The sequence below is a fragment of the Loxodonta africana genome, chromosome 24 (assembly GCF_030014295.1).
Source record: "Loxodonta africana isolate mLoxAfr1 chromosome 24, mLoxAfr1.hap2, whole genome shotgun sequence".
In the NCBI taxonomy this organism is placed as follows: domain Eukaryota; kingdom Metazoa; phylum Chordata; class Mammalia; order Proboscidea; family Elephantidae; genus Loxodonta; species Loxodonta africana.
Genome location: NC_087365.1, coordinates 14,025,817 through 14,097,905, shown reverse-complemented (window position 1 = coordinate 14,097,905; position 72,089 = coordinate 14,025,817).

Below are 72,089 nucleotides of genomic sequence, written 5' to 3'. Positions count from 1 at the left end.
GTTTCTCCTTTTGCCTTTTTTATCTCAATCCCAACTCAACAGATAGATAGGAGTTAACAGCTCTGAATAAATTTATACCCATTTCTAAATGCATCTCTTATGCTTTTTAGTCTTCCGTAATATAACATTGTAGTGCTATTGTAGTAATAAAAAAAATAATAATAATCCAGGAATAAGAAAACTCATTTTACTGCCCCAGACTAATCTTAGTTTCAGAAAACTCCATCCTCATATAGAGGTTACACATGATTACTTACCCACTGTACCTGATCACCAGGATATTACTCCGTAATTAAAAAAAGGGGGGGGGGATTTTCTGAAGGAATGATGTAATCATTACAGCACCAGATTTTAAAAGGCGATTATATGTTTCTATCTCTGTTCATTGGTTCTACATGAGTCATCATCCTTGCAAAAGAAGATGACATTTTTCTCCCCTGGAAATTGATAGAATACACATAGAAAACTTACAAGGCTCTCTGCACTTGAGACTCTTGAGCTGCCATATCCCCCAGAAATCCTGGGCATTTGTAGTTTTGTGATTTATAGTATAAAAAACCCAAACCCATTGCCGCTTAGTTGATTCTGACTCCTAATGACCCTATAGGTCAGAGTAGAACTGCCCCATAGAGTTTCCAAGGAGCGCCTGGTGGATTCAAACTGCTGACCTTTTGGTTAAGCCACTGTAGCACTTAACTGCTATGCAACCAGGGTTTCCAATTTATAGTGTGAACATCTGTAATTTGCTTTGCCAAACTTCCTTCTACGTAGAGTGTGACAACATTCTCTTCTGTGTCCACATAGTACTTTATGATTATTGTACAACACTATTTGCATTTGAATCTGTACTTTACGTTATATCCTCTAAACATGATTGTGCACCTCATTGGAAGAGATGCAAAGAGAGAGATACAGAACAGGCTTTATTAATTGCCTGATTCACAGGGACCTATAAAACATGTTCCTGAGAGCTCTGCTAAGTATAATGGAAATGGCTTTGAAGGCAAACAGATCTGGGGTTCCAATTTTGTCTCTGTGGCATAGCTATGAATTCGGGCGAGTTATCTGGGTCTTCCAGTGATTGTTGAGAAGATGAAATAACGGAAAACACCTGGGACAAGTAAAGCACCTGGGACAAGTAGCCGCTTGGTGGGTGTTTTCTTTTTCTCATTGTCTCCTGTCCCTGTCTTTACTCATCTGCCCGAATGCAGAGTCTTCTATAGATAGTACTGTTGTGCAAATTCAAAAGTGTCCATAGTAGATTATTTTAAAAAGAAGCATTTTGTTGAAGTGTTCGTGCAGCCCCAGAAAATCATATGATGAGGCTTGTGAACCTGTTCTTTGAAATGAGAACTACATTTTTATATTAAATATCAATTTAACTGTAAATGCATAAAACAGATTTTAGTGAACATACCATGAATTCAGATATCTACTTCCATTTCATTAACAAATGACTAAAGGGATATTTCTATTTTATTTTATTCAGGACTAAACCTTACCTAAATTCTGTAAATCTGTTTCTAAATACTGGCAATTTTTACTCCATCTTCACTATGTTGGCAAGTCACTTTCTTTTTCCAGGAGCTCTATTACTATTTGCTCTTTTCTTATGCACTTGATCAAAAGTCTCATTAAAGTATCTCAATTTAATCATGATATGCATTCAATGGAAACCCTGGTGGTGTAGTGGTTCGACGGCACTGGGTACTGGTTTTTATGCATTCAATGCTGCAAAATACTGGTGGCCAACTTGTTAAGCCAGGAATGACTAGACTGTGCTGTGGCTCTCAGACCCTTGTAATCTGAGTCTATTCTTTATGATCATGTGCTGCATTTTCCATGTTTGACACTCAACTGGAATACAAAAGAAAAACTGGATTTCTCAGGTTCAGCAGAAACGTGGACATCATGCTAAATTCTAGGTAGACAAATGCCTTAGTCTGGGGTCTCTAGAGGAGCCAAACCAGTGAAGCGTGTATAGATACATAGAGAGAGAAGTTTACTTCAAGGAAATGGCTCACGCAATTACGGAGAAATGGCTCACGCAATTGTGGGGCCTGGAAAGTCCCAAATCTGTGTGTCAGGCAAAAGGCCGAAGACTTCTGCTGGCTCACGTGGTTGCAGAGGTGGACAAACCCAAAATTTGTATGTCAGGTGGCAGGCTAGAGGCCTTTGCTGGCTCACAGGGCTGTGGGGGTTGGTGAATTCAAAATCTGCAGGTCAGGTGGAAAGACTTCTGCAGGCTTCTAAGAACTGGAGATCAGGTGACGAGAAGAGCACAGGGTTGAGAAAGAGAGTGAACTTTGCCAGAACATCTATTTATATACTGGAAGCAGGCCACACCCCTAAGGACACTCCCTTTTCAACTGTTTGGCTGCTCACATCAGATCCCAAAATGAATGATAATTACAAGTGTCTACCAAACCACTTTTTTTGCCAAACCACTGAGAATCATAGCCTAGACAAACTGACACATAACATTAACTTTTGCAACACATTTGTGCATCTTCTTGCCTAACAGCTTCAGGAACTCAGGGATATTGCTACTTCACCATTTTAAGTTCACTGTCCTGTCAAGTCCAGAGGCAGTTTAGATGCATGACAATGTCATTGGAGAACTACATTCTCTCGTGTTGGACTCACAGCCTTGCAAAGCAATCAAACTCTAAGAAATCACAAACCGTGGTACACCACCTAACTAGATGTCTTCATTCATTGTTAAATGAGCTTGGCAAAGCTTTCTTTTCAAGTTTGTAGAGATGCAGATAGATCATTAACTGGGATTTAGAGTTCACTAAGAATAAAAGCCTTAAGTGGTAGTGTACTGAGACATATTTTTAGTGCTTGAAGGTGTCTAAGGGTCACCTAAGTCCAACTTTGAGTAAACCAAAGCAAGGAGTAGTTAAGTGATTTGTCCAAGACCACATAGCTGTTTAGTAGCAATGATAAGATTAGAACTCAATCTCCCTAACCGTGTGGCTGGGAGTGTTTTGAAGGTTTTAACTCCAAAGTGAAGTCCCTGGGTGGTGCACGTGGCTAATATGCTTGGCTGTTAGCTGGAAGCTTGGAAGTTTGAGCCTAAGCAGAGGCATCTCTGACGAAAGGTCTGGTGATCTACTTCTAAAAATGAGCCATTGAAAACCCTACAGAGCACAGTTCTACTCTGACACACAACACATTGCCATGAGTCAGTGTCGACTCCACAACAAATGGTTTAGTTTAGCTTAACTCCAAAGCATGGCCCCTATGTCCCCTCCATCCTATATGAAGCATGTACATGATGCTACATGCTAGAGGGGCTCCACACTCTGAAGGCTTTCTATATGGAACAACCATGACAAAGTCAATATATACTATAGGCCACATTCCAACCCACCCCTTCTCAAAACTACTGGAGGCTCTCCATTTTGTGACAAAACTAGATTTGAAGTATGTGCAGTAAGTGACACCAGCATTATTTTCACTTCTAAAAATACTTTGAGAGCACTCTTCCAGTTTAAATCACTTTGTTGTTGTTAGGTGCCATTGAGTGGATTCTGACCCATACGACACTGTGTACAACAGAATGAAACACTGCCTGGTCCTGCACCATCCTCACAGTGCTTGCTGTGTTTGAGCCCATTGTTGCAGCCACCATGTCAATCCATCTCATTGACGGTGTTCCTCTTTTTCACTAACTCCTACTTTTCCAAGCATGATGTCTTTCTTCAGGGACTGGTCCCTCCTGATAACATGTTCAAAGTATGTGAGATGAAATCTCACCATCCTTGCTTCTAAGGAGCATTTTAGCTGTATGTCTTCCAGGACAGATTTATTTGTTCTGGCAGTCCATGGTATATTCAATATTCTTCACCAACGCCACAATTCAAAAACATTAATTCTTCTTCTGTCTTTCTTATTCATTTGTCCAGCTTTCCCATGCATATGAGGTGGTTGAAAATATCCTGGCTTGGGTCAGGCGCATCTTAGTCCTCCAAGTAACATCTTTGCTTTTTAACACTTTAAAGAGGTCTTTTACAGCAGATTTTCCCAATACAAGTTGTTGATTTCCTGACCTCTGCTTTCTGTTACCTGTAACCAGCCATGTTAATTGATTACATGTCAAGCATGTTTTTGCTCAATTTACTCTGCCGCCACCCCCATCCTTTTCAGATAAAAGGGAGAGTCAGGAAGGGTTTTAAAATGAGAGAAAATAATTTTTGATTTCGTATATTTATCAGTGTTTTTTTTCCATATAAATCTGTGTAAGTAAAAATAATTGTAGTCATTACATTTTTGGTTTTCATAAACCTTGTTGTCAACATAGAATGATCTTTCATCAGTGTAGAAAAAGCCAGATTATTGTTCTCAAGTGTTTACTTGAGTAAGGAAGAATGGGAAGTAGGAATTAGCAACCTTTATATTAATTGTGGGATTGTAAGCTTGGACTCGAGTTTGAGCATCCAGGTTCAACTCCAGATATTCCATTTATAAGCTCTGAGATCCTAGGCAAGTTTCTTGCCTTCTCTTTACCTCAGCATTTTCATCTGTGAAATGGGGATGCTTATTAGCACCTGTATTTCAACACTGTTGGGAAATTGAGATAATGCATGTCAAATGCTTCTGTGGTGCCTTGATCAGAGCTACCGCTCAATATTATCATTGAACATTTCTAGTTCCAGTTCACATTTTTCCTTCATCCAACATTTTTACTTCATCCTACCAGATCCCAGATACCATTCTAGGCACTGCAGACAGATGAGAGATGAGGTCCTTATTCTTACAGAACTCTGAAAATACCCTAATTCCAAAGAAATTAGGAAATAGCCAGGAAGTGTACACACATGTACACATATACCATGATTTACTCTAGTAAGCTTTGTGAAGTTTTGGGAAATTTTGTTTAAAAAAAAATTACTTAAACAGACTTAAAGTGATTTATAAAAGGGAAACATAAATGAATAAATAAGCGCAACACATTTCACATAGCTTCCAATTATTTCCGATTATTTATTAAATGTCTACTTTAAAAGAGTCAAAGAACTGAAAAAACTGTTAATAATCTAGAGCCTTATGTGGCAGGACATAAGGGAAGCAGAGCCGAAAATTTTCCGGGAATTGGCCTTGCCCCAGTTCTAGAAACTTGAAGACTGGCGTTGGCATAGCCCTTGCTCCAGTCCTTCCAAGACCTTTCTCACTTCTTCAAAGGAAGGGAGTCGGTGCCAGTGGTTCTGCAGATATTGCCCACAGCTGGGAATCTCTAATTTAGACCCATTGTACAGCTAATGGAAATGAGCTGAAGGAATAGCCACAATGCTGATGTTCACCTAAGCAGGAGAAATTCCCTGGACACGCACAGAGTGGAAAACCTAACTGTTAGGGTTGCCTCACTCATTTTACTGTTTCTCTCCATAGCTATATCATCTCCTTCCTCTCTCCTTCTGCATCACATAAAACCTGTTAAAATTTATTCATCTTTCCTCCTTGGACATGGATAGCCTTACAAACACCTCCATTCTCTATGTACTCAAGTTGCAAATGACCCTGAAGGATCATTTAAAGTTGAAAATTAGATAGCAGAGAGAATACTAATGAAAGATGGAAAATGATGTAACTGTAATTGCTGGCTACATCAAAATATGATGCTAGAATTTTTTTCTCTTTCATATGAACAAGCATTATTGTTGAGATTTAAAAATAATGAAATAGAATGATTTTCAGAGACAAATTCTCTTCTAATATAGTAGCCATTTTCTTTTTTTATTTTTTACTTTCATGGGGAATCGTCAGAGTTATCAATATGAATCATGGCTTTTGAAACAAACAGAAAACTTTAGCAGAAGAATTCTTTATACAATCTGGAAATTATTGTGCTTTTTGCATAAGATTGAAGTCTTCTTCAAGACTCACACAATCATATGTGTGGGCAACATACTATTATTACCAGTGGCAATAAGGATAGGGATGGCATGGACAATCACAATGCTAGTATTGGCTGCTCCAAATTGCATTCTATCTTAACACAGAAATGAGGTATAATAATTTTTAACCTCTCTATTTTTAAAGTTTCTTTTGGAGTAAGTGGTTCAGAGTTTTAAAATTTTTATTTTAGGGTCATAAACCATATTTTAATAACTCTTTGTAGATACAACTAATTTCTGCAGAAAATACTTAGCCATTTAAAAATACCTTACTATTTATAGAAAAAAATAACATAAACCACTTGTCATTTATTAAAGATACTGGTTTTCTCTGAAATTTATATAATGGGGATGTAATTTTTATTTTATTTATTTGAAACAGAGTTATACAGTATTTATGTTGTCCCAGAGACGGTTTTAAATCGTTGAGAGGTAGTGACTCATTCAATCCATATCACCTATGAGAACAGTGGTATTATCTTCACTTTACAGTTAAGGCAACAGATAAGAAAACAAGAGAGGTTAAATAACTTGTCTAAGGTCACACAACTGGTCAGTGGTAAAGCCAGAATTCAAATCCAGGCTATTCGTTCCCCAAAGTTCCTGCTTATGACCACCATAATTCTTGTGGCATGTTGAAGAGTCACCAGGATGGATGAACTCAGAATTTTGCCCATCTAACCAGCCATCTGTCTGTCCTTCTGGTCCCTGTCATCTGTCTGTCCTTCTGGTCCCTGTCATCTGTCTGTCCTTCTGGTCCCTGCAGTATTTCAGCATTTTTTATAAAATATACATAAATCCCTCCTCAGACAGGACGTGTACAGAGAACTATGGAACTATCACTCCTACTCTAGACACATATTTTAAAAAGTGGTATCAGAGGCCACATTCTCATTAGTTTCCTTTTTTTTTTTTTTAAGCAGCTACTAAGTCATAAGAAACCCTGGTGGCATAGTGGTTAAGAGATATACCTGCTAACCAAGAGGTTGGCAGTTTGAATTCACCAGGCACTTCTTGGAAACCCTATGGGGCAGTTCTACTTTGTCCTACAGAGTCGCTATGAATTGGAATCAACTCCACGGCAACGGGTTTTTTTTTTTTTTTTTTTCCTAAGTCATAACTCTACCCGAACCTGTTGCCATCAAGTCAATTCCAACTCATAGCGACCCTGTAGGACAGGGTAGAACTGCCCCATAGGGATTCCAAGGAGCACCTGGTGGATTCCAAATGCCGACCTTTTGGTCAGCAGCTTTCTTCCACAAGTATTAATTGTTCCGGGAGCCACACACTGTTCTAGTTCTCAGAAATACCATAGTGAACAAGATAGTTCAGATCTCTGTCCCTTGAACTTACATTCTAGTGGAGGAAACAAATGTTGAATAAGTAAACAAATATATAATTAAAATATTTGGAATAAGGACATGTGCTATGAAGGAAATCAATGGAGAGATGTAATGGGCAGTAAAGGATGGGTAGGGTAGGGGCTATTTCAGAGAAGGTGTCTGGAAGGACAGCATAGGGGTTAAAATCGCAGGTCACAAGAAGCCAGACTTGCATAGGTTTGGGGGGAAGAGCATTGTAGGCAGAGAAAACAGCAAAGTGTAAATGCCCTGAGACATCACTTCAAAAGCCTGTTGAAAATTTTGCTACATCTCTATAAGCTGTTAGTTAGCTCACCTTACTTGTGCCTATAGTAGATCAGAATAAAATAAATATGTAAAAGCTGCTGGTAATTCAATTTTATCAGTAATATTGTCCTTCTCTCCTCCAGAAGTGTTGATCCAGGTTATGTGGGGCCTGAATCTTGTACAGATTCAGGGCCCTCTACAGAAAAAAATAATACAAAATTACAAATAAAACATGGCTTACCTTCCCCCCGCCCCCCGCAGGAGCCCTTGTGGCACAGTGGTTAAGCACTCAGCTGCTAACCAGTTCGAATCCACCAGGTACTCCAAGGGAGAAAGATATGACAATCTACTTATAAAGATTTGCAGCCTTGGAAACTCTATAGGGCAATTCTACTCTGTTCTACAGGGTCCCTATGAGTCAGGATCAACTAGAAATCAACGGGATGGGGATAGCTTAGAGCCCCACCCATGCAAGTGAAGGGCTCGCAAGCTTATATCCGAATTTTACCTCTTAAACTTTCTGTAGTCTAGAGAGTGAAAACAACCAAGAATTAGAACAGAGAGAGCTCTGGGTAGGTGACCCAGCAGGTCACAGAACTGCAAGGGTCCCTCCTGCTCATAAGTGATGAGGAAACCTGTTCTTCCTGTTAATAACAGAAGCCACCTTCTTCTGCATCTCAGCTTGTGAAGAAAGGGAGAGGAAAACTTGTCCAGTTTCAACCATGCCATGATTGTGTATCTCACTAAGTTATGGGCAGAAGGAACTAAACAAAAGAAGAAGATGTAGCCTGACATTTTGTAGTTTATAAGGAAACTACTAAAGGTAGCTTTAGTCAAGTAAGGGACAAGAGAGTGAAAAAATAAATATAAATATAATACAAAGTAGAAATGCTGGAAAACAGGTGAAGGGAGAAGTGGGTGGGTAGGGATTGAGTTGGTGGAGGTGTTGGGGGGAGTATGGCGGTTGTATTGGTGGGCATAGAGGAGGACTGGGACATGGTTGTGGTAGGGTGGGAGTGAGGTAGAGGTATTAGATACAGTAAGGGATGGGATTCAGGTAGTGGATAAAGGTAGTGAAAGAAATGGTAAGGTGTGTGTATGCAAAGAGGAAGGCGGTAGAGGTGGTTGTGATGGGCAGAAGTTGGTTTCATTTGGGCTTCTGAAGATGAATTCTTCCTGCCCTGTATGAAATGCTTTGTTTCAAGGTTAATTCTGACTCTCAGAAATATATTCTTGTGAATAAAGAGGGATCAAACAATCACCTCTGACATTATCAAAACAAACACTTATCTTAATCACAGTCAGAACTTCAGCCCCAACTTTGGCCCAGTTTGAGATAGGGAAACCATTTGGTTGCAGTGGTGTTTTGACATTTGCCTTCTAGGCAATAACAATGAGCTTTTCAATTAGCATCAGCATCCTGATCTTCTGTGGGCATTCTAACAACGTGCTGTTTTCTCTTAGAGGCTGCTGGATGGGAACTTATTACCTATCATTAAATGGTTGATTCAGTTTTGTGCTTTTTGAAAATAGGTTTATCATATGCATTAAATGTCATTAAACGTATTTAATGCAGATGTCAGGTTGTTGAGACTTACATGTAGTTCTGAAACACAGCATGGCTTTCTTCTCTCTTCTTTTTTCAGAAAGGTATTTGGGTGTGCACTGAGGTGCACGATCTAGATGAAACCCACACCAAATGGAGTTTGGGGTCAGGGAGAGAGGGTTTTTTTTTTTGCAAATATTCTTCCTCTTGTGATATGTTGCAAATCAAATGACCGCAGAACCATTGTGTGAGTCAGCACTGGCGACAATTACGTGAATGTTAATGTTGAATGTCACCTGTAATCTGAGTGGGAATCATTCTAAGCCCCTGAATATAATTTCAAGAAAGGCTTATTATAAACTCAGGCATGGTATTTGACTGAATGTTACATTTAGATTTATGCATAGATTTTTAGAAAGAGCAGAAAACTGTTCTGTTTGTTTTTGAATGTTGAAACTTCTGGCCCTGTCTTTCCACAGTGCCTTCTATCCTGACTACTTGAATATGTGAAATAACTTGTGAAGAAGGACAGCCATTTCTTTGTCGTGGTGTGATTCATGTGGAGGTTTTCTAAATGCTAATTAATTCCAACCTCGACTACTTTACCTGCTGCTTCAAAGGCTGGCAGCTTGTATTCATCACCTGAATGACAGCTGTTTCTAACCTCTTTTTCCCTGAAAAGAAATAAAGAAATTAAATAAACCTTTTGCATGCTAATCACTGACATTCTGAAGTGACAGTTGAAAAGTGCTCAAGTGAGTCAAGGCAGGCTTGAATTGAAAGATTTTGTCTACATCAACTGATTGTTAAATTTTGACTAGATATTCATGAAGGGTAGGGAGAAAGAGTGGCAGGCAAACGACGAGACTGTTATCACAAGTGAGGATGTTGATAAAATGAATCATTAAGAGAGACTTTAAATATATTAAATATCTGCATTATGTAAGTAAAGCAATATACATTTTTAAGCAAGTTGGTAGTACACATTGTTTTTTTAATCTGTTGAATTTTTATCCAAGTCATTATGCAGGTAGGAAAAGCAAGTGTTTTATAAGCCACTTTTCCTTAAGGACTTTTTGTCTGTTTAGTTGCATCATAATAATGACTGACACCACATTTTCTGTATGTTGACAAAATGGATTTCTTTTCTACTATAATCCAGGACTTTGAATCAGTTCATCCCAGTTCAAATCTTTGCTGAGAATTTGCATTTCCACCCCAGATATACTGAATCAGAATCTACATTTTAACAAGATCCCCAGGCAATTCTTAATGTAAAATACATTTTGAGAACCACTGCTCTAGTAGTGGTTCTCAGAATTGGTCCCTAACCAGTAGCATTAGAATTGCCTAGGAATTTGTTAGAGATACAAGCTCTGCTATAATCCCAACTTCTACTTCTTACAGTCATGACTAGGGTTTCACAGCATTTGACCAACTCCACCTTTAACAGAGTTAACTTTATATGACGAATGTCTTCTCCAGTAATAAATGTGTCCCCAGTGCAGTTTTGGACAGGTTTATTTAACCTGAATGAAGCACCAACAACTAGATGTTAATAGCAGATTATTATCCTTGATTTATTTAAAGGCATCTACTACTGAATGTTCTTTTCTGCATCTCCTTGACTTTCTATAAGGCCCCAGGTGGTATTGTTTGGTTACAAGTTCTGTACCTCTCGGAATATGTACCCCATTAGTTTAAGTTGCTTTGATGAAGCCAACTTTGGTATAAGAAGGTATATTCTTTTTATTATTTTAATGTTGTTATCATTCAGTAATTTTAATGCTATACAGTAAAATTGACCTTTTTTGGTTTATAGTTCTATGGATTTTAACTCAAACACGTGTATGGATTTGTGTAACTACCACCACTATCAGAATATAGAATAGTTCCATCATCCCAAAAAACTTCCTCATGCTATCCCTTTATAGTCTCCCCTTACCCATCACCCCTGGCAACCACTGAGAAGGTATTTCCTTGATATGAAAATACTTAAGGAGAAAAAAACAAAATTGAAGAAGAAGAGGAGGAGGGGGAGGAAGATAAGGAAGAAGAGGAGGAAAGGAAGGAGAAGAAGAGGAAGAGCAGGAGGAGGAAAAGGGGAGAAGATGGGAGGGGAAAGAGGAGAAATTAGGGATGTAAACCAGTGAAGAGTTAGTTCGTTGAACTCTTACCAGGGATTTTATGTGTTGCCCATGACAGTATCTTCAGTGCATTTGTGTTCTTTTTTTTCATGTAAGGTGATGAAATTGTTAAAAAGAACTCTACGCTGTCATCCTCTAAATCGGAGATTGTCCACTGGTGGCTTGAGGGGTAAATTAGTCCCAGTGACTCCTGCATCACATGTGTTAAGACTTTCTCTTCTCAACTTGGCATCACTCCACCTCCCTGCGCTGCAATGCAGACCTGAGAACCACATGCCTTAGGATCCTCTTTCGCATACGGTTCTGGCTCAAGACTGTCAGTGAGAGGAACTAGCACTGGGAACTGGGAGACACAGAAGAGCAGAGTCCCTGACTCTCATGGGCTGGTTGCGGCCAGATGTGTGGGCAGATGAAGAATTCTTTGTGGCTTCCTGGCAAATGCTTAAGAACCACTTGCTCCACAGCTGCAGACTGTGGGGATCTTTCCAAAGACTCCTGATAATCAGGAAAGCTTTCCCATAAGCCTTTGAGAACCACCACTTTGGTGCTTCGGGTCTGCCCCCTTGTCCTTCTGGATCCTGCGTTCCACAACTTCCACAGTTACTTTCCTGTTCCTTATTCACCCCAGCTCACCCACACTTGTATAAACCCTAATTCCTATATGAAACCCTTTACTCCTGGAATATTTTACAATGACTTTGTTTTCCTGCCCAGATCCACACTGCTTAATGGATTAAAAGAAAGGAATTTTTTGTATTGGTTACCAGTATTTAAAAATTGGCCAATATCTCTTTGATGTCACAATTTCCATTTTTCCTTTGAAAATTCAGATGGTCAGGAGATATTAAACCCTCCTTCTTGCCTGGAGACAGTTGGATGGAGCTGAGGGTTAACTTTCCCCTTTAGAAAGTGTATGATTCTCCACTTCACCACCCAGCTCACCTCATTCGTTAATATCGGCCACCTGAGTTTGCAGCCTTTGCATTTGTGTCCCTCCCTCTCTCCACGGCAGCAGGTTTGGTTTTGGTTTTGGCTCTCTAAATAATCTTATCTTAGTCTGAGAAACTAGGTTTACTTCTATAAATATATATTAAAAGCTTACCAACGGCAAAACTATTTCCTAGGAACTCCTGGGTATATGGAGATGTATAAGGCAGACCCAATGCCTTCAAAGAGCTTGCAGGAATAAAACTGGGGCACAAAAGCAAGCACCTGACTGTCATATTATTTTGTAAAATGAGAAAATGAACTCACCCAAATAATTTTTTCTGGCAGTCTCACTTGTTAGTGATGTTCCAATTATTATTGATGAATTTTATCTGTTTTTGGTTTTACATTTCATAAAAGGTAAACTTACATTTTATATTACATTAATGTGATGTAAATTATTTTTCCCAAGTACAGCAAGTTTTCTGAATATATTTGATTAGATGATTTTTGTTACTCATTTTCTTTTTCATGTATCTATATATGTAAACACCGATATGTGTGTACCTATTTTGATAAAAAGATTTTAGAAAAATTGGAGCTTAGATATTTTCCTACCTATGGTCCAGAAAATCTGTTTATATAAAAACATCATTATCAGGTTAATTTATTGTAGATTAAAATATGCCCATGTTAGAGTTGCTTGAAAGATATGTATGGCTTTTGTTTTTTTCCTTTTTTTTCTGCTTGATATTGCTCTAATAAACTAGCACATAATTTTCAAAGCAGGATTTTTACATTATGTTGAGGTATCTTTTACTTGCTAAAAAATATGGTAATAAGCCATCGATCACTGTAAAATCAACATCTGTTGATTTTTTTTTTCGGATAAAAGAAGACCTCAGTTTAAAAAGGTGGACATGTTCATAGGGGCAGACAATATCACATTCCATACAGAAATTCATAGATACTGCTTTTTAAAGTATTTTTGTTTGTTTATCTTTTTAATTCAATTTACATTCAGTCTAATCTCTTTTTTATGGGAGGGAATAGATATAAATTTATATTTTCCCCTAATTGCTGATAAAACTATAAGCAACATGTACTTGGCATGTTGTCTCTAGTCATAGTCCATTTTAGAACAATTTATCATATATACATATGTATATACAGATACATTATATATCTGCATAGATACGTATGTGTGTGTGTGTGTGTGTGTATATATATATACATATATAGTGACAAAGAAGACATTTACATTTATTTGGGTGACTCAGAAACTGTACGCATTTGATCCTCCTTCCACATGGCCAGATATCTGGCTGCTGGATCCTTGGCTCAACCTATTTCTTTTCTCCTAAAGATCCTTTCCTGCTTCTCTGATAGTATGGCACGTCTTAGAGTTGGTAGGAGTTCCCTTTTACAGCAACTCTCAAATTCACTGGGCAAGCTAGGTAATAGTCTCTGTAATCTTAAACTCATATAATCCAACAAATATTCTCTTGAAAAAATACAGTTTATAATACTGGATCTTGCTTTGTTACAGAGGCAGAGTAAAGGGAATGAGTAGGAACATTGGGAAGGCCAGCATGGATTCAGTTTTTTCTCTGTCACTGACTGGCAGTGCGCCCGTGGGTAAGAGCTGCAAACTCCTCAAGCCTCAGTTTCCCTTTTATTGATGGGGGTGCTAGTAGTGCTAATCACACAAGGCTGTTGTAAGGATTAAGCACAATAATTCTAGCTGAAGGTCTAAACTGTGTTTAATTTATAATCAGAAAATAACAAGTGGTAGCTAATAGTAATAACATGTGTTTGGTGTATAATATATAAGACATTTGTGATAAGGCAATGGTTCTCAAAATTGAGCATACATTAGAATTCTCTGGAGGACTTGTTAAAACACAGATATCTGGGCCGCATCCACAGAGTTCTGATTCACAAAATCTGGGGTGGGGATCCAAAATTGCTTTTTAACAAATTTCTAGGTAGTTCTGATGCTGCTGGCCCTGGGACCACAAACTGAGCTACTTGAAGAGGCCATTCATATTCTAGACTATTCCTTTTGTGTACATGAGGATTACAGTTTGGTCATGGAATACAGTGAGGGATTAAAAGGATTAGATCCTTCAGCCTTGGGTTATGCTTAGAAAGCCATGATCTCCACAGTTCAGTGCTGTCACAGTGTCTATTAAATAGGGTACAACAAAATAGGAATTCCTATATTTATTTCATCAGTTCTTCCATTCACTTTAGCTACTCTATATTCAAGAGCAAGTTTCAGAGTCTCTACTGACATTCATTTTAGTCTTTTCTTTCTTTCCTGTCCTTTTATCATCTTTTCCTTTCTTCAAGTGTGATGTCCTTGATACCACCCCACAACGCATCTGGTTGTCAGTCATTAGTGCTCAATGCATCAGATCTATTCTTGAGATGATCTCCAAATTAAGGTGGGATAGATATACTCAAGGTGGTATTTTGGCTCTTGTGGACACGTTTTAATTTTCTTCAGCTTCAACTTGAACTTGCATATGAGAAACTGATGGTCTTTTCCACATTTGGCCCCTGGCCTTGTTCTCACTAATGATACTGAGCTTTTCCATCATCTTTTTCCACAGATGTAGTTGATTCGATTCCTGTGTTTTCCATCTGATAAGGTCCACATGTATAGTTGCCGTTTATGTTGTTGAAACAAGCTATTTGCAATGAAGAAGTAACTGGTCTTGGAAAATTTTATCATGCGATCTCTGGCAGCATTTCTTTCACCAAGGCCATATTTTCCAACTATAGATCCTTCTTTATTTCTAACTCTGGCATTCTAATCACCAGTAATTATCAATGCATGTTGATTGCATACGTGAACAAAGAACAAAGCATCAAAAGAAGATGGGAGGCATATACAGAGTCATTGCAACATAAAAAATTAGATGTTCAACCATTTAGGAGGTAGCTTGTGATCAAGAACCAATGGTATTGAAGAAAGAAGCCCAAGCTCTACTGAAGGCATTGGCAAAAAACAAAGCTCCAGGAATTGACAGAATATCAAGTGAAATATTTCCACAAACATATACAGCACTGACAGTGCCCCCTAGTCTATGCCAAGAAATTTGGAAGGTAGCCACCTGGGCAATCGACTTTAAGAGATCCATATTTGTGCCCATTCCAAAGAAAGGTGATCTAACAGAATGTGGAAATTATCGAACAATATCATTAATATCACACTCAAGTAAAATTTTGGTGAGGATAATTCAAAAAAGGTTGCAACAATACATCAACTTGGAACTGCCTGAAATTCAAGCCGGATTCAGAAGAGGACACGAAGAAGGGATATTGTTGCTGATGTCAGATGGATCTTGGTTAAAAGCAGAGAATACCAGAAAGATGTTTTTAAAAAACCCAAACCAAACCCATTGCCATCGAGTCGATTCTGACTCATAGCGACCCTATAGGACAAAGTAGAACTGCCCTATACAGTTTCCAAGGAGCACCTGCTAGATTTGAACTGCTGACCTCTTGGTTAGCAGCTGCAGCATTTAACCACTATGACACCAGGGTTTCTGAAAGATGTTTACCTGTGTTTTATTGACCTATGCAAAGGCATTCAACTGTATGGATCATAACAAATTATGGACAACATTACAAACAATGGGAATTCCAGAGCACTTAATTGTGCTCTTGCTGAACGTGTACATAGACTAATTGGCAAGCGTTTGAACAGAGCAAGGGGATACTGCATGGTTTAAAATCAGAGCAGGTGCACGTTAGGCATGTATCCTTTTACCATACTTACTCAATCTGTGTGCTGAGCAAATAACTGAGAAACGAATACATGAAGAAGAATATGGCATCAGGATTGGTGGAAGAATCATTAAAAACCTGCCTTATGCAGATGACACAGCCTTGTTGCTGAAAGCAAAGAGGACTTAAAGCACTTACTAAGATCAAAGACTACTGCCATCGGTATAGATTACCTCATATGCATTCGAAGGCTGGACAATGAATAAAGAAGAATACAATTGTGGTGTTGGCAAATAATATCGAATATACCATGGACTGCCAGAAGAACGAACAAATCTGTCTTGGAGGAAATACAACTAGCAAGCTTTTTGGAATCAAGGATGGAGAGACTTCATCTTACATAATATGGATATGTTATCAGGAGGGACCAGTCACTGGAGAAGGACATCATACTTGGTAAGGTAGAGGGTCAACAAAAAAGAGGAGGACCCTCGATGAGATGGATTGACACTGTGGCTGCAAAAACTGGCTAAAACATAGCAACAATTGTGAGGATGGCACAGGGCTGGGCATTGTTTCATTCTGTTGTGCATAGGGTGGCTGAGAGTTAGAACTGACTTGATGGCACCTAACAACAACAATATATTTAATTATATCTCTCTCAAATAATTAGGGTTTCACATATGTAGCGTACACTATCTCATCAAAATTTTCTATCTTGTTTTACACATCCCGAACTATCAAGGAGCAATTCACTCTCCTACCCACTTCCCCATCACCTTGTATATCAGGACTGTCATCAGGCTGCCTACACTCAACCTTTCTTTGACACAGAGCACATGTCACATCCACTACTGATGCTTGCAGCCCCTGGGAAAGTGTCATTTTATTTCACTCTGGACACTTCTCAGGAGACAATCTTTTTCCTTGGATTTTGTCAGAGGAGACTTTGGAGAAGCTAAGCAGACAATGTGCAAATACTTAAGGTGAATGGGGAATGGCTGTGAATCACATATTTTTATTCTGTTACACTTAATTGGAACTATTGCCTTCACCTTCATAGTACATTATTCAAACCAATTCCTTAACTATCTATGGACCCATACTCAGATACCATTTGCTTGTTGTTGCTTCAAATGTGGCTGTCATCTGTCCGATATTTGTGACAGGCCCTTGCTAAGTGCTTTATAAACAACATTTCTTTTCAGCTTTCCTGTGAACCCATGGCCTGGGAAGTGAGGTGGCAAACGTTCTCATACTATAACAATTATAACTGTTTCCAGGAGCTCTAATAGAAACAAAGACCCATCCTCTGATCACTTGCGGTGTCTGCTATCCATCAAACCTATGTTGTTATGACCCATAAAGTCAGCCTCCCTGGTTACAGAGCATGAATGAATACAAGTGGTAGGCAGTGGACAAAGAACAATCAATGCCTAGGGGAAAATCTAGGAAACTAAAGCTCTGAAATATTAAGTACCTTGCCTGACACAGGACTTTTAGTAAGTGACAGAACTGAAATTTGAACCCAGGACCATCTGATTTTCAAGTCAAAGTCATATCAATGAAGCATGCCTTCCTTTTGGAGCTTGAAAAATAAATTAACCTTATTACAAAACAAACCATGTATATATTCAGTATTATTCTTCCATCTATATGGGCAGATGGAGTTATCTAGGTAGGAAAGTGTTCTCTCCATTCTGAGATACCTGGAAATGGAAGAGGCAACAGTTATTTGTAGAAAATATGCACAATTTTCCCTCTGATTTGTACAATTTGTACAACCATCAGAATTACACTTTCAGTATTTAGCTTTTCTTTGTTCCTAACTGGAAGAGATCCACTTTTATGCCCATTCCAAAGCAATATGACCAATTAGAATGCACAGGTTATTGAACAATATCATTAATGTCACACACTAGCAAAATTTTGCTGAAGATAATTAAAAAATGACTGCAGCTATACATCGATGGAGAACTGACAGAAGATTAAGTCAGATTCAGAAGAAGACATAGAAGGAGGGACATCATTGCTGATGTCAGGTGGATCTTGGCTGAAAGCAAAGAATACCAGGAAAATGTTTACCTGTGTTTTATTGGCTATGCAAAGGTATTCGACTGCGTGGATCATAACAAATTATGGATCATATTGCAAAGAATCAGAATTCCAGAAGACTTTATTATGCTTATGCACAATCTGTATATAGACCAAGAGGCAGTCATTCACACAGAGCAAGGATATACTGCATAGTTCAGGATTGAAAAAGGTGTGTAGTAGGGTTGTATCCTTTCACCTTACTTATTCAATTTGTATGCTGGACAAATAATCTGAGAAGCCAAATTATATGAAGAAGAACACAACATCAGAATTGGAGGGAGGCTCATTAACAACCTTGGATATGCAGATGACACACCTTGCTTGCCAAGAATGAAAATGACTCGAAGCACTAACTGATGAAGATTAAAGACTACTGCCTTTGGTATAGAATATGCCTGAACATGCAGAAAATGAAAATACTCACAACTGGACTGTTAAACAAGACCATGATAAATGGAGAAAAAATTGAAATTGTCAATTATTTCATTCTACTTGAATCAACAATCAATTCCCATGGAGGCAGCAGTCAAAAAATCAAATGTCATATTGCATTGGGCAAATCTCCTGCAAAAGACTTCTTTAAAGTTTTAAAAAGCAAAGGTATCACTTTAAGGACTAAGGTGGTCCTGACACAAGCCGTGGTATTTTCAATCACCTCATATGCGTGCAAAAGTTGGACAATAAAAAGGAAGACAGAAGAGTTGATGCATTCAAATTGTGGTGTTGGCAAGAACTATTGAACATACTGTGGACTTCCAGAAGAATGAACATATCAGTCCTGAAGAAATACAACCAGAATGTTGCTCAGAAGCAAGGATGGTAAGAGCTGACTTGCTTACTTTGGCTATGTCATCAGGAAAGACCAATTGCCACCACAGTTTGGTAAAGTAGAGTGTCAGCAAATACAAGGGAAACCCTCAGGAAGATAGAGTGACACGGTTTTCAGAACAACGGACTGAAACATACCAGTGAGCATGAAGATGGTACAGGACCATGCAACACTCTGTTTTGTTGTACGTAAGGTCACCATGAGTAAGAGCTGACTTAACGATAACTGACAACAACAAGCCACACTTTTAACGAGATCATAATGTTCACTTTAGTTCCAGATTTTTGTTTTGTTTTGTTTTCAGAATCAAAACTCAAGTGCGGGCACCTTAAAGGGAATTGACTTTTCAAAAATATTCTTTGTATATCTGTTAGAAAGGTTTAACTCAAATTAAAGCTCACTATAGCAATGATGGAAACACTGGTAGCATAGTGGTTAAGAGCTACAGCTGTAACGAAAAGGTCGGTGGTTCATATCCACCAGGCGCTCCTTGGAAACTGTGTGGGGCAGTTCTACTCTGTCCTATAGGGTTGCTATTAGTCGGGTTTGGTTTTTGGTCATAGGAATGATACATTACCATTTAGTGGAAGAAATTCATCCTTAAAATAAGGTGTTACTTTTGATTTCATTCTGTTCCTGAAGCATTTCTTCTTTTCCCTTTCAAAAGCAGCATTTTATTGTTGAGTTTTCTTTAAATGTTCAAATGTGATTTAAAAAAACCCGTTGCCGTCGAGTTGATTCCGACTCATAGCGACCCTATAGGACAGAGTAGAACTGCCCCATAGAGTTTCCAAGGAGCACCTGGCGGATATGAACTGTCAACCTTTAGGTTTACAGGTCAAAAATCACTGTTTAAGTGGACTTGATAGATTTTCAGAAATAGTTTATAATTTGATTTTAGGTCACTATTTCAGTTGAAACATCAAGCTAACAGTGAACAAAAAGTGATTCTGATGCTTGGGCAAGCAGATTTCCTAGTGAACTAGGATCCTTCTTAGACTATCCTCTTAACCTTGATAACAAACATGACTGGCTCATTCATTTATTCATTTTTTTGCTCTCTACTTATATATGACTGTCCCCATGTGATGAGCATTATGCTACAGATATGTTCATATGTAATTTTACATTTTGTCAAGAGACTGCTGTGATAGACACCATTTACTGAGACGGACTGTCATGTGCCCAGCACTTAACATACACTATCTCCGAGCTTCCCAGCTATCCTGTCATGTTTTTATTATTATTTCCACTTTACTCTTGTTTAACTAAAGCTCAGAAAGATCAAGCAACTTGATGAAGGTCACAGAGTTAGTTGTGATATCAATTAAAGTGTGCAGAAGGATAAATGGTTTTTCTTATATGTTACACTGGTTTGTCCTGCCTTATATCCTACTACTATTCTGACTGAAAGCAGAGAATGCCAGGAAGACGTTAATCTGTGTTTTATTGACTCTACAAAGGCATTTGACTATGTGGATCATAACATATTATGAGTAACATTGAGAAGAATGGGAATTCCAGAACAAGTGGCTATTGCATGGTTTAAGGTCAGGAAAGGTGTGCATCAGCGTTGTATCCTTTCACCATACATATTCAATCTGCATGCTGAGCAAATAATCCAAGAAGCTGGATTATAGGAAAAAGAATGGGACATCAGGATTGGAGGAAGACTCATGAACAACCAGTGTTAGGCAGATGACACAATCTTTCTTGCTGAAAATGGAGAGGACTTGAAGTGCTTGCAGATGAAGATCAAAGACCACAGCCTTCAATATGGATTACACCTCAACATAAAGAAAACAAAAATTCTTTCAACTGGAATAATAAGCAACATCATGATAAATGGAGAAAAGACTGAGATTGTAAAGGGTTTCCCTTTACTTGGATCCACAATCAACACTCATAGAAGCAGCAATCAAGAAATCAAAAGACACACTACATTGGGCCAATCTAGTGCAAAAGACCTCTTTAAAGTGTTGAAAAGCAAAGATGTCACCTTGAAGACTAAGGTGCGCCTTACCCAAGCCACGGTGTTTTCTTCTCCTCATATGCATGCTAAAGCTGGACAATGAGTAAAGAAGACAGAAGAAGAATTGATGCCTTTGGATTGTGGTGTTGGTGAAGATTATTGAATATGTCATGGAGTGCCAAAAGAATGAACAAATATGTCTTGAAAGAAGTACAACTATGGTTGTATGGTCCTTAACGGCAAGGATGATGAGACTATATCTCACCTATTTTGGACATGTTATCAGGAGGGATCAGTCCCTGGAAAAAGGCATCATGCTTAGTAAAGCAGAGAGTCAGCAAAAAAGAGGAAGACCCTCGATGAGATAGATTGACACAGTGGCTTCGACAATGGGTTTTGAGGATGTGAGGATGGCGCAGGACTGGGCGGTGTTTCATTCTGTTGTATATAGGGTCACTATGAGTCGGAATCAACTCGATGGCACCTAAAAACAACAACTGAGTTTTTCTAGAAAAAGTGTTGCAAAAGTTATTTATGTTTATTTAGGTTGTCTCTATTAAAAAGCACCTTCATAAGCATTATTACAACAATGTTGCAAGTAATGTCCGTATTCCAGTGATTTTCAAATTCAGCACCATTGCCATTTGTGCAAATTCTTTAACGGATCTCAGTTTCAGATTCTTTATAGAATCTCATTAGGATTAACAAGGTAATGAATGTAAAGCTCTTAGTGGGCTGCTCAATAAACATTTGTTCCACTGGGTTACTGTTGGAGATAATTGTTGAGGGCTTCTCCTGGGATGGCCACAGGTATGTCAGAGACACCATGAAAACTCTGTGAGTAGAGTTGGAGTTGAAGGTACCTAGGGAACTTAGGCAAATTTTTCCACAGGAAACATGGAATTCTGAAATGATTGGTCCTGTAGTTTCAATGAGGCAGAAATTCTGTCTTCTCAAAGGTCAAAGTATACTCCCAAGTGGTTTCCATTTTGCGGAAAAGCTCCTGATTCTTTATCTTCAGAGAGCTCATTCATCTGTCTGTCTCCCCATACTATTCAGCTGAATACATTCTTTTTTCTTGATCATCTCTGGGGTGTCCATGCAGTCAGTTCAGCTGATCTCTTGGCAGCTAGAGACGTACTGCCTTCTGGTGTCTCGGCTTCTTCTGGAAATTCCAATTTTTGAAAACTTAGGTTACAGTAAGAGTCAGGGTCTTATTAAGTAGAAGGCTACTAGAATGGCTCACTCTGGTGTGTCCAGACTCACACTACCATCAGGCATTGCGGACAACTTTGTACTCCTCTTTCACTAATCTTTGGAGAGACATAGTGAACAGTTTTGCCTGAGCCTAAGGGAATGATAGGATTAGGATCCCAGGTTTCAGAAGGAACAACTGAATCCAAAGTGTCATGGGATTTAGAGGGGATTAACCACATGGGTTCTGGAATCTTTCATCAAAGTAAAAACAGACCCTTTAGCCACAGGAATCTGGCCCCATCAATGAACCAGCAAGCCCAGTATAATCTGGATTTTTAGGCAAGACCACAGTAGGTATTATTTTGGCAGACATGGTTTTGTTATGTTCATTGGTTTAGAGGAAGATACCTGCTCATTGGACAGTAACTTTTGGAAAATAAAACCCTGGTCCCAAAATTACACCCTGGACTGCATCTGGACTTTAGGGTCTCCACTGAGAGGAGTGCCTGGAATTCTGGAACAGTGGGCTTCTGACATTCGCAGGACATTTCCTCGTCCTCAGAGCTGTTGCAAGTCCTGTTTTGGGAAGAATGTTTTAGTGGAAGACTTGAGGCCAGGAGGTCCTGATGTTTTATGCTGCAGTCCTCAAACTTGGAAGTCACTGAAAGGCTAATGATGGTTTATTGACTTATGGGGTCTGTCTCTTTATGACAAGTCACTAGGTACATGCTCAAGTTTAGAATTAGAGGGATGAGACAATTCAAGTATATCTTCCTTTAGTATCAGCCTTGGTATAGAGAGACTCAGCACAGCCCACTGACTACCAACAATCATCAGATTTCTGTGTCAGTGATGGTCAGTTCGAGAATGAGTGTTGAGGATATGGACTTGAGGGGTGAAGTCATAGAACCTTGACTTACTGAAGTGCTATGTAGTGCTCAGGAATGGGTCAGCTCTGGATTCATGATTACTGTCTGGGAGGTCTAGGACCCAAATGCAGGTATCAAATGCCCATATATAAAAACACTAAGATTTAGGAACATAAAGTCCAGTCCTTACAGGACTAGAGTATCAAACAGATAAAAGGCCACAAATACAGAAGTATAGACCCAGTTACAAGGAACTAGTCCACAGCAAGACTTGTGCGTTGTCCAAGCATGGCGAAAAGATTTCATGTCTAGTACTTCCTCTCATCAATTAGTAATGGCTGCTTGGAGCACTGTGCTAAGAAGGCTTCTGAGACTCTTTATCAGTGTGGTGAGGCAGGATGCTGTGCTTGATTAATGCTAGCTGTTATTGGCATGAGGTAAGGGAGGAGTGGTGGCACGCATGCCACATATCTGCCATTCCCCATTAAGTCTTGGAGGTACTGCTGTGGGACCTAGGGAAACATTGGTCTCAGAGTGAGAAAAGTAACCCAAGCAACCCGCTTCTCTTTCACAGCTATTTCAAACCATTTCCATATTTCTCAAGTTCATGAAATCATGACAATCTTCTGTGCTGATAAGATAACCTCCTTGGCTTTCCTGAAAAGAAGGAAGTTACTTGACAGGAGTTCCCCTGCTTCCCTGCCTGCATCACTCAGAGTCTTGTGTTTTTCACCATCTTTCCTCTTGTGATTTTTTCATGACAGAGGATAAAGTGTCTTCCCTTCCCTTCAGAGCTGACTTCCTTCTTTTACCCAGGCCTATTTTTTTTTTTTTTTCCCCATAAGTTAAAAGAAAATAACTGATGTGGAGAAGTAAGATTTGCTTGGAAATGCATTCACAATCTCAGAGGTCTCTCCTACACCAACCACCCTGCTCTCCCTTGTGTCTGTAACTTACAGTGGGCATGATTTTCACAAATTGCTATTTTTCTTTGTTTCAAATTAATTTTGCTCTGTCATCAAGCTATCAGATTGCAGCCCCAATTCCAACTAATTGTGCATGGAATTTGCATGATTTTGTAAAAATATAGACAAAGGGAAATGGAAATTCAGCTTCTTGGTTCCCACCACTTGCTGAGAGTGTTGCACATTTGTCTGATTTTGTTTGATTATGAGTTGGAATTCATGGTCAAGTACAAAGAATTTGAGTTTATTGTTGGCATCCAAGAGTTCAAAGGAAATGTAGTTTTAATATGTTATTAAAATTGTGTTCTGGTGTATTTGAAGTGGTAAAATCTATGCTCAGAGAGGGGTCTTGAATAGTATAATATTTTCAGTTTATTTAAAGTCGAGGTTCTGGACTGTGGTTCTGTTTTCTGAACTTGTTCTCTTCCTAAGTTAACCTTATGTAAAAAGGTACTTATTCATATTTAAGTAACTAATCCCAGTATTATTCACATTCAAAAGCAACCCACATGTCTTATTAGCAACTCACAAAGTTAGTATTGATTTAAAACGTTTTTTTAGTTGTATAATCTTTATTAGCTTAGTCTCACAGTATTTTCTAGCTCTTTCTATCATCACAGATCATCAGTGGGAACACATTTTTTCATATGATATATGAATATATTTGTTTTTATATTGCGAGTGGGCTACTAAAAAGTGAATTTTTTTTTTTTAAATTGTAGGTCTTCACAAAGAGGGAAATATAATATTCAGTGTCTAAAACCTTTCCTTTTGAAGGAATGTAGCTTTCTGCTAAAAAAAAAAAAAAAGAAAAGAAATATGTACTTATTGCAGATTTCTTTTAGACGGAGGGAAAAGGAAACAGTTCTGTTTGTTGGTTTCTTTAAAAATGTGGAGAAAGCCTAGCAGCAGGAAAGAATAGAGCAAAAAAAACTACTACTTTTTTCAAGAAAGGGGAGAATTTGAATATGCCTTTGCAAGGGGAAGAAGGCACAGTATAGAGTGAATGTGGCAAAATGTTAAGAAACTATAACAAACTTCTATGTTGAAACCTAATAAATAATAGACCAGAAAAAGAGGGCTTGGTCATTTTATTTTTAAATGAGGTGATGAAATGCACATAAATTAGACCAATGAGTCAGGAATTTATTGGGGTCATTGGCCATATTAGAACAGCCTTGACCTTTGCATAAGGTGTAAAGAGTCCCTTCTCCCATAAAGTCGAGCACAGAAAGAGTAAGCTGTATTCATTCTTAAATAAAGTTGTAAAGAGAAAAAGAGAGTCTGCTATGACCTGTCTGATGTGCAGTTAGAGTGTTTGTCACACAGAATTCTCTTAAGAAAATAGGTTTAAAGGTTAGAACATAGAGCGATCTGAGGCCAGCATCCTTCTTTGATTTCTAAAGGAACAATCGTTACTTCTAATTTTCCAAATTGCAAATTAGGGGCCTAGAAAAGTATTTGATGTTAGTTTGCTGAACTCTTTTGTCAGCCAATCCATGAACGGGATTAATTGCCTACACGTATCCAGCACTACTAAAGGAAGAATTGGTAGAAAGAGCTCTTAGTCTCAATGTTTATGAGAAGAGTGGCTATTTAGAATGCAGAACACCAGCATCTTTGGAATTTGGTGGCTAACCCACTTGGATTCTAACCCTTAGGGTAGAAAGTATAAAAAAAAAAAAAAATTTTTTATATACAGAGGTTAAATCCTCAGAGTTCTAATGCAATAGTTGAGGCTGTGTGTGTGTGTGTGTGTGTTGTGTATTGTTATATGCAACACCTTAAGTGCAGATTGGTGTTAAAACAAGCTTATTATAATGATATTGATGTGCAAAACAAGCTTTCTAAATTAAAGTCAGCACCTGTGATGGAGTAGCATATAAACTATGCTTCATAATCCGTTTGGTCTGAATTCACAGAGTGGTAGTTCCTTTTAGGTTTAATGCTACACATGGTCATCTTGGGATATCAAATGGTACTTGAAGATGCTTTAAGGTATGAGGTACATTGGAATGATGCGCTTGTTGCATCTGCCCATGAATTTTCAGAAGTAAACGTGTTAAAGACTGTAGTTTGGACTCAGCTGGGTGAACTTGAGCATCATAAAACTTCCCTGTGCCTCAGTTTCATAGTCTGTAAAACGGAGATTAAATTATATATAGTAGTTATAATTATCATCGGCTTTTCCCTTCTCCATCTCATTATGTTTAATGTCCCAAAGTTTTAAAGGGAATTAAACCTCACTGCTCCCCACAGAACTGCCAGAAATTCAAGCCAGATTCAGAAGAGGATGTGGAATGAGGGATATCATTGCTGATTATAGATGGATATTAGCTGAAAGCAGAGAATACCAGAAAGATGTTTACCTGTGTTTCGTTGACTGTGCAAGGGCATTTGACTATGTTGATCATAACAAATTATGGATAACATTCTGAAGAATGAATGGGAATTCCAGTACACTCAACTGTGCTCATGTGGAACCTGTACATAGATCAAGAGGCAGTCATTTGAACAGAACAAGGGGACACTGTGTGGCCTGGGATCAGGAAGTGTGTGCATCAGGGCTGTATTCTTCACCATACTTATTCAGTCTGTATGCTAAATAAATAATCCAAGAAGCTGGACTATATGAAAAAGAATGGGGGTTGTTAATGAGGAAGACTCAGTAACAATCTTCATTATGCAGATGATACAACGTTGCTTGCTGAAAGTGAAGAGGAATTGAAGCACTTACTGATGAAGATCAAAGACTACAGCCTTCAGTGTGGATTACATCTCAACATAAAGAAAACAAAAATCCTCACAACTGGACCAATGAGCAACATCACGATAAATGGAGAAAAGGTTGAAGTTGTCAAGGATTTCATTTTACTTGGATCCACAATCAGCAGCCATGAAAGCAGCAGTCAAGAAAATCTGCAGCAAAAGACCTCTTGAAGGTGTTAGAAAGCAAAGATACCACTTTGAGGACTAAGGTGTGTCTGACCCAATCCATGGTATTTTCAGTCTCCTTATAAAAAAAAAAAAAGTATACGCATGCAAAACTGGACAATGAATAAGAAGACTGAAGAAATGATGTCTTTGAATTATGATGTTGGAGAAGAATATTGAATATACTATGGACTGCCAGAAGAATGAACAAATCTGTCTTGGAAGAAGTACATCCAGAATGCCCCTTAGAAGCAAGGATGACGAGACTTCATCTCATGTACTTTGGACATGTTTTCAGGTGGGATCAGTCCCTGGAGAAGGGCATCATGCTTGGTAAAGTAGAGGGTCATTAAAAAAAGGAAGGCCCTCGATGAGATGGATTGACACAGTGGCTGTAACAATGGCTCAAACATAGCAACAATTGTGAAGATGGTACAGGACCAGACAGTGTTTCTTTCTGTTGTACATAACCATGAGTCAGAGCTGACTCCATGGCACTTAACGACAACAACAGCTCCTTATATATATTAATTTTATCACATAATGATAAAATTATGTTAAAAAATGATAAAATTCCGTTATGAGTCGGAATCAACTCGATGGCATTGGGGTTTTTTTTTGTTTTTTTTTTTTTTAAATGAGACATGGCTGCTGTTAAGTGTGTATTTATGATACATCCAAGATGGACGGTATGCTTCTCTTCTTCAATGCCTGTGAGACCTGAGGAGCAGTTTCTGAAATGTGTGAATCCTGCCACTCTCTTGCCAATGCTCCCTTTTCCCTCACTTTTTTTAAATTAGTTTTTAAATCAGTTGCCATGGAGTCAATCCCAATTCATGAGTGCCCTGTGCGTGTCAAAGTAGAAGTGTGCTTCATAGTGTTTTCAGTGGGTGATTTTTCAGAAGTAGATCATCAGACCGTTCTCTTATGGTGCCTCTGGGTGTACTGGAACCACCAACATTTTGATTAGCAGCTAAGCATTTTAACTGTTCTCAACATTTCAACATTTGAGGTCTATTCTATTTTGTCTTACAGAGTTTCTACCTCTGAAGTCTCCAATTGCAATGCATCATGATTTCTCTTAAAATTTTATTAGGGCCTGAGCTTGGCACTGGAATGAGTCCTAAGACTTGGGATTAGACTCTCAGAAAGGTGAAGAAAACAGGAGAAGGTAAAACAGGAAGCAGTCTAGGAAGGATGAAAGAAGGGACTCAGGAAAGTAGAAACACACTCAACCACTTTTTCACAGATTTATCTGAAAGTTTTATAATGTGCTTGACCTCATTTAGAAGTTCTAGAAATTTCTTTTTTGTTTTATCTGTTTTTATAAAAGGAAAAAAACAAAAATCTTTAAATAAGGCATTCAACTATTTTTCAGTAATTCATGAAAACTTTTAGTGATTTAGGCCGTTTCTGATTTTTGCCTACTGTTAAAATGGAAAATCCATGTTAGCTTTTACTTGTACAAATTAGTGCATGGTATGAAGAAAAAAACAAAACAAAATCCATTGCCATCAAGTCGATTCCAAATCTAGAATTGCCCCATAGGATTTCCAAGGAGCACCTGGTAGATTTGAAGTGCCCACCTTTTGGTTAGCAGCCACAACTCTTAACCACTTAACCACCAGGGTTTCCTGGTTTAAGGAAGTAGGAGGGAAAAGCCTTGCTCACTTGCCCTATAACCTAGCAGTTACTTCCGAGGTTTATTCAATGTGGTTGGTGGTGACAAACCACTGCTTATTACATCTCTTACAATGTAAGTCACCACTCAATGACAAATGCTTCTGACAAAGGAAACCTGATATTATTTAAAAATATATATATATATATATATAAGTCTGATGTGGGATAATAAAAATGGCTTCTCTAAACATGTCAAATAAATTAGACCCTAAGGAGGAACCATATTACAAGTGGAGAAGATAAAATAGAATGGGATTTTTTTTTTCCTGAAATTTTTTTCCTTGTCAGTTGTCAGAGTAAATTAATACTCTTAGAAGCAGTCCTATTACCATGCCACCTTGTGCTGCTGTTTTTTTTTAATAGTTTCAACTGTTAGTGCTAATTAGAAAACTATCTGGGAAAGTTAATTGTGTGTGACACTAGTTAGTTGTGACTGAGTGTATAACCACATTAATTGCAGACTATAGATCAGATAAAGGAGTCTAGACTCAGCAGGGAGGAGCTGAGCCACTGAAGGGTGGTATCTGCCCCAAGCTGGAAAGAGTCTGGGGGTATTGAGTGTGCTAGGCATTTATCAAAATGTCAGCAGTTTGAATCTACCAGCCACTCCTTGGAAACCCTATGGGATAGTTCTACTCTGTCCTATAGGATTGCTTTAAGTCGGAATTGATGGCAATAGGTTTGGTTTTGGGGTATACTGGGCGATGGCACCATTGTGTAGAGCTTTTCTGGCTATGGTTTTACATTGATATTGAATATTTTTTTAATTTCTCCTTTTTTTTTTTTTGTCACTGGACCATCGGCTTTATCATCTCCTTGACATCACCATCTTTATTATTTTTAATTTGATTGGTAAGTGATTTTCTCACACTATGTACCTAATTACCAATCATAATAAATGTTTTCATCTATCCTTCCTTAGCTTTCCTCTGTTCATATTCTGACATTCATCCTTGTCTACCTCTTATGTTTCCAGGGTTTATCCAGCCTTTAAGTTGAAATCTATGAAGTAGCTTTGGTACTAACTAGCCCTTTCTGCATTCTCTCTTAAGGAAGCTAAAATTGGCTTTCGTTACAGATTTCACACATTGCTGATAGGTATTTGTGTCACTTTCCGTAGAGCCAAACTATAAGCACACCAGGAGATACGTTGAGAAAATACATACCAAGAATGCAGAGGATGCAAAGGATTTTTATGTGGTTTAAAATATTTAACTTTATACACATGGCATTGAAATATAATGGGATGGTTTGTAAATAACAAGAAAACATATTTTAAGAGTGGTAAGTTTTGGCATTGGCTCGGGATAGCATCCGGAGAGGTCTAAATTTTCAAATACTCAAATAAGAAGGAAGAGATATTTATTTTTTTTTCTTTTCCTTTAGAGTACCTTTTTCCTGCCCTGCTTCCAGGCATGGATGAAAGGACAAAAGGTTGAACTAACACATTCTAGACTAGTCTAAGCTGGGAAATCAAGATTTGCATTTTTTAAGTCAGTCCTGGTACTCCTACCTAGACTTGGACCTGTACAAGTGCCAAGATTGTTTTCTTTGGCACTGAATCCACCATTAGAGTTTTTGGAAGAGCTGCTAATTATCCAGGTTCTCCTTTTGCACGTTCCCTATGTCCAGACTCTGTCTTTTAGCTGGTCCAAATCAGTGTGCAACCTAACCCCTATCAAAAATCTCAAATTTTGCTCAGTTCGCCCTATTCTAAATTTTCTATGCTCAGTCTAAACAGCAATTGTTCTCAAATTTGGGCCAGCATCAGAATCATCTGGTGGACTTGTTAAAACACAGATTTCTGGACCCATCCTTCAGATTTCAGATTAGGTAGCCCTGGGTGGGGCCTGAGAATTTGCACTTCTAACAAGTTCTCAGATTGTTGTTGCCCTTAGCCTGGGGAACATACCTAAGAACGTTTCTTGTGTCCCTCATTTCAAGCCTCATTGAACTGAGGCTGATTTTAGCTAGGTATTGGTCTAGTCCTACTCCAAGTGATCTTTGTCTATCCAAATAGTTGCTTGCAACATATGGTTGTTGTTAATTGCTGTAGAGTCAATTCTGACTCATAGTGACCCCATGGGTGCTGTAGTCATAGGATGTTTTAAGGCTTTTTTTTTTTTTAAGGCTGTGACTTTTTGGAAGTAGGTCGCCAAGCTTATCTCCCATGGTGCTGCTTGGTGAGTTCGAATCATCAACCTTGTGGCCAGTATTTGAACGCTTACCCATTTGTGCCACCCAGGGACTCCTTTTGCAATGGGTACAAAGCTCCAAAGGTGAATATTATATGTGAATTTTCTGCTGTGATTTTTCTGGTGCTCCTTGTTCCTACCACTCCTGCCAGCTCCTCCTTCCCATCCCAGCCCTCCCTCTCACCACCTTTATTCTGTCTCATTCCTCCAGTCCCCAAATGTAAGCAAACTAACAAACAAAAACCCAGCATACATATAGCCTAGAAGGAAATAGGATCAAATTCCCTGAATTGCAGCAACATAGTGGCACTTCACTATGAAACAATGTGAACAATGCCCCCCAGGCTTGTGCAATGCTGTGGCCTTGTTGAGCACTATTGATTATCAACACCTAACACAAAGAATCCTCTTTGCAAGTGCTGCAACAACCACCTCACTGGGTTGGCAGTATGGATTACTAACCCATTAATGGGAATCCACAGATAGAGTTCCAGCCCCTTGACTGCTCTCAAAAAGGTGACAACTTCTAGAAAATCCATTTGTAATAATTGATTTACCACAAGAGATAACCTCAGGCCTAGACTAGACCAGTCTAGACACTTCCTACGCCCCACCTTCAGTGAGAAGGACTCAGAGAACACTGTCTCATTTGGTTACTCATAGGAAGTCATCCTGGTCCCACCCAGAGTTGTACCTCCTGTCAGAGTTTCCTTCCCAAAGAGACTAAGAATAAGGGAATCCCAGAAGGGAGCAGAAGACAAAGGGTCAACCCAGGCCTTTGGATTTAAATCAGCCACCTCAGTTTATACATCCTGCCATAGCCCTGAGTCTTCTCCAACACCAAACCCTTGGCTGGAAAGTTTCTTCCTCTCTGCTCAGCAAGTTCTCACCGTTACATTATTCAGTACGTGTTGAAATGAGCATCATAGAATCTACCACTCCCCTGAATGCTTCATTATATCACTGGGAAAGAAAAAGTCAAATTTCCCAACAGGAGGGTCCTACACCATTCTGTTCACAGACTTTCAAGGGGAGGCCTGTGTTGTCTTTCTGCTTTCAAATCAAAAGACTTAGTGTTTTGGGCTCTGTTCCTTTGCTTGGTCAGCTTGGATAGTGTATCTGTACTTTAGAAGATAATGACAAAGTAGTTTATTTTTATTTTTCTGATATGGAGGGTTGACATGTAGAAAGTAACCACCATATTGTCTTTTTCACAACCAAAGATTTGGTTAGAAAGGTAAATCCTTAGCCAAACTCCTACTAAAAAAATTAAAAAAGGTCTCCAATCAACTCCCCTTCACTAAAGTATTGAGGGGAAAGCCACAGAGGCTGGATGAACCCCTAAAACTATTGCCCTAAAATAATCTTTAAACCTTAAACCAAAAATATCCCCTGAAATCTTCTTAAAACCGAACAATAGTTTAGCTTAACTAGTAAAGAATATCTGCCTTGAACATTATGCTCTTTTAAGATTTATCTATACGGAATCGAACTGACAACAGAACTAGAAAGATTAGATAGAAACATTAGGGGGCAGTGACTTTATGTTTGTGGGAGAGGAGCAACTCAGAAAAGGAGGGTGAAAATGGTTGTACAACTCAAAGAATGTAATCAATATCACTGAAATGTACATGTAGAAACTTGAATTGGTGTACGTTTTGCTGTGTATAGCCTCAACAACAACAAAAAATGAAGTAAATTATTAAAAAAAAAGAAGCATTGATGAGAAGGTGAGGCTTCTGTTTTTCCGTTATTTCTAGGGGTAAATTTCCACACAGAATAGAGAAAATGCCTTAAAGTTGGGGAGTTCTGTGTTTTGGGATGGTTTCTTCTGTGATACCACCCACACATTATTTTAGTGACTTCTCTTCATCAGTTACTATTAAAGACTAGAAATTGGGACTCTGGCAAGGGTGAACAACTAATAAAATATATATCTCCATCACATTTATACCCACTTGATTCTTTTTTCTGAGAAGGTGGTTTGGAACAGTGCTACTCTTGCAAAAAACTGCTGAGCTTTATTGTCATGCTAATAACACCTGACTCTTTATGTGCTGAGGATAAATTAAGCCCTTCATGAACACAGAGGAGACATGGTTTTCACGATGTAGCTTATTATACACTGGTTATATAGAGAGAAATGTCTGTGATTGTGACTGTGTGTATGAGTGTGCAAGTATGTATCAGTTAAAAATATTAGTAGCTTTGGGCACTTTGCTGATTTTAGGTTAAGACAGCACTTTTTGAAAAATTCTGATTAGTTGTGTTAGTTATCTGGTGCTGCTTTAACAGAAATACCACAAGTGGATGGCTTTAACAAAGAGAAATTTATTTCCTCACAGTAAAGTAGGCTAAAAGTCCAAATTCAGGATGTCAGCTCCAGGGGAAAGCTTTCTCTTTCTTCCTAGGCCTTATCATCAATCTTCCCACAAACTAGGAGCTTTGCTGCACAGGGACCCTGGGTCCAAAGGACACACTCTGCTACTAGCACTGCTTTCTTGGTGATATGAGACCCCCCGTCTCTCTGCTTGCTTCTCTCTTTTATATCTCAAAAGAGATTGCCTCAAGATGCAATCCAATCTTGTAGACTGAGTCCCACATCACTAACACAACTGCCACCAATTCCCCCACATTAACATTATAGAGGCAGGATTCACAACATATAGGAAAATCTCATCAGATGACAAAATGGTGGACAATTACACAATACTGGGAATCATGGCCCAGCCAACTTTATACACACGTTTTGGGGGGGGACATAATTCAATCCATGACAGTTGTTAATATAAGTGCTGAGGCTATTAGAGATGAAATGGCCCTTAAAGCCCACCTAGCCCAAAATTTTCGTCTTGTAGATTGAAGGAACTGAGAACCAGAGTGATTGTTTTGAGGGATTTTAGGATGCGAATTTGCTCAGAATCAAAGCGAGAACTCAGAGATTATATATCTTATCCAGGACACTTCCAACCACTAAACTTCAAGCTATGAACAAATAACTCAAATGCACAAACATTGGGAGACAATTGTGTATTTTATTTTACTTAATTCGAAGTTATTCCTCTTAAAGGACTTCAAAGATAAACCGTTTTTTTTTTAATTTTTTTAAAATTAATTTTAGATGTACGCAAGTCTCAAAGATAATACAAAGGTATTTTTTTTATATCCCTCAGCTCACTCCCCCTAATATTAATGTCTTATATAAGCATAGTACAATTATCAAGAACACAAAATAAACAATATCATTAACTAAATTTCAAACTTTATTTGAATTTCACCAATTTTTTTTTTTTTTTTTTCTGCTCAATGATTCTATCCAGGATCCCACAATGGATTTAGTTGTTATTTATTCTTAATCTTCTCCAGTCTGTTTCTCAGTCTTCCCTTGTCTTTTATGACTTCAATGTTTTTAAAGAGGACAGTTGTTTTGTAGGATGTCCTTCAGTTTGAGTTTATTTTATGCTTTCTCATGGTTGGAGCAAGGTTAGAAACAGCTCTGAAGTTGGACCACACCTTCCAATTGATGGTATTTTTTTTTTTTTTAGCTTAATTGATAGCACTTTCTTCTTTTTTAGTGGCACATAACTTAATAGTGTATTTTATAATCTATGATGTCTTCCAATCAGTGAAATCCTCTGAGTGTGTGTGTGTATACATCATTAGCCATCTGTGTAAAAGTCTGTAATTTCTGCTTTCAGTTCAATGCCATAATTCCTTTGAGAAAGAGTTGAAAAAGTTTTTTTTTTGTTTTTTTGAAGAAAATAAAGCCTGGTAAAGGGTAGAAGAAAATAGTATAGGTAAACAATAATTCAAGTACTTAAAAAAGCATCATGATTGAAATCACATGCTGGGGCAAGGGTGGGGGACCACAGAATTAAATTCTAATCAACTTTGAAACTCATTTGTTCTATGTGACAAATAGAAATAGCTATTTAAAATCTTCCTCGATAGGATGTTATGAACTTTACTGAAGTTCTCAGATACTTTCGGAGTGACAGAAGCTCCACACCTCAGGGGAAAAAGAAGCTGTAATGTAACAGATACACGGGAACACCAATCAAATAGAAAAATCTAAAAAAGGATGCCTTCACTTCCTTTTCTTCTTTCATCTTTTTTCTACCCCATATTTCTCCTCCTCTTCTTTTGTCTTTTTACTTCCATCTCTTCTTCTTTCCCCATCTCTTCTTTCTCTCTCTCTTTCTCCTCCTCTACTTCTTCCTCTTTCTCATCCACTCCACCTTCTAATGGTATACTCCCTTCTTTTTACTTCCTTTTTCATTCTCCCCACATCATTGCTAACTAAGGAACTTCTCAATCTGCATAACCATAAAACTTCTGACAGTGAAGTTTGAGAGAGAAATATTCTAAAGAAAACTCAAGAAGCTCCATTGCCCAATTCATTTAAAACTTCACTTGGTTGGAGAAATATATTAGGAGATTATCAGTATGCTGCTTCAATGTGTCATTTCCACCTTACATTTTGATAGGATGGTGTAGGACTCGGACCAATACAGCTGGTCTATATTGCAGAAATAAAATTAAAAAATCCTGTACCCCACTTACTTTTTCCTCCTGACCAAAATAAGCTCAAAGCACAGTGCAGGTGGCATCTGGTCTTTCAGCAAATGAGGCTTGGGTGGGCAAGTTAGAGATCATATATTGAGTAGTATTACATCAGCATCCACGTTGCAATTTGAGGGTGGATGTCAACTTTTTTTTTTTTTTTTTGGTCAACATAGAAAACCTGAGTGCTTGAAAGTGCTGAGAGCTTGTGCAGCCCGTTCTATTCTGCAGCTGTCAGAAGTGCCTTGCTCTGCTTTTCCTCGTACCTCCTCCCCAAGGCTCTATTACTCAGAGGAAGGAGACTTGGGAAAGTGAAATGAATCATTACTCCACTAGGCAATGGGACACTTGGGTTTTGACTCAGGCTGCTGAGACAGCCATAGTCCTGGCTTCCGTGGCAACCTGGAGGCACAGGAAATCTGAGATTTCAAGTTGTGAGAATTCAGTATGGACATGAAAAACGCCACTTGTGCTGAAACAGGCATGCTGATTATGTAACAACTTCCAACACTTTCCCTGCTGGTGGTAGTTTTGATTGACATTTTATGGGCCTTATTACTCTCAAAAACAACACTAAAAATGCCATGACAAGCTCAAGATGGAAATACAAACACATGAGCCTCTCCCTGCTGAACTAGAAAATGGCTTTTCGGGTTTCTTCCTGGAAGAAGATGGAAAAAAAAAAAAAAAAAAAAGCTGTTCACATAGTCACGTAGACTCATAATGATCATCTCCTTTTGTTCCTTGGAGGTTAGGAGGGGGAATCCCCAAATCTTGGAGCAATTTGTCCTGGTCTAGCCTCCAGGGATTTTCTTTGGGCTTCTTATTGTTTATAAAGAAGAGCTAACTTTTGAAGTAGAGAATAAAATGTGTAAGACGTCGATGGTTTGATTAGTATTGTCTTTACAGCAGTGACTTACAGTTATTTGGTAACACCTAGGTAGAAGGAGTTCATCATTTCAACTGAATGGAAATGCAAATACAGGAGAAATATGGATCCTATGAATTAATGTAGGGTGATTTTTTTTTCCTTCTATATACAACAAATTTTGAAAAGGGAATGGAGCTTCAAAAATGTCACTGAAATATAAATGACATGTCATGCTTCTTTAAATTGAATTGTTGGTTGCTTTTTCATAAGCATTCTAGAAGACCAAACTGATTTAGAATTTTAACCTCTCCAATTTCCTTTTGATTTTACATGACTAAAATATATAAATTAGACTACATGCACACCAGTGTCCCTAGGTTTTGAATGATAACCATCTGTTTTGAAATATAATTAATACTAAAACAATGGAATAATAGCTAAAACTTATTGAGTTTTTTTTTTTTTTTTTTAATTCTTGAACCCAGACCCACTGGCTTCTTGAACCCCTATACTATATTTCAGCGTTATTTTTAAAATCATGCTCAGCTCAAAATGGGAAGACAGCAAGTTATGTCCATTTTCTCCTGAGTGCCCTTCACCTCTGCCTCCCAAAGAGATGAACACATATTCAAGGCGGTAAGGGAAGGATAGGTACAGAAATGATAAACTACCTTTGTGAAGTCCTTTGAAGAAAAGTTGTTACGAAACCAGTTTTTTTTTTGAACATTGAAGATATGGTGTTAGTGATCATAGTACATTTGGAGTAGAAAGATCATTTTTCTAGAAGCACAAGTTCTGTTTTGGCAAAGCTTAAGTTGTTTTTGATAAATCTGTTTTCATGTAGAAATTACTATAAATGGGCAACAGATGTTTGCTTTTAAGGAGCACACTTTTGATTGGTCAGCAAGATAAGAATGCACGTGGTGATTGTTAAGGAACAGCTGGCATCAATTTAAGAGAATGTTGTCCTACCCTTCCTCTGCCTTGGCCAGTCTGGGAGAAGCCACGCAAATATTTGAAGTTATAGATTCAATATTCATTACAATATCCCTGAAACTGTTTATGGAATATATCAATAACAACACGATGCCAAATACCATTTTTCACAGTTATGCCTCTTTTGCTATTTCTTACAATGATACTACTAGACTCGTATTCTAATTATTTCCAGCTTCTGTATGGCTGATTTTAAAATATATATATTCTAAGAACTTGATTACAGAGGCGATAAGTTCTATCCAGTATAAAACTATACATACACAGAATTTAAAAAACTATCATTTTCCAGCAACAATATAAAGAAACTGGAAACATGGCAATTGCTATCCTGCCTAGGCAAGTTTTAACATCCAAAATCTAGAGAGGAAATTATGATAAGGTTAAGAAATATGACCTCTTTTCAGATGGAATGTGTTTATACAAATGGTCAAGGGAGATGGGAGATAAGCTCTTTGCTTTTTTCCTCCCCCATTACTAAGAACTTGTAACTTAAGTACTGTTCATGGGGTAAATGGCAGCGAGACAAAATCCTATAGAGAACTCTCTTTTGTCTAACTGTGGCTTTAAGCCTCATAAACAATAAAGCAGCTCTTGGAATTATTTTAGATGCTGCCTTTTAAAAATGGATATTGCTTTTCCTCGTCTTTATTTTATTTTTATAAATTGAATTATGTCATATGGTAGAATGCACTAATCTTAAACGTATGTACTTGTGTGACCACCTCAGAACTCTTCAGTTTAACCCCCTCCCCTCAACAAGGCAACCATTATTCTGAATTCTACCACCACCCATTAGTTCATCTTTTCTTAAACTTCATATAAATAGACTCATACTGTATGTTCTCTTTTGCATCTGACCTCTTTTGTTCAACAAAACATTTCTGGGAGTCACCCATGTTGTTGTATATACAAGTGCTTTGTTCCTTTTACTACCGTGAAGCATCCCATTGTACGTATACACCAATATTTACCTGTCCCTTTCTCTGGTGACAGGCAGTTGAGTTTTCCATGAATTTTATTTATTACAAATAAAGCCGCTGGGAACATTCTGGAACCTCTCTTCTGGTGAGCAATTGCATCCATTTCTTCTGGGTGTACACCAGGAGTGGAATTGTTGGGTCACTGGATAAGCACAAGCTTAGAACTTTTCACATTCTAGTGATTGGTAGTGGCATTCCACCATGATTTTAATTTTAATTTCCTTGAGAAGAATGATATTGAATACTTTTTTAACATGCTTGTCTGCCTCTTTTGGAGAATGTCTGCTTAAATTTTTGCCCACATTAAAATCCGGTTGTCTTTTTCTCAACAGTTTGTGGTAGTTTCTTTATGTTTTGGACATGAGTCCGTTGTCAGATACGTCTTGTGAATATCATCTCTCAGATTGTGCCTTGCCATTTCACTCTCTTAATGTTAACTTCTTATTAACAGAAATCTTTTTCAAATTAGACTTCAATACTATTTTTTTATTTTATGATTAGTGATTTTTGTGTTCTGTTTAAGAAACCTTTGCCTATTCCATTTCTTGTTTTCTTATTTACCCCATTTTCTTTTATGTTAGTGCTTTTTGAGTTCAGTGTGAGGAATCTTTGCCTATTTTATTCTTTCTCTTCTTAAACAAAATTGAACAAAAATTGCTTAATGACTCAGAGTCCTCAAATTGAATAGTAATTTACTACTGTCCAATTAAGGTTAAATGACCTACCACAGGGATAGGGTTAGGATGATATGTATGAAAATTTTTGGTAAAGGTAAGCTGTTGTCATTGCTTACACAGTTTTACTATGGCACTTGCTGAGCTCATTAAAGGTAGAGGACTGTTACCTTCATGCTAAATGGCCTTTGGCAACTGAAAGTTTTAAGTTATTATATCTGAGTCCTGGGAAGCTAAGGTGTTTACCATATATAATTATAATTATCCAGGTTCCTTGTGTATAAAATCTTTAAATTTATGTTATAGGCCAAAGAACATATTAGCTGATAATACTTATTACTGAATAATATTTAAAATTTCTCTTCTCAAGTATTTCTCATCTCTTCTTAACTCACTGACCCAGTGAAGTAAAATAAGGTAGATGATACGCTCTTTAAATATGTGTGCGTTCCGCTAGAATATACTAATATACTACTACTCTGTATAGACTGAATATACTACTTAGTCCTATGCGGTTCTTTCTCAATTTGTCACTTAATTTGTTGGGTTGATACATGTGTTAGACACAGGAGTTCACAATCCAGCTGTTTTTTTTTTTTTTTTTTGGCACTGGTGGCAGAGTGGTTAAGAGCTTGGCTGCTAACTAAAAGTTCGGCAGTTTGAATCCACTGGCTGCTCCTTGAAAACACTGTTGGGCAGTTCTACTCTGTTCTATAGGGTTGCTATGAGTTGGAATCAACTCAGTGGCAAGAGGTTTTTTTTGTAAGAGTGTTCAAAGGAGCCCTGGTGGTGCAGTGGTTAAGCACTCAGCTGCTAACTGAAAGGTTGGTGGTTCAAACATCTCCGCCGGGGAAAGATGTGGCAGTCTACTTCTGTAAAGATTACAGCCTTGGAAACCCTATGGGACAGCTCCACCCTGTCCTATAGGGCTTTAAGTTTGCTACGAGTTGGAATCGACTTGACGACAATGGGGTTTAAAGGATGCTTAGCTACCAACTCCGGGGATTCTCAATCAGCCTAATTGGGCTGAAGCAGCGTCCAGACATCTGTGTGTTATAAAAGCCTCCAAAGGTATTCTAATAGGTATGCTGGGCTGTTGTTCTCCCAGCCAGGCTTAGGGAGGTGGTACTCAAACTTTAGGATGCAACAGAATCGCTTGAAGGGCTTGTTAAACACAAATTGCTGGGCCCAATCATCAGAGTTTCTTTCAGTAAGTCTAAATGGGCTCAAGAATTTCATTTCTAGGAAGTTTTCAGGTGATCCTGATGCTGCTGGTTGGGGCTACAGTTTGAGAACCACTTGCTTAGTTATCCGTTGCCATCCCTGCCACCTGGCTAACTACATGGCCATCCTTATCCTTCGTCTTCTCAGATCTGCTACTTCTAGCCCTCATGTTCAAATTGTTTCGCTTTTCGTTCTGCTGAACTATATTTTCTCACTTTCTCAGAGAGAGCTTTAGGATTGACTATGTATTATTTGACCTCTTTTCAAAAGAAATATCTTCTTCAATCTGAGCCATGAAATGACTTTGCTAGTAGATAGCAGTAAAGAGAAAATATGTCAAAAGAGAGGAATTTGAGAATGAAACTGAGAAGCAAATAGAGATCACCTTAGAAGTATTAATTCAGCCAGAAAATCAGGTTACAAAATTATAGCATATGCCTACAGTTAAAATAGGAAAAAAAAAAGTTCTACCAGACCAGAAAAAGATCTGGACCGAAAACACCGCAGTGTTGACAGTGGTAGTGTCAGGGCGATTGGGTTTATCAACTTGATGGGCTTCTTTTGTTATGTATATGCTCTAATATTTTTTTCCATAACACATTTTTATAATAATAAATAAAGCAAGGTGAAAGCTTGATACAAAAAAGAAGCATTCATTCAGCAGAGATTTGATGAAACTGCTTTTACCTAGAACCGTGCCAAGCATAACAGAGGGCTCAGAAAAGAACAAGACATTTTGCAGCACAGGAGCTTACAGTTTTGCTGAGCAGACAGAAACCTCCAGTTTATAGTTTCATGACATTTAGCAAGATGTTGAGTCTTTTTGTAGTAATAAGAAAAATATATAAAGACATTAATGATCATTGACTGTAGGGAACAATTTCTCAGGCTGTTAGTACCTTTGATTTGTGTTTTTCTAAAGGAAATTTGAAAGGCTATGGCCTGGTTAAAGTTGCTTTTTAAAAAAAAATTTTATTCTGCTTTAAGTGCAAGTTTACAGATCAAGTCAGTCTCTCAGGCAAAAACCCATATACACCTTGCTACACACTCCCAATTACTCTCCCCCTAATGAGACAGCCTGCTCTCTCTCTCCACTCTCTTTTCGTGTCCATTTCACCAGCTTCTAACTCCCTCCACCCTCTCATCTCCCCTCCAGGCAGGAGATGCCAACATAGTCTCAAGTGTCCACCTGATCCAAGAAGCTCACTCCTCACCACCATCCTTCTCCAACCCATTGTCCAGTCCAATCCATGTGTGAAGAGTTGGCTTCAGGAATGGTTCCTGTCCTAGGCCAACAGAAGATCTGGGGGCCATGACCACCGGGGTCCTTCTAGTCTCAGTCAGATCATTAAGTCTGGTCTTATGAGAATTTGGGGTCTGTATCCCACTTGCTCCCTCAGGGGTTCTCTGTTATGTTACCTGTCAGAGCAGGCATCTAGTTCTTCTGGTCTCAGGATGATGTAGTCTCTGGTTCATGCGGCCCTTTCTGTCTCTTGGGCTCGTAATCACCTTGTGTCCTCGGTGTTCTTCATTCTCCTTTGATCCAGATGGGTTGAGACCAATTGATGTATCTTAGATGGCTGCTTCCTAGTGTTTCAGACCCCAGATGCCACTCTTCAAAGTGGGATGCAGAATGTTTTCTTAATAGATTTTATTACACCAATTGACTTAGATGTCCCCTGAAACCATGGTCCCCAAACCCCCGCCCCTGCTATGCTGGCCTTCGAAGCATTCAGTTTATTCAGGAAACTTCTTTGCTTTTGATTTAGTCCAACTGTGCTGACCTCCCCTGTATTGTGTGCTGTCTTTCCCTTCACCTAAAGTAGTTCTTATCTACTATCTAATTAGTGAGTGCCCCTGTCCCACCCTCCCTCCCTCCCCCATCTCGTAACCACAAAAGAATGTTTTCTTCTCAGTTTAAACTATTTCTCAAGTTCTTATAATAGTGGTCTTATACAATATTTGTCCATTTGTAACTGACTAATTTTACTCAGCATAATGCCTTCCAGGTTTCTCCATGTTATGAAATGTTCCAGATTCCTCACTGTTCTTTTTCAATGTGTAATATTCTATTGTGTGAATATACCATAATTTATTTATCCATTCATCTGTTAATGGGCACCTTGGTTGCTTCCATCTTTTTGGTATTGTAAACAGTGCTGCAATGAACATGGGTGTGCATATATCCGTTCGTGTAAAGGATCTTATTTCTCTAGGATATATTCCAAGGAGTGGGATTGCTGGATGATATGGTAGTTCTACTTCTAGCTTTTTAAGAAGCACCAAATCGATTTCCAAAGTGATTGTACCATTTTAGATTCCTACCAGCAGTGTAGAAGTGTTCCAATCTCTCCACAGCCTCTCCAACATTTATTATTTTGTGTTTCTTGGATTAATGCCAGCCTTGTTAGAGTGAGATGAAATCTCATTGTAGTTTTGACCTGCATTTCTCTAATGGCTAATGACTGTGAACATTTCCTCATATATCTGTTAGCTACCTGAATGTCTTCATTAGTGAAGTGTCTATTCATATCTTTTGCCCATTTTTTAATAGGGTTATTTGTCTTTTTGCAGTTGAGTTTTTGCAGTATCATGTAGATTTTAGAGATCAGGTGCTAATCAGAAATGTCATAGCTAAAAACTTTTTCCCAGTCTGTAAGTAGTCCTTTTACTCTTTTGGTCTTTGGATGAGCACAGATGTTTGATTTTTAGGAGCTCCCAGTTATCTAATTTTTCTTCTACGTTCTTTATAATGTTTTGTGTACTGTTTATGCAATTTATTAGGGTTCTTAACGTTGTCCCTATTTTTTCTTTTATGATCTTTATCGTTTTAGATTTTATATTTAGGTCTTCGATCCATTTTGAGTTAGTTTTTGTGCATAGAGTGAGGTATGGGTCTTGTTTCATTTTTTTGCAGATGGATATCCAGTTATGCCAGCACCATTTGTTAAAAAGACTGTCTTTTCCCCATTTAACCTTTTTGGGGACTTTGTCAAATATCAACTGCACATATGTGGATGGATTTATGTCTGGATTCTCAGTTCTGTTCCATTGGTCCATGTATCTGTTGTTTTACCAGTACCAGGCTGTTTTGACTACTGTGGTGGTATAATAGGTTCTAAAATCAGGTAAAGAAAGGCCTCCCACTTTGTTCTTCTTTTTCAGTAATGTCTTATTTATCCGGGGCCTGTTTCCCTTCCATATGAAGTTGGTGATTTTTTTCTCCATCTCATGAAGAATGTTGTTGGGATTTGGTTTGGAATTGCATTAAACGTATAGATCGCTTTTGGTAGAATAGACGTTTTTATAATGTTAAGTCTTCCTATCCACGAGGAAGGTATGTTCTTCCACTTAGTAAGTCTCCTTTGATTTCTTGCACAAGTGTACTATAGTTTTCTTTGTATAAGTCTTTTACATCTCTGGTAAGATTTATTCCTAAGTATTTTATCTTCTTGGGGGCTACTGTAAATGGCATTGATTTGGTAATTTCCTCTTCAATGTTCTTTTTGTTGGTGTAGAGGAATCCAACTGATTTTTGTGTGTTTACCTTGTATCCTGATAATCTGCTGAACTCTTCTATTAGTTTCAGTAGTTTTCTGGAGGATTTCTTAGGGTTTTCTGTGTATAAGATCATGTCATCTGCAAATAGAGATAATTTTACTTCCTCCTTGCCAGTCCGGATGCCCTTTATTTTTTTGTCTAGCCTAATTGCTCTGGCTAGGACCTCCAGCACAATGTTGAATAAGAGTGGTGATAAAGGGCACTCTTGTCTGGTTCCCGATCTCAGTGGGAATGTTTTCAGGCTCTCTCCATTTAGGGTGATGTTGGCTGTTGGCCTTTTATAAATGCCCTGTATTACGTTGAGGAATTTTCCTTCTATTCCTATTTTTGCTGAGAGCTTTTATCATGAGTGAGTGTTGAACTTTGTCAAATGCCTTTTCTGCATCAATTGATAAAATCATGTGATTCTTGTCTTTTCTTTTATTTATGTGGTGGATTATATTAATTGTTTTTCTAATGTCGAACCATCCCCTCATACCTGGTATGATTCCCACTTGGTCATGGTGAATTATATTTTTGATATGTTGTTGAATTCTATTGGCTAGAATTTTGTTGAGGGTTTTGCATCTACATTCATGAGGGATATAGGTCTATAATTTTCTTTTCTTGTGGTGTCTTTACCTGGTTTTGGTATCAGGGATATGGTGGCTTCATAGAATGAGTTTGGCAGTATTCCGTCCTTTTCTATGCTCTGAAATACCGTTGGTAGTAGTGGTGTTAACTCTTCTCTGAAAGTTTGGTAGAACTGTGCAGTGAAGCCATCCAGACCAGGGTTTTTTTTTTGTTGGGAGCTTTTTGATTACCTTTTCAATCTCTTCTTTTGTGATGGGTCTATTTAGTTGTTCTACCTCTGTTTGTGTTAGTTTAGGTAGGTAGTGCGTTTCTAGGAATTCATCCATTTCATCTAGGTTTTCAAATTTGAGTATAGTTTTCATAGTAATCTGATATGATTCTTTTAATTTTAGTTGGGTCGGTTGTAATATTGCCCCTCTTATTTCTTATTTGGGTTATTTACTTCCTCTCCTGTTTTTCTTTTGTCAGTTTGGCCAGTGGTTTATCAATTTTGTTGATTTTTTCAAAAAACCAGCTTTTGGTCATGTTAATTCTTTCAATTGTTTTTCTGTTTTCTATTTCCTTTAGTTCAGCTCTAATTTTTATTATTTGTTTTCTTCTGGTGCCTGTGGGTTTCTTTTGTTGCTTTCTTTCTATTTGTTCAAGTTGTAGGGATAATTCTTTGATTTTGGCCCTTTCTTCTTTTTGGATGTGTGCATTTATTGATATAAATTGACCTCTGAGCACTGCTTTTGCTGTGTCCCAAAGGTTCTGATAGGAAGTGTTTTTATTCTCATTGGATTCTCTGAATTTCTTTATTCCATCCTTAATGTCTTCTATAATCCAGTCTTTTTGAGCAGGGTATTGTTCAGTTTCCAAGTGTTTGATTTCTTTTCCCTGCTTTTCCTGTTATTTATTTCCACTTGTATAGCCTTATGGTTAAGGAAGATGCTTTGTAATATTTTAATGTTTTGGATTCTGCTAAGGCTTGCTTTATGACCTAATACGTGGTCTATTCTAGAGAATGTTCCATGTGCACTAGAAAAGAAAGTATACTTGGTTGCCGTTGGGTGGAGTGTTCTGTATATGTCTACGAGGTCAAGTTGGTTGATTGTGGCATTTAGATCTTCCACGTCTTTATTGAGCTTCTTTCTGGATGTCCTGTCCTTCACTGAAAGTGGTGTGTTGAAGTCTCCTACTATTACTGTGGAGCTGTTTATCTCACTTTTCAATGCTGATAGATTTGTTTTATGTATCTTGCAGCGCTGTCATTGGGTGCATAAATGTTTAATATGGTTATATCTTCTTGGTGTATTGTCCCTTTAATCATTATATAGTCTCCTTCCTTATCCTTTCTGATGGATTTAAATTTAAAGTCTATTTTGTTAGAAATTAATATTGCCACTTCTGCTCTTTTTTGATTGTTGTTTGCTTGATATATTTTTTTCCATCCTTTGAGTTTTAGTTTGTTTATGTCTCAAAGTCTAAGGTGTGTCTCTTGTAGGCAGCATATAGAGGGATCTTGGTTTTTAATCCATTCTGCCACTGTCTGTCTCTTTTTTGGTGCATTTAGTCCTTTTACATTCAGGGTAATTATGGATAGGTATGAATTTACTGCTGTCATTTTGTTGTCTTTTTTCGTGTGTTGGCAGCTTCTTTTTCCCACTTGATTTTATGTGCTGAGTAGATTTTCTTTATGTATTGTCGTCTCCTCATATTTGTTGTTGATTTTGTTTCTACTGAGTCTGTATTTTTCCCTTGTATTTTATTTTGATGAGTAGGATAGTTTGTCTCCTTTGTGGTTCCCTTATTTACCCCTATTTTTCTAAATTTAAACCTAACTTTTATTTCTTTGTATCACCGTATCTTCCTCTCCATATGGCAGGTGTGTGATTACATTTCTTTGTCCCTCTTTATTGTTTTAATGTTGTCTTCTTTTATATAATAACATCGCTGTTACCCTGTTTTGGACTTTTTTTAATAATCTTGCTTTGCTTTTTTTTTGGATTTCCCTCTCTGGGTTGACTGCTGGTTACTCTGCACAGTGTTCTAGTCTTGGGTTGATACCTGATATTATTGATTTTCTAACGAAAGAACTCCCTTTAGTATTTTTTGTAGTTTTGGTTTGGTTTTTACAAATTCCCTAAACTTGTGTTTATCTGGAAACGTCTTAATTTCACCTTCATATTTAAGAGACAGTTTTGCAGGATATATTATTCTTGGCAGGCAATTTTTCCTTCAATTTTTTAAATATGTCATCTAATTGCCTTCTTGCCTGTATGGTTTCTGCCAAGGAGTCCAAGCTTATTCTTATTGGCTCCCCTTTGTATGTGACTTTTCGTTTATCCCGCGCTACTCTTATAATTCTCTCTTTATCTTTGGTTTTGGCAAGTCTGATTATAATGTCTTGGTGACTTTCTTTTAACATCTACCTTATGTGGAGTTTGATGAGCATCTTGGATAGATATCTTCTCATCTTTCACAATATCAGGGAAGTTTTCTGCCAAGAAATCGTCAACAATTTTCTCTGTATTTTCTGTTATCCCTCCCTGTTCTGGTACTCCAATCACTCGTAGGTTATTTGTCTTGATAGAGTCCCACACGATTCTTAAGGTTTCTTCATTTTTTTTTTTTAATTCTTTTATCTGATTTTTCTTCGAATGTATTAGTGCCAAGTGATTTATCTTTGAGTTCTGAAATTCTGGCTTCTACTTGCTCAATTCTGCTCCTCTGACTTTCTATTGAGTTGTCTAATTCTGTAATTTTATTGTTAATCTTCTGAATTTCTGATTGCTGTCTGTCTATGGATTTTTCCAGCTTATTAAACTTTTCATTATGTTCCTGAATAATCTTTCTAATTTCTTCAGTTGCTTTATCGGTGTGTTCCTTGGCTTGTTCTGCATATTGCCTCATTTCCTTCCTGATGTCTCGAAGGGTTCTGTATATTAAACTTTTGTATTCTGCATCTGGTAATTCTAGGAATGCATTTTCATCTAGAAGATCCCTGGATTCTTTGTTTTGAGAGCCTGTTGAGATGATCATGGTTTGTTTCTTTATGTGACTTGGTATTGACTGGTGTTTTTGAGCCATTTATAAGTTATTTTAGTAGTTTATGCTTGCCTACTGTGTCATAGCTACTTGCTTTGTTTTGTTTTTGTATACTTCTGTGGGTTGCTTGAGTGAGCTAGCTTGATTATTTTCACCTTTGGAGCTCTGGTGTCCTGTCCGCAGCTGGCTAGAGCTGTTATCAGGTATATCAGTCTAGGAGTCCATTCAGTTTTCTTGTACGAATGCAGCTCAGGTTTCCAGGTAGCTGATCATCCAGTGTGTCGCACATGCTCTGTCCTACAGTCTTAGAGGGGCAGGGGTGATTGGCATATATACCAGTATCTGATTGCAGCAGGGGATCATGCTCTGAACAAGCCAGGGGGCTGAGAACCGACCCCCAAGTGTTTCTGAGGAAAACGCATCTTTGTTCCCTAGAGCATGCTGGTGGGTGGCTTCTGCAGAGGGACCACGGGCACCCAAATTTTTTGGTTGTAAGGACTGGGAGGTACCGGTTATCTTTGGACCACTGTCGTGGGTGGCTGGGTGACCTGAGTGTAGCTACCAGTCCTCAGGTCCCTGATGTGGGTAGGTGAGGACCTTGTTTAAAAGGCAAAGCAATGTCAAACGTTAAACACCCACCTCTCTACCACACAGCTGAAATGGTTGGAGTTTGCCAACAAGGGCCTATTCTCCGGAAATAGGCCCATACAGGTCCATGTAGAAGGGAAAGTTGCTCAAGGTCCACAGACGGTTTATGGCTGGACAGAAGCCACTTCTGTCCTGAGCTCCCTCAGTTAATGGAGCTAGCAAATTGTCTTGTCCCCCCAGTTGCAAATTTTTTCCTTCCCCAAGGCCGGGAGGATGTCTCTAGGTGCTCACCAGGGTCTATCTCAGGCCCAGGGATTCAGCCACTGAAGCCGGCTTAGGCGTAGGGGGGCACAGTAAAATATACACAAGTACTTAGCTTTTGCCAAGAGTGCCGTTCTCCTCAGGTTCCGGAGGTGTGAGTGGGCTGTGTGGTTGGCTGCTTCTCCCTGACAAAACTGAGGCTGAATGCTAGTACTAGCCCACCACCACCACCGCTCTGGGAATGGTGCCTGAGGGCTCCCCGTGATTCAGGTCCAGTAACTCCTCTCCACTTCGGAATGGCTCTTCCTCCCCCTGCCCCTCAGTTAATTGTCGAAGTTTGCCTTTGATGCTCAGGGCTCACAGCTTGTCACAAATATACTCCTTTCACTTGTTTTTTCAGGTCTTTGTTGTAAAGAGGGCTCGTCGGAAGCATCTGTCCATTCTGCCATCTTGGCTCCGCCTCCTAAAAGTTGCTTTTAACCTGAACTTACACCTTTTATTGTTGAAGTTTTAAAGAGTTTTGTTCATTTATATTAGATTCAGATGGATAAAGATTGATTTCTGCCAATTTGGGTGATGGGGACTACGAGAATGAAATACTTTATGTTCTTGTTGTGAGTTGCCATCAAGTCAGCTTTGACTCATGGAGACCTTATGTATAACAGAATAAAACACTGCCCAGTCATGTGTCATCCTCACAATTGTTAGTATGTTTGAACCATTGTTTCAGCCATTGTGTCAGTCCATCTCATGGGAGGTTTCCCTTATATTTGCTGACTCTCCACTCTACCAAACATGATGTCATTTTCTAGCAACTGGTCTCTCCTGATGGCATGTCGAAAGTAAGCAAGCTGAAATCTTCCCATCCTTGCTTCAAGGAGTATCCTGTATGTGCTGCCTCCAAGACAGATTTGTTTGTTCTTCTGGCAGTCCACAGTATATGCTATTCTTCGCTAACACTATAATTCAAATACATCGATTCTCCTTAAATCTTCCTTTTTAATTGTCTAGCTTTCACATGCATATGAGGCGATTAAAAAGATCATGGCTTGGCCCTGGCACACGTCAGTCATCAAAGTGACATCTTTGCTTTTTAACACATTTAAGAGCCCTTTTGCTTCAATAAATGGTGGGTCTTCTAGAACTGCAACAGCCAGAACTTGCTGTCATCCTTTGGCTTATTGAGATGGCTTGATATGGAAGCTATTGGAAGAATTAAGCAATGACATTTTATTCACTATTTACAGTTACCACAGCAATTTTATGTGCATATTCTGTGTTATTCCTCCCCACATCCTATTGAATTATGTTATTGTAATCCCCATTACACAGTTGAAGAAATGAGGCTCAGATATTTATCCTAAATCATACAGCTAATTAATGGCCATGCCTTTGGTCATCCTTCTGAAGTTCCATTATACCACATCACCACACAGAACAAATATCCTCAGGGTTAGCTACAATGCTTAAGATGTCAGTATTTCTTTTTTATGGAGTGGGGGATAAAAGGCTTTGCTTTACTGTCTTTCTGTTTAGACAGCATTGATTTGATCATAGAAATTCTACTGGGAGGAAAGTCAGGAAAAGTTTTGAGAGAGAGATTATTTGTGGGATAAAACATAAGTTAACTCTGAATAAATAGGATTATTTGGTACCACTGTTTATTTTCCTAATATTTAGAGAACTCTTGTAGTTTTTGCTGCAAATTTTGTGCTCTTCTGCCACATTAAAAAAAAAAAAAAAAAAAAGACATAGTTTTGAAGACCATGAGACCAGAACAAAAATTGTAAAAATGTGTTACCCTAACCTACCATAAGGGAAGGACAGAGAAATCATTTAATGAATATTCACTGTAGCCCTTCCGTATGAATGGAAACGGAGTTATATGTATAAAAGTACAACTCTGCCTTCAAGGAATTTAAGTTTAGCTGAAGCAGAGGACTTTTTATAGTTAAAATATAACAATGAAAGTGATAGTTACCCTATGTGAGGTAAGATGACGTAGAATGAGATTTACAAAGAGGAAATCCCCACTTCTGCCTATTGAAGAATCATGGACATTTGTATGGGGTGACAGTATTGGCAGTAGAAGAGGGAGAAAATAGAAAAGAAATTGGAACCTGAAAAAAATTGGCAAGAAGAAATGATAGCTAGAAATAGAGCAATGGCCAATGGGAAAGGGTCAAGTGGAAATTGAAATATGTGGAAGTAGATTCATTGGACTAAATGATTACCTGTATATACTGCATAAGAGAGCAAAGGACGGGTAAATTTTGGTCCTGGGGCACCAGAAAATTGGTGGTTCTATCTGGAGCCCTAGTGGTGCAGTGGTTAAGAGCCCAGCTGCTAGCCGAAATTTTGGCAGTTGGAATCCACCTGCGGGACAGTTCTACTCTGTCCGATAGAGCCGCTATGAGTCAGAATAGACTCGACAGCAATGGGTATGCTTGAGTTAGTTATTTACCACTTTGTGCTTCCATTTCTCTATCTGTAAAATGGAGATAATAGCATTCTTAGGCATTGTTTAGGAATTAAATGAATCGATGCTTTTAAACTGTGTCAAATACAATGACTTGCCCATACCAAACACTCAACAACAATAAGCAATTTTATTCTCATATATATTTTTTACAACCACGTTTATTTCAAGCTGTTTTGAATTAGAAGAGTACTAACCATCTAATTAGTCCATTGGATTAAGTTGTTTCTATAAAAGCTGATGGTTGCATGCTCAAAAGCTGCCACTTTGAAGCTGATCTATCAACCCAGGCCAAACCCATTGCTGTCAAGTCAATTCCAACTTACAGAGACCCTATAGGACAGAGAACCATGCCATAGGGTTTCTAAAACTGTAAATCTTTATGGAAGCAGACTGCTATATCTTTCTCCCATGGAGCGCCTGGTGGATTCAAACGGCTGACCTTTTGGTTAGCAGCTGAGCACTTTAACCATTGTGCCACCAGGGCTCCTTGTAGCTGATATAAAGGCATTGAAAAACGGGGTTTGTGTCAATATAGTTCCCCTGGAATTAGCCTGAGGTCAGAACTGGCATTATTTACAGTCCTGAAAAAAACCCTGTTGTGTTTTTCTACTAAGAGAAGAAAATAATAATCATAATGACCTTCCCTTCCCTGGGTAAAGTAAGCAACAAAACCTCGGGCAAAGTTTTGCCAGCTCATTTTAGTGCCTCGACTGGAAAAATATTGCTGTGGTATGCAGATTGGTTTCTTTCATTTTATGCTGCTGGCCTTTGACCTCTGATATTTCATGATCTTTACAGATCTTTGTATTTTGTAGTGTTTAAGAGTTCTGGAATAAAAAAGAAATGAGGCTCAAAGGGACACAAGAAATTAGTGTCTAGGGTGACCAATCATTCCAGCTTGCCTGGGAGTGAGGGTTTCCTGGGATCTGGACCTTCACTTCTAAAACTGGGAAAGTACTGGGCAAACAGAAATGGTTGGTCACCCTAGCTGTGGCCTTGGGTAAGTCACATATCCTCCTTATGTCTTTTTCCTTGGCTGCAAACTGAAGATGATGATACATTAGACGGCGCTGTGAGACTGGAAGGGGATAGTTGTAAAAGTGCTTGCACATTCTTAGCACACTGTAATCAGTGACAATGTGTAAGAATGGTGATGGTGGTGGTAGTGAGGTTCAGAGTAGGAGTAAGAAGCAGGAAGGGGGGGACTCATGAAAACATCAAAACTGACAAGCCTAACTTGGGAAGAAAAGAAGAAAAATGAGCTTAAGGTTTGGGGATGGTTAGTGACTTTCTTTTTTAATAGCACCAATGTGATGATAAGAAGGTAACCAACCAACCAACCCAACCCACTGCCATAGAGTCAATTCTGACTCATAGCGACCCTATAGGACAGAGTAGAACTGCCCTGTAGAGTTTCCAAGGACTGCCTTGCAGATTCGAACTGCTGACCTCTTTGGTTAACAGCCGTAACACTTAACCACTACACCACCAGGGTTTAAATCCATTTAAAAATGAGTTCTTTTATTAGCACAAACTTTCAAAGTTCATTTATGTCTATGTTCATATGCTTAAGACTCAGACTCTTTATTTCATGCTTGGAAGTAAACATGATATGGAGTCGGAATTTCGTGTTGTGAGTAAGTCAACAAAAGTGACTGAACTTGAGAATTCAGCGGGCTTGGTTTGCTCCTCATGCCACCTTTACGTTCGAGAAGAACCTGAGACCAACTGCCTCTTTAAAAGAGAAGGGAATTTACATGCCAGTATATTTGATTGTGTTGAGATTTTTCCATAATCCACAGAAATAGTGAGATAAAAACATATTTAAAATCTATTCATTTAGTATTAAATTATTCTGCACTAAAAGCCAAGTGTTTTGAAATTTCTCTTTATGTGGCTTCAAATGTCCCTATCATCAAGGCAGACCCTGTTTTCTTAAACTGGGTAATTCAAGGAGATATTTAGAGTGTTTCAGAAACCACTGAGGAGTTACAAACCATTACTTGGACAGGCAATGGCCAGTGTAATGAAGTCTTTTAACCTTGCAGGCTTTCCCACTTTGCCATTATCAGTCAATGGGCTCAACACGTATTTTTTGGTCATTAGCCACCAACTAGCCATGTGACCTTGAAAAGGTCATTTAAACTGTGTGTATTTTAATTTAAAGAGCTTTGCTTACAACGTGGTTAAGTGCTCAGCTGCAAACTTGAAGGTCAGCAGTTCAAACCCACCAGCTGCTCTGAGGGAGTAAAATGCAGCAGTCTGCTTCTGTAAAGATCACAGCCTTAGAAACTCTATGGGGGAAGTTCTACCCTTTCCTACAGGTTCACTATGAGTCAAAATCGACTAGATGACAATGGGGATTTAGGTATACTTTGTTTTTCCCACTAAAGGAGGATATGATGGTCCCTAGGATCCATTTCATCTCCAAAACACAGTGCTATAGTTCTGAAACAATTCAACCATCTGGTTAACATTTGAAAATAAATGAGAAAGAGGAAAAGGTTTAGCTCCATCCACTCTTTCTGGTTACATAAAAAATTGCCAAAATTATCACTGGTTTGCAAAGATGGCTTCTGTATTTATACTTTAATGAATACAGGGCTAGAGGAAAATTTGTAAAATTTTTATTTCTAGCTATTATTCTGGGATTTCTATAGAATAGAATGTGTGTTTGAGCAAATATTGGATTCCAGTGAGCTATACAATTCCATTTTGTGTTGAAATATAAGTTGGCATAAAAGAACCAACAACAAAGTCATTGCAGTTTTACTATTTTTTGGCAGCAAGAGGAAAATAAATATTCTCTCAAAATGAACAACAATGTCTTGTTAACAGATTTAAAAAAAAAAGAACCTAGTTTAAATTGCGTATTCCAAGAAGTCTACCTCCCAGTACTCTGAACTTCGTTGAAAAAGAAATGTTCTTTTTATAAGTTATGTGAACTGGGTTTCGACATAAATATCAATGTTCGATCAGAAGATTTTTTCACAAATGCCAATTAGAGAAGTCAACTAGTTGGATGAGTCATTTCACTTAAATGAGGAAACTAGTTGTTTTCCTTCTTTGTTCTCACATTGGAAATCGTTCAAAGTGAAGTTATTTATTCTGATAAGGGAGAAAAATGTGAACTTTGGACCCAGACAAACCTGATTTCGATTTTGTTTCTGTGACTAAGTTAGCTTTGTGATGTTGGAATGTTTTCAGAATCTTCTGGCCTTCACTTTCCCGTTTGCAAAATGGGGATACCTTCCTTGAAGTACTACTGGAAAGTTAAATCAACGCTTTTAATTACCCTACATGGTAATGATAGTAATGGGTAACATTTATTCAGTGTTTACCTCATGCCAGGCACCCTTCTGAGAACTCTGCATGCATTGCATAAACGCTCGCAAGAACCTTATAGATGAGTGTGATGATCATTCTCATTTTACAAATGAGACACAGAGGCAAAGAAAGTGTGTAATTGTTCAAAGTCAAATAACTGCTAAGTATTAGAACCAGGGTTCAATCATTCATACTCCCTTGCTCTAGTGACCATATTATAACTACTACATTATCTTACATCTCTTCGACACTCAGAAAGTGGTTGACGTTTTTTATTGAACTTGGTAATGTACATAAAGTGCTGAATTTGGATCCTCGCCAGGAATCTGGATGTTTCCTGGTTCTCCTTCTACTCATGCACGAAAATCAAGCCTTCAACAAGTCATATCTATTCCACCTCCTAATCCCTCTCCTTCTGTCTAATCCACTTTAAGTCTAATGCCTTACCCTAGTCTGAGCCACCAGCCTTTGTGTCCCAGGCTAGGAAAGTAGCCCTAACTCTTCCCTGGCTCTTCTCCCTCGGCCTAGGTATATCCTGCTTTTCCCTCATCTCAGTTTAAGCATCACTTCTTGGAGAAGCCTTACTTGCAATTCTAATTGTATGCATGTATATGTATATATATATTTGTATGCATGCATGTATATATCCATGTGTGTATATGTGTGTGTGTGCTCACGTGCACACGTGAGTACATGTGTGTACTGTGTATTGTTTGAACAAAGATCCTTGAATAATAAAAATAGTAGGTAGTAATTATATTGATAGCCTGGGTGGTGGTCTGGTGGTAGTAATGAAGCCCTTGTTGGAAAGATGTGACTTTTGGAATGCAGAGTTCATGTTGTTGTTTTTAGGTGCCATTGAGTCGGTTCCGACTCATAGCGACCCTATGCAAAACAGAACAAAACACTGCCTGGTCCTGTGCCATCCTCACAATTTTTGTTACACTTGAGCTCATTGTTGTAGCCACTGTGTCAATCCACCTTATTGAAGGTGTTCCTCTTTTCCGCTGACCCTGTACTTTGCCTAGCATGATGTCCTTCTCCAGGGACTGATCCCTCCTGAAAACATGTGCAAAGTATGTAAGACGCAGTCTTGCCATCCTTGCTTCTAAGGAGCATTCTGGTTGTACTTCTTCTAAGACAGATTTGTTTGTTCTTTTGGCAGTCCATGGTATATTCAGTATTCCTCGCCAACACCACAATTCAAAGGCGTCAATTCTTCTTCAGTCTTCCTTACTCGTTTTCCAGCTTTCACATGCTTATGAAGTGATTGAAAATACCATGGCTTCGGTCAGGCACACCTTAGCCTTCAAGGAGACATCTTTGCTCTTCAACACTTTAAAGAGGTCCTTTGCAGCAGATTTGCCCAATGCAATGTGTCGTTTGATTTCTTGACTGCTGCTTCCGTGGCAGTTGATTGTGGATCCAAGTAAAATGAAATCCTTGACAACTTCAATCTTTTCTCCGTTTATCATTATGTTGCTCATTGGTCCAGTTGTGAGGATTTTTGTTTTCTTTCTGTTGAGGTGTAATCCATACTGAAGGCTGTGGTCTTTGATCTTCGTTTGTAAGTGCTTCAAGTCCTTTTCACTTTCAGCAAGCAAGGTTGTGTCATCTGCAGGTTGTTAATGAGTCTTCCTCCAATCTGATGCCCTGTTCTTCTTCACATAGTCCAGCTTCTCAGATTATTTGCTCAGCATATGGATTGAATAGTATGGTGAAAGAATACAACCCTGATGCACACCTTTGCTGACTTTAAACCACTCACTATCCCCTTGTTCTGTCCGAAAAACTGCCTCTTGACCAATGTAAAGGTTCCTCATGAGCACAATTAAGTGTTTTGGAATTCCTGTTCTTTGCAACGTCATCCATAATTTGTTATGATCCACACAGTCAAATGCCTTTGCATAGTCAATAAAACACAGGTAAGTGTCCTTCTGGTATTCTCTGCTTTCAGCCAGGGTCCATCTGACATCAGCAATGATATCCCTAGTTCCACGTCCTCTTCTGAAACTGGCCTGAAATTCTGGCAGTTCCCTGTCGATATACTGCTGCAGCTGTTTTTGAACCATCTTCGCAAAAGTTTGCTTCTCGGTGATATTAACGATATCGTTCTATAATTTCCAAATTCAGTTGGATCACCTTTCTTGGGAATAGGCATAAATATGAATCTTTTCCAGTCAGTTGGCCAGGAAGCTGTCTTCCATATTTCTTGGCATAGACGAGTGAGCACCTCTAGCACTGTATCCGTTTGTTGAAACATCTCAATTGATATTCCGTTAATTCCTGGAGCCTTGTGTTTTGCCAATGCCGTCAGAGCAGCTTGGACTTCTTCCTTCAGTATCATTGGTTCCTGATCATATCCTATCTCTTGAAATGGTTGAACATTGACTAATTCTCTTTGGTGTAAAGACTGTGTATTCCTTCCATCTTCTTTTAATGCTTCCTGCTTCGTTTAATATTTTCCCCATAGAATCCTTCACTATTGCAACTCAAGGCTTGAATTTTTTCTTCAGTTCTTTCAGCTTGAGAAACAGCAAGCATGTTCTTCACTTTTGGTTTTCTATCTCTAGCTCTTTGCACATGTCATTATAATACTTTACTTCGTCTTCTCAAGCCATCTTTTGAAATCTTCTGTTTAGTTCTTTTACTTCATCAATGCTTCCTTTTGCTTTAGCTGCTCAACGCTCAAAAGCAAGTTTCAGAGTCTCCTCTGACATCCATCTTGGTCTTTTCTTTCTTTCCTGTCTTTTCAGTGACCTCTTGCTTTCTTCATGGATGATGTCCTTGATGTCATTCCACAACTCATCTGGTCTGCAGTCACTAGTGTTCAATGTGTCAAATCTAATCTTCACATGGTCTCTAAATTCAGGTGAAATATATTCAAGGTCATATTTTGGCTCTCGTGGAGTTGCTCTGATTTTCTTCAGTTTCAGCTTGAACTTGCATATGAGCAATTGATGGTCTGTTCCACAGTTGGCCTCTGGCCTTGTTCTGACTGATGATATTGAGCTTTTCCATCATCTCTTTCCACAGATGTTGTCAATTTGTTTCCTGTGTGTTTCATCTGGCAAGGCCCATGTGTATAGTGTCTGTTTATGTTGGTGAATGAAGGTATTTGCAATGAAGTCATCAGTCTTGCAAAATTCTATCATTCAGTCTCTGGCATTGTTTCTATCACCAAGGGCATATTTTCCAACCATCAATCCTTCTTCTTTGTTTCTAACTTTTGCAGTTCAATCACCAATAATTATCAATGCAACCTGATTGCATGTTTGATCAGTTTCAGACTGTAGCAGCTGATAAAAATCTTGTATTTCTTCATCTTTGGCCTTAGTAGTTGGTGTGTAAATTTGAATAATAGTTATATTAACTGGTCTTCATCGTACACGTATGGATATTATCCTATCACTGACAGTGTTGTACTTCAGGATACAGAACAGGAATGCATAATCATTGATATCCTAGGCATTAGTGAGCTGAAATGGACTGGTATTAGCCATTTTGAATCATACAATCATATAGCCTACTATGCTGGGAATGACAACTTGAAGAGGAATGGTTCTGCATTCATTGACAAAAAGAACATCATTTCAATAGTTCTTGTAAATCATTGGAATGAGCCATTACTTTTGACTCATAGAAGCCAGCCTGGTTGCTAAGACCAACCTATTACCTCATGCTACAGAGGACCAGGGCATGGCTAGAAGTTCTCTGATGCTTAGAAGAGCTGGAAACTCAAATGCCTGCATAGGTTAAATAGCCCTCTCTTCTGATAAGGGTTTGTCTTTTGTTTCTTTTCTTTCCCCTTAAGGCACTTATTGCTGAATAATTAGAATTTGCTGTTATAGCTCTCTTAATTGAAAACTTCCTATTCATTTTTTTATTTCCTTTCTGGTTGCTTGTAATCCACTGCTACTCTGGCTTAATGAGAAATATGACAGCTCGCATTTAATCTAGGTTGAAGAACCTACTAGATAGGTCACGGTAGGAAAGTTAGTCAGGTGACATATAATAAATAATGAATACAGCCTTGATGTATCAGAAGGAGATTTTACAAAACTATAGGGAAGGAAATTTGGGAGTGGAGAAAAGTAGCTACAATTTTAGAATAATGAGTCAAGAAAATGAGAAGGAAGCCCTGGATTAAGAGATTTTTGGGGACTGCATTGGGGACAGGGTTTGGGGGATGCCAAGTCTGAGAAGAAAAATATAGTAAAGGAAGAAACAACAGTCTGTGTGTATAACCCTGGCTCTTCACTCTTTCCCCAAGATTTTTAGTTAAGAATCAGGCTATAGTACGTTCATATCAAAGGTCAGATAAGAGTAAAAAGAAATAGCAGTTCATGATTCTGCTACACTTTCATTTTCTCTGGGATTTAGCAAGTCTTCTTTAAAATGGGGTATTAATATACCCTACTTATGTCACAGGGTCATTCTAAATCACTGCATTTTTGTAAGGGTTTGAATTAATCACAGATATTGCAGACCTACGAGGGATTTCTCAGGAATTCACACTAACGTCACTTCAAAACTCTCAAGAAGCTCACCAATAAGCATGGCATTAGCCAAAACGTGGTACTTTGCTCAATTGTATTTCTAGTTAAATCAGTAACATTTTCACCTCAGGTCACCGAAACATTCACAGGTCCTGAACTTAGCCTCTTGCACTGTATTCTTCACCATGATGCCCTTCTAGATTCCCCACAGGTGTTACCACGGGTGTGGCTAGAAGGGATGTTCACTGTGATTGTGGTTGTCCTTAGGTGCCCTTGAGTTGGTTTCCAACTTATATCTACCCTATGTACGATAGAATGAAACACAGCCGGGTCCAGTGCCATCCTCACAGTCACTACTATGTTTGAACTATGTGATTAATAACTATTATTTCTGGTGGTGTGATCTTTTATCTCCTCGCTGCACATGCCTCCTTTTCACTGGAGCAGTGGGATGTGTATAGGAAGCTGTGCATCCATTTGACAAGCCTTTTAGGTCCCAACAGCAGAGGGCTGCTTATCAAGACCAATTCATAAAAGCCTCACCTTCTAAAGGAAACTTGTCAAGACTCCACTGGTAGCAAGATGGATTAACAAGTACTTCCAGCTGATGGAATAATTTTGATGACTTAATAAGGGTAGTTTCAAATCTTACCTATAATCATCTTAGGTTTTTTGTAAAGGTGTTACATGATTATGGTTATTTTCTAATCTAAGAAACAGCAAATTTCCAGTAAGGTATTTGAGTATGGTCACACTCTGTGCCCTTTGATTTTTGGCTGAAGATTAAAAATAAGCTTTGGATTTTATCTGGACAAGGAAGTTATACTCTGTGGAGACAGACCTCATAGTTGGCATAGAAACAGCTGTTGGGCCATTTCTGGTCACAGAAAAAGTGGCACCTGGCCCAGTCTGAATGGCTCTTCTCTCTGGTTGCTTGTTTAAATAAAGGTCGAGCAAGGATTCTCTTTCTTCGTCTTCATTTCAAGAAGAAATAAGGGAGTGGCTATAATGTTATCTTAAAATGAGTATTTCTATCTTAAAATGAGTATTTCTTTTTCCTTAAACATCTCTTTATAGCCCTCATTAAAGTTAATAAATAACAGGAGTCCAGTGTAATATAGCTCACATTTTTATGGGAAATAACCTTCAGTTCCCGTAGGTCCATTGTTAGGCAATCTCTCAATTATAGACTTTATCTTCTCAAAACACTCAAATCACAAATAACTTGGATGCCTTTCTAAGTGCTGGTGCTCTAAGTCATGTTGGCAGTAGAGGTTAAAGTTTAAGTAAACAAAAGAACGTGTTTTGCAAGTGATTCTTCACCTCAGGTGTTTATGAAAAGGCTCTGAGGTGGGTTTCAAACCTTTGAAAGCAGCAAAAGCCTTTAAAAAATCTTATTCTGAGTCTCAAAACATAAACATGAATCAGCTCAAAGTAGACCTGCTCTCAGAGGGTAGGGTGGGGTGCAGGTTGTTGGTGAAGGTGTGGGGAGGGGAACTCTCCTGGGCAAAGTTCTCCCACCAGATGTTTCAGGCTCACTTCTGTTCCTCATTGCCTTTCAAAATCCTAGATCACCAAAATCAAATCATTCTTCACAGGCAAACAATTTGGGTGGCCTGCAAATATGTAAAATGTGATTTGGCATTGAGTCCATTTTAGGACCCTTTTTTTTTTTTTTGGAGAACTAAGGAGCGCCTGGCCCAAGCTATGGCATTTTCAATCACTTCATATTTATGTGAAAGCTGGATAGCGAATGAGACCAAAGAATTGATGCCTTTGAATTATGGTGTTGGGGAAGAATATTGGATAATATGGACTGCCGGAAGAATGAACAAATCTGTCTTGGAAGGAGTAAATGAGGCCTTCGTTTTCTCATTTATAGAATGAGTTAATAGAACCTGCCTCATAGGGCTTGACAACTAATAAACATCAAAGACGTGTTACCTACCATTATTATTGGGGTCGTTGCTGTTATTGTTATTTGACACCTTGTTCACACAGTTTTTTTTCCCCCATAATTGGCTCTGAATTTTTAGACTGTTCTGAAAAATTGACTACATCCTCATTGTACAATTATTTTACCACTATTTTAGGTTTTGAAGAATAAGTTACAGGATCTGAAAGCATTTCCAAAAATATGTTGAGTACAGAAAATATGGTTCACGGTATTCCAGGCTTTGAGATGACTATTTTCAAAGGAGATAATGCTGTGAAAGATCTTATAAAAGAACAAAACGTTAGTTTACTCCATAGACACACCTTGTATTTTTGAACAATTTCCTAGTTTCATTAATTTGTCAAATATTTATAGAAGATATACTGTATGCACGATATGTACTAGATTCTCCATGGGTTGTAATAGTATGTAAGTCCTCAGAATGCATTTTAATAAAATTCGTTCATGGTCAGGAGGTGAGATGTATGTTGAAATCTCATAAACTAAAGTTTTAGAAGTTAGTTTACTACTAATCTGAATTCATGGAGAAGGAAATCTTCAGAGAAGCTCAGGAGCTGGGAGAGGTGGAGAGTTGCCTCCTCATCTTGTTTTCAGAGAGTGACTCTTGTGTCTTCTGTACCTGGCAATGGGAAGATCTAGGTTAACTTGTGTCCTGGAAGATTTTTTTCTTAAGAATAGGTAAATAAACAAATGCTCAGATTTGTCATGCATAAACTCATTTAGTTTATTGCAGGGTAGTCATGGCTAGACAGGTAAGTAAAACCTCAAGACATCTATTTGGCATTAGAGAAGCAGAGTAAACAAATACAATGTTAGTTTAAATGTTAGAGTCCACATCTTTAGACTTCAGGTGTTTACCTTTAAGGAGTGGTCTTGGGGAGAAGATTTGGCTACCCTTTAACTCAGAGAAGGTCCCCTGTGGCTATGGCCCAAGGTCAGTCGTGGTAAGAAGCATCTCAGCAGACTTCTCAGTCTTCAGACAGAGAGCCAGAGAAGCTTCTTGCTTCTGTCTTCTCCAAAAATGAGCAGAAACCCATGGGTTATATACCATATATACTGTCATGCTCAACTATAATTTGTATGCTTTATTGCCAGTTAAGGGCATTGTTCTATGGCATACTTATGTTTTGCCAATTTGTAGAGTTTTGAATTATTGCCAATTAAGGCATGGCGTATTTATATTCTGTTTACTACATATGTTTCAAGGCCAAGTTAATTAATTAAAAATTATGCAAATTGTTTAGTGACATATTTATGTTTGGCTAACTTATAGAGATTTGATTAATGTTATATTCCATTATCACAGAGTGCAGGTGCACAGTCCAATTTCAGAAAGTTATTTATGACATATTTTATCTATTTCCAAAGTTAGAACAACTTTCTAATGGCTTACAGTTAATGGTTAGGGAGTGTTATGGATTGAATAGTGTCCCCTAAAAATATGTATCAACTTGACAAGGACTTGATTCCCAGTATTGTGTGATTGTCCACCATTTTGTCATCTGATGTGGTTTTCCTATGTGTTGTAAATACTGCCTCTATGATGTTAATGAGGCAGGATTAAAGGCAGTTATGCTAATGAGGCAGGACTCAATCTATAAATTAGATTTTGTCTTAAGTCAATCCCTTTTGAGATATAAAAGAAAGAAACAGTGAGAAACAGGGGACCTCATACAACCAAGAAAGCAGCACTGGGAGCAAAGCGTGTCTTTTGGACCCAGGGTTCCTGTGCTGGGAAGCTCCTAGATCACTGGAAGATTGATGACAAGGAGCTGACAGAGCTGGCAGAGAGAGAGAGAGACTTCCCCTGGAGATGGCAACCTGAATTTGAACTTCTAGCCTCTAAGACTCATCTATGCCAAGAAATTAAGAAGACAGCTACCTGGCCAACTGACTGTAAGATGTCCATATTTATGCCTATGCAATCCAACTGAATGTGGAAATTATCAAAAAATATAATTAATATCACACACAAGTAAAATTTTTCTGAAGATCATTCAAAAGCAGCTGCAACAGTATACCAACAGGGAACTGCCAGAAATTCAATCCAGATTCAGAAGAGGATGTGGAACTAGAGATATCATTGCTGATGTCAGATATCCTGGTTGAAAGCAGAGAACATCAGAAAGATGTTTACCTGTGTTATATTGACTGTGTGGATCATAAAAATTATGGATAACATTGCAAAGAAAGGGAATACCAGAACACTTAATTGTGGTCATGAGGAACCTGTACATAGATCAAGAGGTAGTCATTTGAACAGAACAAGGGGATATGTTGTGGTTTAAAGTAGGGAAAGGTGTGCATCAGGGTTGTATCATTTCACGATACCTATTCCATCTGTATGCTGAACAAATAATTGGAGAAGCTGGACTTTATGAAGAAGAACATGGCATCAGGATTGGAAGAAGACTCATTAACAACTTGTGTTGTACAGATGACACAACCTTGTTTACTGAAAGTGAAGAGGACTTCAAGCACTTACTGATGAAGATCAAAGACCACAGCCTTCAGTTTGGATTACACTTCAACAGAAAGAAAACAAAAATCCTTATAATTGGACCAATAAGCAACGTCATGATAAATGGAGAAAAATATTGCAGTTGTCAAGGATTTCATTTTACTTGGATCCACAATCAACATCCATGGAAGCAGCAGTCAAGAAATCAAAAGATGCATTGCATTGTGCAAATCTGCTGCAAAAGATCTGTTTAAAGGTGTCACTTGAAGGCTAAGGTGTGCCTGACCCAAGCCATGGTGTTTTCAGTTACCCTATATGCATGCGAAAACTGAACAATGAATAAGGCAGATCGAAGAAGAATTGGTGCCTTTGAATTGTGGTGCTGGAAAAGAATATTGACTATATCATGGACTGCCAAAAGAATGAACAGCCCTCTATTGGAAGAAGTACAACCAGAATGCTCCTTAGAGGCAAAGATGGTTAGACTATGTCTCGCATACTTTGGACATGTTATACGGAGGGATCAGTCCATGGAGAAGGATGTCATGCTTGGTAAAGTAGAGGGTCAGCGAAAAACAGGAAGACCTTCAATGAGATGGATTAACACAGTGACTGCAACAATGAGCTCAAGCGTAACAATGATCTTGAGGGTGACACAGGACTGAGCAGTGTTTCATTCTGTTGTACATAGGGTTGCTATGAGTTTGGGACCAACTCAACAGCACCTAACAACAGACTGTGAGAGAATAATTTTTTCTTTGTTAAAGCCATCCACTTGTGGTATTTCTGATACAGCAGCACTAGATAACTAAGACATATGTTTCTATTTCTAAGTTCAGATTTTCTCTATTTCTAGTTTCACATTATAAGTGATTTATACATAGGTGTTTTAAAGCCTTATAATAACATCACAACAGTGTAAAAAGCAGTATAGAAGCATACATAATAGTGACTTAAACATAGGTGTTTAGAAGCATTATGAAAAGATAAAAGTGTGAAAAGCATTATAGACATAATGTAATAGTAATTTGAGAACATCACGAGAAGCATACATAACAATATGGAAGATTTCAATGAATACTTTCCAGGAGATAAGATTTTTCAAATATTGAGCACACTCTCTTGCTTCCCCCTACCACCACCTTCCCAGTTTATGGAGAACAAAAGCCCAAGTGTTGCCCAAGATGAGTGGGATGAGTTGGAAGTTCTTAGAGATTGTCTTCATGAAATCTAAAGGAAGGATAGGTTTCTTCAGACACTCCTAGAGGAATCTATGCCTTCTAGTGGCATCAATGCTCTATGTAATACTTGTCTCTGAAAATAATAACTTGTTTCACAGGAGACTAGAAACTGCAAATTTTATATATCTGACCAGCCCCTTAGTTCCCATATCTGGAATTCGCAGTGACCATTCCTTGAATGGCAGCTTGGCTGAATTAAAGGCCACAAAGCCAACATCACCACTGGCTTGGCATCTGTATAACAAAGTTGTTTTTCAAACAGTGTTTTCTCTGGTGGGAAGCTGATGAAATGCAGGATAGTCTATGTGAGTTTTGTTTTTGAAAAGTCCATTTACAACATCTGTGCCCAGCATTCTTGAGGACATTTAGAAGTATTATATGATATTTAAATTATTTATTTTAAATCTGTACAGACCTTGTGGGAACTGTCTTTGTAAAAAAAAAAGAAATAATAATACAATATATCTCAGATTAGAAGAGGAGACATGGATAAGATTATGTTTATGAAAATAAAAATGAGATGATGCTTACACAGTTGAATTCATCAATAAACATCTATGAATGCTTAATATGTACAAAGTAGTGTCAGGATCTACCGTCTGTCAGCTTGTTGCACTGAGGTGGCTTGCGTGTTGCTATAAAACTCGAAGTTGTTAAAACAAAATAATATTAAACCACTAATATAAACTGATTTGATGTTTATTCAGTATGGAGCCCTGATGGTTCAGTAGTTATAGCTGCTAACCAAAAGACAGGCAGTTTGAATCTACCATCTATTCATTGGAAACCCTATGGGGCAGTTCTATTCTGCCCTTTAGGGTTACCATGATTCAGAATGGAGTCAACGGCAATGGGTGTGGTTTTTTTTGGTTTTGTTCAACATACAACTTGCAAATTGGGCAACACTTCAGACTAAAGAGTCAAAAATATTCCAACAAAAAAGGCTTTTACACAGATTTTTATATTCCAGTTTATACATTGCTATGGAAACAGGGCTAGAACAGTGTTTTCATAATAATTTACCCTATAATAGCTTCTAGTCTGACCCTGAAGTTTCTATTTCTGAAACTGACTACACATAGATAACTCTTCACAAGGCCCAAGGTGAACACATGTTTTACAATTAAGCTAGGCTATTGTTTGACCTGAAGCCCTGGTGAAGCAGTGGTTAAGAAGCTTGGCTGCTTAACCAAAAGATCAGCAGTTCGAATCCACCAGCTGCTCCTAGAAAACTCTGTGAGCAGTTCTACTCTGTCCTATAGGGTCACTATGAGTCAGGGTTTTTTTTTTTTTTTTCCACTATTGTTTGACCTAAAGATGACTTTAGGAAATCCATTTCCTCAAGGCTAAAGGTTTAAAACAACATCTAAGGACAATGACCTGGGTGGGTTACCTGAACCTCCAAGAAAACCAGAAATCAGGATTCCAGAAGAATTAAACTCCTTTCCTCAAAGCTGTTGGGGAAAGTTACTAAAAGCAGTATCTACTCCCAACCCAGGAAACCTCTCCGCAAAAAATAGAAGAGAAAGAAAAGTTTTGTTATTGAATAAGCTGTTAAAAATAATCAAAACTCAAAGAAATTGAAACATAAGGCTTACCCTGAGCATTTATTCTATATGCATATAGAGAAGCCATTCTGATTCCAAAAAAAAAGCAAATGGCTTAAAGTAAACTAGTTACAATGAGGCTTATAAAATGAGGGAGAAGAACAGAAGATCAACCCTTGGCTAATTCTTAACATGATTGGATGAACCCTGCCCTCCCCCTCTTGCTGAGATCAACTGATAATCCAGTCACAAGGTGATCTCTGGCCCTCCACCAACCTGCAGCCATGATATCTTTTGAAATTTAAATGAAGTAAGCCTGGCTTATAATAGGAAAGAAAAGATTAGTAACTTTGGGTGAAAAAAACTGCTGGCAGACTTAATTTTTGGTCAGAAGTTTTTGTATGGCTAATGTTTGATTTTGTGGGCAAGAAAAACCTTAAAATTAAAGTAAGGTGTTAGTTATTAATTTTTCTCTTCAACAAAGAATTCAATCAGAATGATGCATCAGAGGCAATCCACTAAAAAGATTGCAAAGACAGAATGACATCTTAACCATAGCTAAGCAGATACAATCCCTTACGTTCATGTTTTCAAGATAATTTTGTTAATTTTCTAGTATCTTTATGACAGGAGGTAGATTTGCAGTTGGGGGCTAGGCCACCTGAGGTTATGCTAATCTCCTTCCAGGAAACAGGAAGGCAGGGGAGAATCACCTGAAGTTACACTGTAAATAGGTAGCTGCCAGATCCTAGAGGAGATGCCTTGGATTTACAAACATTTCATAGAGACAAAGAAAGAATTTATGATTATAACTTACTGGAAGTGAATCTTGAGAGAACAGGAGAGGAGTGGAGACTCTTCTCTCATTTTCATCGGGGAGAATTAAAATCTCTTATTTCAATTTGTGTGTTTTCTTATAAAGCAATGCCACTGGTACTGCTAATATGGTGTCGTAAGATGAGCCTCCTAGGTTAGACAGCAACAGTGGACTCAAGCATGCCAGCGATCATAAGGATGGCACAGAACCAGGCAGTATTTTTTGTTGTAAGTGTTGTACAGAGCTGACTGGGTGGCAACTTAACAACAATGATTTAAAAAAAACAAAACAACAACCACAATTTTTTCCCCCCCTGTGGGGACCTTGGTGAGTTGTGGTTACACAAATCTAGAAGGATTCATTTTGACAAAGAGCTGGTAGGTTAGGAAAGGCAGAGCGTTACAGTGGTCCTTTCACTAAATCCATCAGTTGGCCTGGAATTTCACTTGAAACCATTAATCTTGAGCTCCAGAAAGAAGAGGAACCAGTTTACCAATGTCAATGAAAGGTTTCGTAAACATGAGCAGCCTGCGATTTAATGGGTGGAAATACACAGTAAATAAAAAATGCTGGAATCATGCATCTGGAAGGAATGTGCCTTGAATAACACTACAGAAAGAAGGGTACAATTTGAGAGAGTTAAGGAACAGAGGAGTCCCTGGGTGGTGCAAATGGTTAAGCCCTCAACCACTAGGAAAAGTTCGTGGTTCATACGCACCCAAATGTGCCTCTGAAGACAAGCCTGGCGATCTGCTCCCAAAAGGTCACAGTCTTGAAAACCCTGTGGTGCACAGTTCTGCTCTGCACACCTGGGATTGCCATGAGTTGGAATCTACTCCACAGAAACTAACAGCAAGAAGAGGCAAAGGATGGGTATTTCAGAAGTTGCAGATTTTCCAGCATGCTTCTTCAGGTATCTCGAATCAACTCTGCAAGGACCTGGGGTCTTCACCTAGAAAACCCTACAGAAGGGCTTTTTTTCCTGTGAGTGCCAAGGGAACTGAGAACTGTTTCTTAAGTTTAATATGGAAAGTGACTTTGCTAATTAGCACCCTTGGGTTGGAGGAAGGCCCCTGTGAAAGTTATTGACAGGGAGGAGCATGCCACCTATTACGTGCTTTGCTCTGGGGTCGCCTTAAATCACAGGGACGGGGTAGGATGAGAGGGCATGACAACTTATGTCTTTTGAGATTGCCCAAGTTATAGCAAAACAGATCATTTTGTCTTAAAATAAAACTAGTAGTAAGATTGACATAGTACAGAACCTAAAAACCTTTGTCACTTTTAAGCCAGGAAGAGAAGGATTAAAGAGTAAGGATCCTGTATCTTTTCTGTGAGAATGTCCTTTTTCAGCATTTATTTAGTTTCCATGTGAAGTTTCTCAGGCTGTTGTAAAGTAGTTTCTTGCCCTGCAGACAGCTGTCCTCCTCTGCTGCTGCTCCTGATGGGCAGCTGAGAAGGGAAATGTCTTCAGACACCACCAGCACTGCCCAGTCCTTCTTAACCCTTATCCCCTGCATGTTTGGTCACTGACTGGACATGGTCAGAAGTACTTTTTACTGGGAGTTGCTCATACCATAACACCAACCTCCCATCTCTCTGTCTTTTCTCTCTCTCTCTCTTCCTTCATTCTTTCTTTTCTTTTCATAAACTGGCTAAATCTCAAATGCAAGTACCCAGGTATTGGGTAGGCCCCAACTAAATGTTACAGTGAGAAAAGACTTCAACTTTTACACTGCATATAGATAAGTCTTAATTTTTTTCAGACTTCCTGACAAAATTCCCTTGGAATTTATTTTGTATATTTTGCGAAGGAGTAAAGTGAGGTTTAAAAAGATACAAAGTCCCAATGTCTCTTAGTGCTCAAAGATAGGGCTAGGGGTAAAGACCCAGCTACCTTAATTTCGGCCTTCTATTTAATTTATTTATTAAGCTATCTTTTATGCCTGGTCTACTCCAAAAACGGATTTGGTACAAACTACTACCTTCTTTGGGGAAAGGTGGGTATATAAAATGTAATGTCAAAGCAAGGTGAAGAGTTTTAGTTAATGGACTAGGATCTAGACTTGTTCTATCACAGACAGACTGGAATTAGACTCAGGAGCCCTGGTGGTGCAGTGGTTGAGAACTACGGCAAGCTACAGTTGCTGACCAGAAAGTCGGCGGTTCATATCCACCAGCTGCTCCTTGGAAATCCTATGGGGCAGTTCTACTCTGTCCTGTAGGGTGGCTATGATTCGGAATCAACTCGACAGCAATGGGTCAGGTTGGATACCCTGCTTTCAGCACCATAATTAATGCTCAAAGTCTACAGGTACCCAATGAATAAAAGGTTGATACTGTTTGGATCAAAATGGTTGCCACTGTGATCATTTATTCATTCATTCATCCAGCAGTCATTTATTGAGCTCCTACTAGGTGTCAAGCACTTCGACTGGGAAGAACAAGCATTCATGATCCCTACAGTGAGGATAAGACTGGAGTTAGGGGTGTGTGAGAAGTTGAGAACAGGTGTTAACACATACCCATAATTGAAGCTAAGCAGTAGAAAAAGCTTATTTCTGGGTAGGGGTCTTTAGGATCAGTTTTCTGAACTGAAATTTCTCCTTAAAATGTGAATTTCTCATCTGCAACATTTTTCATAGCAAAATTGCAGCATTGCATTAAAAAAAAAATTTTTTTTTTTCATTAGAACCAGTAAAATGCTCTTGATCACAACATAAATGAAACACAATGGTGTAGAATTTAGGTGTTTAACATATCTGTCTATATTCTAGTTAAAATGCATATTGTTATTTCATTTCAGTGAGAAGTAAGCAGACTTCGTTGTCTAGCAGAAAATTTTGTTTGCTTTTTTTTTTTGCAGATGATTCAAATTACCATCAAAACTTTACTATCATTGATTATAATACAGCAGGTTGACAAAGAGGTTGAATAGTTGACTATTACAAGATATAATTAATTTAAAGTAATGTGATATGCTTTCCCTGATCCATATAGCCTTTAAGATGTAAGAGGATTTAAGCAAAGTATTTTGCCCCATTCTTCCCAGAGATTGGATGTTATGAAAATACTTTAAAAAGATGAAATGAATTAATAACTCTTTCATGAGAAAACTAACCTGTTGAAACCCATTGCTGTCGAGTCGATTTTGACTCACAGCGACCCTAAAGGACAGAGGAGAACTACACTATAGGATTCCCAAGAAGCGCCTGGTAGCTTCAAACTGCCAACCTTTTTGGTTAGCAGCAATAGCTCTTAACCACTACGCCGCCAGGGTTTCCCATAAGAAGACTAGAACATACTTAATGCCATAATATTATAAACCAGAAGTATTTTAAATTTTTAGACGTACATCTAGCTAATAATTTCAATGGCTAGGTATATGAACTAAAATATTTGTAAATAATGGTATACATACATGCTTACAAATTACAAGAGATGACAAAATGGCAAGAATTGAGAAATTGTGGAGTTTATTTCTATGAGTATCTTTGAAAATCGGATTTAAAGACTCTTCTGTTTTGGAAATATTATTGCATGAAAGCAAGAATCTGAAATAAAAGCACATGAAGTTAGCTTTCTAGGCTCTAATCCTGTGTTCCCACTTAAAATAGCTTTTGGGTGAGCATGATATTAACCACCCTATCTTCCAAATGCAATAGAATATTTAATCACTTTCCACTGTATTCTAGAAAATAGACTTTGTCTCTCTCTTTTCTCTCTCTCCTCCTTCCCCCTTCCACCTCCCCCCTCCTGGTATTTTGCCAGAAGCTGTCTGCTTCTTTCCTGGAGTCCAGTAATTGAAGGTAATTTTGTAGAAGATGGTTTCAATTACCTAAAGCCGGTGGAATGCTTAACTGCCCCTTGCTATTGGTTAGCTTGTTTAGGTTGGAATTTCAGATGAATTCAGATTACATGCAACCAGATGTTATCTGCTATGGTAATTTTTTAAAATAAAATTTATATGAGGGAGTGGCATTTGCTACCATATTTAGGTCAACTTCCCTTGAATTTCATGGAAATGTGCCCCTTTGGGGTAAACTTTTTTTTTTTTTTTTGTCACAACCACTCAACTTCCAGTAATGAGAATGTATGTACTGTGTGCATTAACTAAGATCTTTTCATTTTCCTTGTGTGTCTTTATAATACGTGAAATAGATCATAAAAGCTGATTTCTCATAAAGACATTTTGTCACTTATTTAGTAACAAAATCCATGTTCATATTGTTCCTAGCTTTCACAGATTTACTGTCATGCTACACATAATACAAAATAAATGTTGTGATATGTAATTTCCAAAACCCATTGCCATTGAGTAGATTCTGACTCATAGCAGGCCTACAGGACAGAGCGGAACTACCCATAGGGTTTCCAAGATTGTAAATCTTTACCAAAGCAGACTGCCACATCTTTCTCCCTTGGAGCAGCTGGTGGGTTCAAACCACTGACCTTTTGGTTAGCAGCTCAGTGCTTAACCGCTGTGCCAGCAGGGCTTCTTGTGATATGTAAAAAGAAGGAAAAATCTGAACCAATAAAACTTACCTGTAAAACAACAACTAAATATTTAGTCTATAGACAATTGAAGGCTTATTTCCTTAACTGACAGTTTAAGTGAAGGCTTAGTAAGATGTGTTATTTGTACAGGGTGAACTTTAAAATCTGAAAGGTTGAATACACAAATCTTAACTTAGAAAACAGAGGAGTTAGGGTATAATTAATCTTTATGAAAGAATTCTTTGCCTTACCAAGTGGTATAGCATACATCTAAGAATTAAAAAAAAAAAAACAAAAACAAGCTGACTTTCTAATGCAATTAAAATGATTTAATCTTCAAAGTTTAGATTGCATGTAAATTTTCAGAATAATAAAACACCTTTTGTTCAATCTTCAAATGGTATTAGGTATGATTTTCCTCATTTGTAGGTAGGGGAGGTTATCTGTCTTAGGCAGGGTTCTCTAGAGAAGCAAAACCAGTAAAAGCATATAAATATCAGTATTGTTGTTGTTGTTGTTAAGTGAAACACTGCCCGGTCCTGCACCATCCTCACAATTGTTGCTATGGTTAAACCCATCGTTGCAGCCACTGTACCAATCCATCTCCTTGAGGGTCTTCCTCTCTTTTGCTGACCCTCCACTTTGAAGCGTGATGTCCTTCTCCAGGGACTGATCCCTCCTGACACCAAAAACCAAAACCAAACCCAGTCCCGTCTAGTCGATTCTGACTCATAGCGACCCTGTAGGACAGAGTAGAACCATCCCATAGAGTTTCCAAGGAGCACCTGGTGGATTCGAACTGCTGACCCTTTGGTAAGCAGCTGTAGCACTTAACCACTATGCCACCAGGATATAACATGTCCAAATTATGTGAGACATAGTCTCACCACCCTTGCTTCTAAGGAGCATTCTGGTTGTATTTCTTTGAAGATAGAGTTGTTCGTTCTTTTGCCAGTCAGTCCATGGCATATTCAATATTCTTCCCCAATACCACAATTCATAGGAATCAATTCTTCTTTGTTCTTCCGTATTCATTGTCTAGCTTTCACATGCATATGAGGCAAATGAAAATACCATGGCTCGGGTCAGGCACCATGGCTTGGGTCAGGTGCACTTTAGTCCTCAAAGTGAAGCCTTTGCTTTTTGACATGTTAAAGAGGTCTTTTGCAGTTGATTTGCCCAATGCAATGCATCTTTTGATTTCTTGACTACTGTGTCCTTGGGTGTTGATTGTGGATCCAAGTAAAATGAAACCCTTGACAACCTCAATCTTTTCTCCATTTATCATGATGTTGCTCATTGGTCCAGTT